Genomic DNA, 71437 nt, shown 5'->3' with positions numbered 1-71437 from the left:
AAAAACCCCTGGATTGTGTTTATTCTCTGCCCCCAACCTCCCCGGTTTCTCTGAAAGCCAGCTCCCCAATTTGCCCCCTGGCTTCCTCTCAGTTCATTAATAATCCAGTTTTGAATGACACTGTTTCAAAGTAGAGCAATTAGAGAGCAGAACAGGTGGGGAAGATGTTTAAAGTAACCCTAGGGGATCATTGTTCTCTGCAGAAGGTTTCCATTGATTTATCCTGAAGAGCTGTAGGCTGAAAGAGCAGGAGTCCATCTCTCCCAGGCTTGCATAGAACTTAGAGCCTGCCTTCCTAAAATGATGCCTTGAGTATGGGCCCAGATCCCAGTGCTGCGCTGTTCATTTACACCATTCATAACATTTTGATATTGAAGATAAGTATACTCAGAATCGGGTGGAAGACTCATACTTCCTGATTTCAAAATTTACCACAAGGCTACAATAATCAAGACTGCAGTACGGTATAAGGATAGATGGGGATCGGTGGAATAAAACAGATTCCAGCTAAACCCCTTACTTTTAGGACCAATTGCTTTTCAATGAGCGACAAGACAATTTAAAGAATCATCTTTTCAACTAATGTTGCTGGATGACTGGACTTCCATATGCCAATAAATAAATAAATAAATGAGGTTGGACCCCCTACCTCACACCATACACAGAAATTAACTCAAAACAGATAAGGCTGAATCGTAAGAGCTAAAACTATGAAACTCAGAGGAAAACATAGACATAAGTCATGACCTTGGATTAAGGCTCACGACGGACATGAATCTGAGTGAACTCCGGAAGTTGGTGATGAACAGGGAGGCCTGGCATGCTGCAATTCATGAGGTCACAAAGAGTTGGACACGACTGAGCGACTGAACTGACCGACTGACTGACTGACTGGATTAAGCAGTGTTTCTTAGCTATGGCACCTCAAGCAGAAGCAACAAAGGCAAAAAGAGACAATTTGGACTTCACTAAAATTAAAATGCTTTATAGAGGACACCATCAAGAAAGAGAAAAGATAACTGTAATGGGCTGAATTGTATTCCCCCCAAATTCACATGCTGAAGTCCTAATCTCTAGTATCTCAGACTGTGACTGTGTTTGGAGATAAGGTCTTTGAAGAGATGATTGTCAAGCTAAGGCCCTTAGGGTGGGGCCCTGATCCAATATAGCTAGTGTCCTCAGAAGAAGAGGAAGAGACACCAAGGGATACTTGCACAGAGGAAAGGCCACGTGAGGGCCCAGGGAGAAGATGGTCATCTCCGAGTCCAAGAGAGAGGCCTTGGGAGAAACCAGATCTGCAGACACCTTGATCTTGGACTTCTAGCCTCGAGAACTGTGAGAAAGAAATCTCTGTTGTTTAAGCCAACCGGTTGTGACATTTTGATATGGCAGCCTTAGCAAACAAATACAATAACCCACAGAATGAGGGGAAATATTTGCAAAGCACATATCTGATAAGGGGCTTGTATCTAGAATATATAAGGAACTCTTACAACTCAGTAATAGAAAGGCAAATAACAAAAAATGAACAAAGAGTGAGAATAGACATTTCTCCAAAGAAAACGTACAAATGGCCAATAAGCACATGAGAAAATGCTCAATATCATTAGCCATCAAGGAAATGCAATGCAAAACCCCAATGCAGGGACTTCCCTGGTTGTCCAGTGGCTAAGACTCTGCACTCCCAATGCAGGGGCCGTGCGTTTGATTCCTGATCAGGAAACTAGATCCTGCATGCCACAATTCAAGATCCCACTCAAGGTTCCACAGGTTGCAACTAAAGACACAGGCACAGCCAAAAAAAAAAAAAAAAAAAAACCCACAATGAGGGAATTCCCTGGCAGTCTAGTGGTTAGGACTTGGTGATTCTACTGCTGGGGGCAGGTTCAATCACTCTTCAGGGAACTAAGGTACCACAAGCTACCAGGCCAAAAACAAACGAAAACTCCACAATGAGATATACTTTCAAACTTACTAGGATGGCTATGATCAAAAAGACAGGTAATAACGAATGTTGACAAAGATGTGGAGAAATTGGAAATTTTATGCATTGCTGGTAGGAGTGTAAAATGGTATAGCCCCTTTGAAAAACAGTCTGGCAGTTCCCCAAAATGTTAAACATAGAGTTGCCGGATGACCCAGCAATCCCACTCCTAGGTGTATACCCAAGAGAAGTAAAAACAAATGTCCACACAAACTTGTACATAAATGTTCATGGCAGCATTATTCATTATAGCCAAGAAGGGGAGACAACCCAAATCTCTATCAAATGATGAATGGATCTGGAAAACGTAGCGTATCCATACAATGCAGTGTGATTTGACAGTCGAAAGGTATGCAGGGTGAATACATGCCACAACATGAACCTTGAGAATGTTATGCCAGGTGCAGGAAGCCAGTCACAAGACCACGTATTGTATGATTCCATTCCTAGCAAATGTCTAAAATAGGCAAATCTATAAAGACAGAAAGTTAATTCCTAGTTGTCTAGAGTAGGGAAGGGTATTTGGGGCAAATCGAGAGTAAGCAATATTGGGCACTAGTTTTCTTCCTTTTTTTTTAATGAAATATGATTGATGTAATAACCAGTTTCTTTTCGGTGTGTCGAAAAATGAACTAAAATTGATTGGGGCAATAGTTACATGACTATGACTATACTAAAGCCATTAAATTGTATACTTTAGATCAGGGGGTCCCCAACCTGTAGGATCTAATACTTGATGATCTGAAGTGGAGCTGATATAATAATAATAGAAATAAAGTGCACAATAAGTGTAATGTGCTTGAATCATCCCAAAACCATCCTCTACAGCCTCAGTCCATGGAAAAATTGTCTTCCATGAAACTGATGCCAAAAAGACTGGGGACCACAGCTTTAAATGGAAGAGTTATATGGTATGTGAATTACATCTCAATAAAGTATCACCCCCTTCTTCCCACCAATGTTAGACTGTACTCTGGTCCTTGAAAGCAGCACTGACCATGTCTAAACCTCTCTCTTCTGCCCCCGGCAAGAAATTCCCTCCTTTTTAATTTTTTTGGCTATGCCGCATAGCTTGTGGGATCTTAGTTCCCCAACAAGGATCGAACCCACACCCTCAGCAATGAAATTGCAGAGTCCAGTAACCACTGGAGCAGGGTACTCCTGGGAAAGTCCTCCTTTTATTTTGAGGCCATCTGTGGTCTATCCGTTAGACATTAGAGTATAGTCTAATGCCAGTGAACATTCTAATAGACTGGAAAATGTTTGAGGGCCTGGAAATAAATGGGTTGGCTCCAACATATAAAATCTGAAATATTGGTGTTTAAAAATATAGAATTAAATATCTACACAACTTCGGGTGAACCAGTCAACTGCCACTCAAGCCAACTCATACATATAAATTATACAGAAGGTAGAATTGGGGTAAATTATACGATTGCTGTGATGTTGGGCAACACCTCAGAAGAAGGAATGCCTAGAGACTTCTGAGTCTACTAAAAAATGAGCTAATCCAGCCTCAAAGAGATTCACTTCAGAAGTTATTTGATCCACTGGTTCTTAACACCAGCCAGTGAGCAGGTGCTGGGCTGGCTGTATTCATTCACTCAACAGATACTTAGTCCAGGGGAAAAGAGTATAGAGTTTCCTTAAAAAACTAAAAATAGAGTTACCATATGATCCAACAATCCCATTCCTGGGCATATATCTGGAAAAGACAAAAACTCTTAATTCAAGAAGATACATGCACCCTAATGTTCACAGCAGCACTATTTATAATGGCTGAGACATGGAAGAAACCTAAATGTCCATCAACAGATGGATGGATAAAGAAGATGTAGTAATATTATGGAATGAAATGGAATATTATTCAGTCATAAAAATGCATGAAATCACACCATTTGCAGTAACATGGATGAGCCTAGAGACTATCATACTAAGTGAAATAAGTCGGACAAAGACACATATCCTATGAATACCACTTTTATGTGGAATCTAAAAAATGGTGCAATGAACTTATTTACAAAACAGAAATTGACTGACAGACATAGAAAATAAATATATGGTCACCAAAGGGGAAAGGGGCAGGAGGAATTAATTAGGGGGTTGGGATTAAAAGATACACACCACTCTATATAAAAGAGATAAAAAGGACCTACTGTATAGCACAGGGAACTATATTCAGTGTCTCATAGTAACCTATAATAGAAAAGAATCTTAAAATGAATATATATACATATATGTATGTTTGTATCTGTAAATATAACTGAATCACTTTGCTTTATACCTGAAACTAACAGAGTTGGACTATAAAGCAAGCTGAGCACCGAAGAATTGATGCTTTTGAACTGTGGTGTTGGAGAAGACTCTTGAGAGTCCCTTGGACCGCAAGGAGATCCAACCAGTTCATCCTAAAAGAGATCAGTCCTAGGTGTTCATTGGAAGGACCGATGTTGAAGCTGAAACTCCAATACTTTGGCCACCTGATGTGAAGAGCTGACTCATTGGAAAAGACCCTGATGCTGGGAAAGATTGAAGGCAGGAGGAGAAGGGGATGACAGAGGATAAGATGGTTGGATGGCATCACCAACTCAATGAACATGAGTCTGAGTGAACTCCGGGAGATGGTGAAGGACAGGGAAGCCTGGTGTGCTGCAGTTCATGGAGTCGCAAAGAGTCGGACACGACTGAGCAACTGAACTGAACTGAACACAATACCATAAATCAACTATACTTCAAGAAAAACAAATCCTTAGGGCTTCCCTGGTAGCCCAGTGGTAAAGTATCCACCTGCCAATACAGGAGACACGGGTTTGATCCCTGGCCAGGGAAGATCCCACATGCCAAGAGCCAACTAAGCCCATGTGCCACAACCACTGAGCCTGTGCTCTGGAGCCCAGGAGCCACAACTACTGAAGCTTTTGAGCCCATGTTCCGCAAAAAGAGAAGCTGCCACAATGAGAAACCCATGCACCACAATTAGAGTAACCTCTGCTCGCCACAACTCAAGAAAGCCCACGAAGCAACAATGACTCAGGGCAGCCAAAAATAAATAAATAAATATAAATAACAGATACTTATTTATTCCAGTGCCTGGCCCAGAATAATCCTGGATAAGTGGCTGATTCTGCTGGTTGAAGATGCTGGCTCCAGGCCAGGCCCACCCTAGAGAGGGGCAAGTGAAGATGACGGTAGGCTCAAGAGAAGATCACCGAGTGGGGGAAAGGCCTCGCCCCTTAGGAGTCCTAGCTCTGCTGAACTTGCTGGGCAGTTATTTCCTCTTCCAGAGCATCGGTTTCCTGGTCTGCGAAACTCTGATTGTACAATACTTGCTTGTCTTTGTGCGTGTCTTTTTTCCCATGTCTCTGTGCTTTTGAGGGAAGTGACCTTCCTCCGACCTGTTTCGCAAGCGCCCCAAAACGCACATAAGTGGTGTGAAGAGAACACCAGATGTTTTTGGCCCCCAATTGAGCGCAGTCCCATATCGCTGTGCACTTAGGGGGAAGGAAAAGCAGGGGAAGCGGGTTTTCATTTTTTCATTCCGTTTAGAGAACTCTCTTAGCCCAGCGTCTCTCAACCTTGTCAGTACATTGACATCACTAAGGAGGCTTTTTTTTTAATTTCAATGTGAGAGTTGGACTATAAAAAAAGCTGAATGCTGAAGAATTGATGCTTTTGAACTGTGGTGTTGGAGAAGACTTTTGAGAGTCCCTTGGACTGCAAGGAGATCCAACCAGTCCATCCTAAAGGTGATCAGTCCTGAGTGTTCATTGGAAGGACTGATGTTGAAGCTGAAACTCCAATACTTTGGCCACCTGATGTGAAGAGCTGACTCACTGGAAAAGACCCTGCTGCTGGGAAAGATTGAGGGCGGGAGGAGAAGGGGACAACAGAGGATGAGATGGTTGGATGGTATCACCGACTCAATGGATATGAGTTTGAGTAAACTCCGGAAATTGGTGATGGACAGGGAGGCCTGGCGTGCTATAGTCCATGGGGTCGCAAAGAGTCGGACACAACTGAGCAACTAAACTGAACTGAACTGAAAGTTAAGTTAGCAATCCACATGGAATTAATTCTTTTTATATCATAGTAAGAAAGTATCTTTTTCTCTAATGGCCAAGAATTACATTTATTCTTTTTTTTAATTTAATTTTCATTTTATGTTGGAATTTTTGAAGCTTCCCAAGTGGTGCTACTGGTAAAGAAGCCACCTGCCAATGCAGGCGTCGAAGAGGTTTAGGTTCGATTCCTGGGTCGGGAAGATTCCCTGGAGGAGGGCATGGTATCCCACTCCAGTATTCTTGCCTGGAGAATCCCATGGACAGATGAGGCTGGCAGGCTGCAGTCCATAGGGTCACACAGAGTTGGACACAACCGAAGCAACTTAGCAGGCATAGGTGATTTACTAAGTTGTGTTAGTTTCAGGTGTACAGCAAAGTGATTTAGTTATACACATATAATGAAGCTTTTTATTTCATTTTTTACATTAATTTTTATTAGGGTATAGTTGTTTTACAATGTTGTGAAGTTTCTACTGTACATACAGCAAAGTGAGTTAGCTATAGGTATACACATTTCTCCTCTGTTGTGAATTTCCTTCCCATTTAGGTCACCACAGAGCCTTCAGTAGCGTTCCCTGTTCTCATTAGTTATCTATTTTATAGATAGTATCAATGGAAGCTTTTTAAAAATGGAGATGCCAGGCTCTCCCCCAGGACTTTTGAATCAGATTCTGGAGGTGGGGCTCTTACTTTTAAAGATACACAGACACACAGATCGCACAAACTCCCCAGGGTTGTTGAAAATGCAATGGGCAGCCAGCATAAGGATCACACTTTAAGCCTGTGTTTCTCAAATTGCAAGGAGCACAGAATCACTCTGAAAAAGAGAGAAAGAGAAGGTTAAAATGCTGCTTCTTAGACCTGTCCTTTGCACCCCTCTCTCACTCTTGGGTGTAGGATGGGGCCTAGGAATAGGCATTGGACTGATTCTCATGAATGATTTGAATGCCTCCAGCTGCCTTGATAGCAGCACTCCATTTTCTGTATTCCTTACCTAGACTTAACCAGGGTTTCCCCAATTCCCTGAGTGGAAGAGTCACCTGGGGCACTTATTAAAAATACAGATACCATTTTGCAACTACTGTATAATCACTGATTAAGGAGGCAAGTCATCCCAGGTGCTAGAGCCACTGGGTGGAAAGTTGGATAACAGAATATTCACATGATTCCACAAATCAGAACATTTATTGATTAAAAAGGGGGAAACACCTTCACAATAGACAGACCCAGCAGTCTCCCCCTGAACCACGGATCAGACTCAGCATCTCAGATAGAGGAGGTGACCTGACATTCCCTGACCCCTTGTGATGCAATACGATGTACTCTCATCTTCTATGTCATATTCTTGCCAAAAATACTTAACCTGATTTTAATCAGGAGGAAAATTTAGACAAATCTAGAATGTGGGGCATTCCACAAGCCTGGACTCTTAAAAAGCTAATATTTTTTAAGGTGGGGAGTTCTAGATTAAAAGAGATGAGACGGACATAACCAAAAATAGATATACAGCGTGTGGGCCTTGATTGGATCCTGGATTGAACAAGTAAATAGCTATAAAAGGAATTATTCTGCAGACCATTGAGAACTGAACGATTGTTTGCAGATTCGATGGTATTACTGAATTAATGTTATTATTCTGAGATGCGATAATGGTATTGTGGTGACAGAGGAAGGGGTCCTTATCTTATTTTTAAGGGGTGCCCGCTGAGGAGAGGATGAAGGACAGAGAAAGATAAGCCTAAATGGGTCAAGATGTTAACAATCGCTGAATCTAGGTGAAGGGTATTCAAAGGGCACTTCTCTCAATTTCTTTCCAAGTTGGGTATCTTTCAAAATTAAAAAAAATTCAGAGAGTGGGAAGGAATGCAGAGTCCTGAGAACCTACCTCTTGGAGATTCTGATTTAGTAGATCATTGAAGCCTGGGATCTGCTTTTATTTTTAATTTAAAATAATTAAATTATTTTATATATAGGACCTTAGCACCCCCTGCATTGAAAGGGCGGAATCTTAACTGCTCGACTGCCAGGGAAGTCCATGGGATCTGTAATTTTTAAAGAGGGCCTCAGGGTGGAGGTGCAGTTTGGGGAGGGGGGAGTGATTTTATCTGGCCCAAGGCTTCACCGTCCGGAGAGGTCACCGCAGCAACCTCTGCCTCTAACTGCCCTTCGGTTCCTCCAAAGCCCTTCTGGGTGCTAACATCTCTCAGCACACCCGTTCCCTCTGTCTGGCCTGCTGTCGCCTCTTTCTCGGTTTAACCTTCATCGGTTTTTTCAGATCTCAGCCCAGATTCCATTTTCTCAGAGGAGGCTTCCTAGACACCTCTCAGTCAAACCCCCTGGTTTTGGCTCTCATGGCCTCAGGAACCACAGTTTAGTAAGTCGTTCATGCTGTTGTGACTTGGATTCACATCTGCGTCTCCCAACTGACAGTGTCATGGGCTGAACTGTGTCCCCACCTCACCCCTAAATCCACATGATGAGGAACTTCAGAACGTGACCATATTTGGAGATGGGGCCTTTAAAGAGGTGACGATGGGGAAAGGAGGTCCTCGAACTGGGCTCTCATCCAGTATGATTGGTGTCCTTATGAGAAGAGGAGGGATTTGCCTGGTGGTCCAGTAGCTAAGACTATGTCCTCCCAACTGGGGGGGCCCAGATTGGATCCCTGGCCGGGGAAGTAGATCACTCACGCTGCAACTAAGACCCACCGTAGCCGAGTAAATAAATATATTTTAAAAAAAAAAGAAGAAGAAGAAGAGGAAGAGTGATTCAGGAGTTCCCTGGTGGCTTAGCTGTTAGGATTCCAGGCTTTCACTGCCAGGGCCCAGGGTCAAACCCTGGTCAGGGAACTGAGATCCCGCAAGCCAGGTGGCACAGCCAAAAAAATGACACAGAGATCAGACCACGTGAAGACAGTGGAAGAAGACAGTCATCTTCAAGCCAAGAAAAAAGGCCTTAAAAGCAGCCAACTCTGCTGATACCTTGATCTCAGACTTCTAACCTGCACAATTATGAGAAGATAAATTTCTGTTGTTCAAGCCCCCAGTGTGTGGTCTTCTGTTAGGGTGGCCCTAACAAGCTAACACCTCTGGTCAGATGAAAGTATTAGTCTCTCAGTTGTGTCCGGCTCTTTATGACCCCGTGGACTGTAGCCCACCAGGCTCCTCTGTCCGTGGAATTCTCCTAGGGGAGGAAATGGCAACCCACTCCAGTATTCTCCTCCATGGACAGAGGAGCCTGACGGGTTATAGCCCATGGGGTCGCAAAGAGGTGGACACAACTGAGCGACAAACACCTCTGGTCAGGAACCGTGTCTGTTTCGTTTACTGGCAAATTTCCAGGGCCTAACAGAGCTGGGCACACAGGCAGGGACACAGAAAGGACTTGTTGCGTGAATGATGTCACATTTTACGGGACTTTTGAGAGAAAACGCAATACAGGTCCTGGCCTCCACTAAGGCTTCAGTAAACAGCTCTTGCAAACGCAGCAAGATAATACTTGGAGGGTTATAAACTGAAGTTTAGATGGTCTTCCTTCAATTGTTGTTTTGTAACTCTTTGCCTCTGGGAAAGGACAGACACCACCCAGAGGGAACAAAGTGGCTCCTCCGTCCGGAACTGCAAATAGAGTCTGTAACAGTCACAGCCCAGGGAGTCACTGGAGAGCCCAGGCACTTTTCACATATTGCTGCCTCAGGCAAGAGAGGAGAGCTCTTTCGGAATTCTAGAAATCTAGGCTTGGAAGATAAAGAGACAAAGCCTGAGGAAGAAGGTAAGATGTTTCTCCCCAAATGACAGATTGGTTGAAGAGATGCTCACCTTCGGAATGATTAGGGAAGTACAAAGAAAACATCGAGGAAAGAAAAGCCGACAGCCGTCAGAAATAGCCACAAAAAAGGTCCTTCCATCCTGAGGCAGCCTAGGATGATGAAACATGAATCCTAAGGAAAATCAATTCTGAATATTCATTGGAAGGACTGCTGCTGAAGATGAAACTCCAATACTTTAGCCACCTGATGCGAAGCGCCGACTCATTGGAAAAGACCCTGATACTGGGAAACATTGAAAGCGAAAGGAGTGGGAGAGGCTGAAATGGTTAGATAGTAACCACCGACTCAATGGACATGAGTTTGAGCAAACCTTGGAAGGTAGTGAAAGACAGGGAAGCCTGGCATTTTGCAGCCCATAGAGTCGAAAAGAATCAGACACGACTTAGCAACTGAACAACAAGAAGGACTGTGAAATAGGAACTTCTTAGGGTTAGGGGACCAAACACTAGGACCACTGCTTTGGAGAGAAATCTAGCATTGTTTGGGAAAGATGGCCCAGCAACTCTACATTTAGGAGTACTTGGCCTGGAGAAAGCCTCCCACCTGTGTAGGAACAGGCATTTCTTTGTGGCTTTGAAATTGACAAAGATTGGCAGCACTCTAAATACCGGCTCATAGGGGAGTGGACATAATGAATTAAGGGGTATTTTAAGATGAAATTCTAAACAGCAGAAAAAATGAACTGAAATAAAGCCACCTGCTTTCCAGATTTCTCTTGGAAATCCTTCACTCTGCTCTGCTTCACCGGGGATTAAACTGTAGGGAGTCCCATGTCTTCTGGCTCCTTCTAGGTTTTGGCCAAAGGGAGGCACCGGCAGATCAGTGAGCAGAAGAAATGAGACCATCTGAGTTGTCTGTGTCCTTCTACTGAAGGCCATGGCTTGTGGTGGTGGCCCACTCTAAGTTTTGATAATTGCTCACTCCCCTTGCCTCAGTTTTCCCATTCACAAAACGGGCATGATGGGACTTCCTTGATAGTCCAGTGGTTATGACTTCGCCTTTCAATGCAGGTGTGGGTTTGATCCGTGGGTTTGATCCCCAGTCAGGGAGCTAGGATCCTATAGGCCTTGCAGCCAAAAACCCAAAACCTAAAACAGAAACAATATTGTAACAAATTCAATAAAGATGTTAAAAATGGTCCACATCAAAAAAAAATCTTTAAAGCAGGCGTGATAAAAATACCTACTTCCCAGCGTCATTGTGTGGACGTGGTCGAGGGTAGGCTCCTGGCACAATGCCTGGTAGGTTATAAACACTCAGCAAAAGCTAGCTTGGATTATTATTAACCACACCCTTTCTACAATCCTTCAAGGAAGCTCTTCCCTCTAGTTTATCCCCCCAGGTTTTTTTAAACATAGAAATCTCATGACTTCCTTTAATATGATTTGAAATTTCAAAATACAGGTCTACAAGAAATCTGTCATCTGAAACCAAGGGAGCCAAATGTGCTTTAGAATTCAGAACTTTGGGGTTTTATAAATGTCATGTGGGGCTTCCCTGGTGGCTCAGTTGTAAAGAACTCGCCTGCCAATGCAGGAGATGTGGGTTCAATCCCTGGGTTGGGAAGATCCCCTGGAGAAGGAAATGGCAACCCACTCCAGTATTCTTGCCTGGGAAAACCCATGGAGAGGGGAGCCTGGTAGGCTATAGTCCATGGGATCGAAAAAGAGGACTCGACTTAACAACTGAGCAACAACAAAGTATAATGTGGTACATAAACTTTATATCAGTGATTCACATACTTGAACGTGAGTCAGAATCAACAGGGGGATTTGGGTAAAGCACAGAAGTCTGGGGCCCATCCCAGAAGTTTTGCTTCAATCGGTCCAGGGTGGGGCCTGAGAATTCCCATGTTTTACAGGTTCCCAAGTGATGCTGCTCCTGCTGGCCTGGAGACCACACTTGGAGAACTAATGCAGTCTATTATATAGCATCCTTAGAGCAGCACCCCATAAATGAATATTTCTGCTATGAAATGTTAATGAAAGACATAACTGACTTATGTCAGTTCAGATTAGGTTAAGATCCCCAGTGAGCTTTATTAATCTGATGAGAAACCTTTCAGTTTTCAGAGAATTCTGGATTTTGGAAGAGAAATGTAAGAGATTGTGGAGTTTGAAATCTCACGATCAACGGTGAAAGCATACAAAAAAAACAGTAAGGTTATATTACCCTTTTTTTTTTTTCAAACTACACTTGACCTATCAGGGACTTGACCATCAGGGACTCTGAAATGTTTGTGGGATGTATGAATGAATGAATGAAAACGTCTCTCTTTAAAGGGGAAAACAGTGCGTTTTTTCTATTGTCCACCAGGTGGCAGCAATAGCGTCTATCAAAGTTGGGGGCGGGGGTGCATGGGATGGAGAATGGTGCTCTTTGCTTTTATGAGAAAGCGGGTCTGGTGGTCGCTGTTCTGGAAGAGTCTTTGGGAATTGCTGTTGCTGTGTAACAAACTAACTCCAAATTTAGTGGAGTAACCATTTTATCATGCTCATGAATTCTGTGCCAAACTCCAAATTAGGATAGGGCATGGCAGGGACAGCCCACCTTCGATGTGTCTGGGGCATCAGCTGAAAAGACTCAACAGCTGGGAACTAGAATTATCTGGAGGAGCCTTCACTTACGTGTCTGATGATTGGTGCCTGCTGTCAGCTAGGACCTCACTCAGCTAGACGGTCAGCAGGAGTTACCACACAGGATCTCTTGATGTGGCCCCTCCGTGTGGGCTAGCTTGGGCTTCCTCACAGTATGGCAGCTGAGTTCCAGCGTGAATGTCGGCACCCAGCTTCGACGGGAGAGGACAGAGCCCTCCAGCGGATGGGAGGACCGTCAGGGTCGCTGTGTTAGTTTGCTAAGGCTGCAGTAACAAAACGCCGCAGACCGAGTTGCTTAAATGATACAGACTGATTTCTCACAGTTCAGGAAGCTAAAAGTCCAAGAAAAGGTGGCCGCAGGTTTGTTTTCCCCTGAGGCTTCTCTCCTTGACTTGCTGCCCTCTTGCCGGGTCCTCACGTGGTCTTTCCCGTGTGCGCACACACCCTGTATCACTGTGTGTCCAAATTTCCTCTCCTTGGGCCTTCCCAGGTGTTCCAGCGGCTGAGACTCCGTGCAGGGGGCCCAGATTCAAGCCCCAGTTGGTAAACTGGATTCCACATGTCGCAACAAACGTCAAGGATCCCACATGCCCCAACTAAGACCTGCCGCCAAATAATTTTTTTTTTTCCTCTTCTTATAAACACAGCAATCAGGTGGGTTATGGGCTCTAATCCTTAATGGCCTCATTTTAACTTAATCACCTGTTTAATGACCCAGTCTCCAATACAGTCATGTGCTGAGGTTCGGGGGTTGGGACTTGAACATGTGGATTTGGGAGACACGATTCAACCCTTAACAGCCACAATGGCGAAGAAGCATGTGGGGTGGGAGGTGTCCTTCCGCCCTCTTGGGGAAATGCCGTCTGCCCTGGCACCCCCTCCTCCGGTTGCCCCACTTGCTTCAATGGCACCCGAGTTTATTTAGCACATCCTACTCATCCTGTTCCTATGCCTTCCAGTATGCTGTGTTCTCTGCCTAAGATGCCCTCACTGCCCTTCTCTAATGAGCTGCTCTTATTCATCCGTGACCCTGTCTGCAGTTGACCTCCATTATCTTTACCACCAGCCTTACCACATTAGCCACAACCAATGCCATCTTGGCAATCCACTCCAGTACTATTGCCTGGAAAATCCCATGGACAGAGGAGCCTGGTAGGCTACAGTCCATGGGATCGCAAAGAGTCGGACATGACTGAGTGATTGCACTTTCACTTTCAACACCATTTATGGACTGCTCCTCTGTGCCAGCCTAAGCTCCACTGATTTTTTTTTTTTTTTTTGGGAGGGGGGGGTAGGAAATGTTTTTTATGCGGACATTTTTAAAGTCCTTATTGAATTTGTTACAATATTTCTTCTGTTTTATGGTTTGTTTTTTTGGCCATGAGGCATGTGTGATCTTAGCTTCTCAACCAGGGATCAAACCCTCATGCCTTGCACGCCCTGCATCGGAAGGCGAAGTCTTAACCACTGAAGGTGGTTAAGGAAGGAAGTCCCTACTGATTTCATTTAATTCTTACAACCATCCATGAGGTTGGTTTTACAAATGAAGAAATTAACAGTCAGAGCAGAGAAGTTCATTAGCCCAGAGCCACAGAACGAGCAAGTGGCAGAGTCAAGACCTGAACCCAGGTCTTGCCTGCTCCAGAGCCTGTGTCTGTCATCTCTTATTGGGCATTTGACACCTCCTCTGTGCCGCTCCCATTCCTGGTTCATCCCTCTTATCAAAGCATCATTCCCCTGCAACAGTACACACCACACCAGCTCTCTGTTGGTCTCACCTGCATGGGCTGCTCATATGCCTGGGCTGCTCCAGGGAAGCTCTCACGTGAGCTTAAGAGCAGGCTGAAGGCATGTTACATTGTACATTACATGGTAACACCATGACATTGAAGGCCCCCGATGAAGCACATACCTCCTGATATCCATGCCTTTGCGCAGCCCCTCCCACATTGACTCGGGATTGTCTGTGTGACGCGCTGTGGTCAGCAGGACCTCAGCAAATGATGCAAACAGGCGCTTGAAAGGCGCTTGTGTACGGAGCCTCGCTCTCTTGGAACACTGCCACCTTGTGGACAAAATCCAGATAGATTTGAGGATAAGAAACCAAGCCCAGCCAGTGGCCTGGCCACCTCTCCTCCTGGTCTAAAATTCTAGCTGAGACGGATATGTCCCTTGGTCTTAAGTCAGAGCAGATGTTTTGTTTTGTCTTGTTCTTATTGTACTTTTTATTTTTGGTTGTCTTGGTCCTTCATTGCTGTGCACGTGGGCTTTCTCTAATTGACTCCCTATTTGCAGTGTGCAGGCTTCTCATCGAGGTGGCTTCTCTTGCTGCTGAGCATGGGCTCTAGAGCATGGGCTCGGCAGTCGTGGCACACAGGCTTAGTTGCCCTGAGGCATGTGGGATCTTCCCGGACCAGGGATCGAACCCTTATCCCCTGCATGGGCAAGTGGGTTCTAGCCACTGGGCCACCAGGAAAGTCCTGTCTTGCTTTTACACACGCCTGTATTTTTAATCCCATATTTGATTTGGCTTCTTCACTGGCCTCTCAGTCTCACAGATCGCCTTACTTTGCTCAAATTCACACAGCTTGTGAGTGGAGGATCCAGAATTCCAGCCCAGATCTGTCTCTCTGGAAAGCTATGATAATAATAACAATAGGGATTTCCCTGGTGGTCCAATAGTTAAGATTTTGCCTTCCAATGTAAGGGGTGCTGGTTCAATCTCTGGTTGGGGAGCGAAGATCCCACATGGCTCAAGGCCAAAAAACCAAAATATAAAACAGCAGCAATACTGGAACAAATTCAATCAAGACTTTCAAAAATGGCCTACATCAAAAAAATCTTTTAAAAATAATAAAAATATTATTAAATACTGTTGTGTATTATTATCAAATAATTATTATTTTATTTTCTTGCCCTAATCCTGTACTATATATCTAAGACATTATAGATTTTAACTTTATTCTTATACATTTTATAGTTTTATCATCATGTTCTTTTTTACGTTTTTCATTATCACAAACTATTCTTTAATTTCCTGGTTTTCCTCTTATGTGGGAATGGCCACGATGTTGCCTCTCTGCAATCGTTTTCTGCTCTATTGTATCAGTAGAGTATTTTGTATGTTTTCCTTTTTCTCTAGTTCTTTCGTGCTAGCCCTAATCTTATGGTTGGCCTGTGTATGTCTGTAGCAGCAGGTATAAGCCAGGATCCTTGAGGCCCACCCTTAAAACACTGCTGTTGTCATGGAAACACGGTCCAGCCCACCCCACCCCTAACTGTTACAACTTGACTGTTTTTTTCAAAAACCATGAAGGGAAATACAACATTCCCAGAAACACTACTTATAAGCCCTCTTTTCTGTGCCATCTGCTTTCTTCACACGCCCAGAGCCTCTGTCCTCTGCCCAGCTCTCGTCCCTGTCTCCTCTGACCCTCTCACTTTCTCTTTTTCTTCCTCGGTCTTCCACTTTCTTCCAGCCTCTGCAGATCTCTCGCTCTCCCCATTTCCTGGATTCTGCATCACAAGACTTGCTTAATCATTTGTCGACCATATGACACCACACAGGTCTGTGATTTTATCATTAAAAAGTCCAACAGATCCTCCATTCAGGTCATTTAGAACCAATCAGAGAATTCTTCAAGGCTGTTGGATACAACACCAATAAACAAGCACCAACGATAAAAATCAACTATGTTGGGGAGGGAGGTGGGAGGGGGGTTCATGTTTGGGAACGCATGTACACCCGTGGTGGGTTCATGTCAATGTATGGCAAAACCAATACAGTATTGTAAAGTAAAATAAAGTAAAAATAAAAAATTTTTAAAAAATCAACTATGTTCCTATACACCAGCAACAACCAATTCGAAAATGTCCTTCTTCAAAAGATGCCATTTACAATAGCAATAAAAGCTTCAAGGTGTCTAGGAACAAGCCTGCATGATATCTTTATGCGGGAAATTAGAAAACTGCAATATGAGACATTTAAGAAGATGCAAATGTTCCATGATTTAATTAAAGGAAAAACACACACCCAAAATAAAGAACATATACAAAATCCACATGCAGAAGAGATATATCCCATGATCAAATTAGACAAAAGATGTGAATGGCGAATGTTTGAAAGAAATTTAAATGACCAGAAATCAAAGTATTCACTAAAACCACAATGTGATGTAATTTACTGATTGTTAGAATAAAATTTTAGTCATAAATATGCCGCTGCTGCTGCTAAGTCACTTCAGTTGTGTCCAACTCTGTGTGACCCCATCGACGGCAGCCCACCAGGGATTCTCCAGGCAAGAACACTGGAGAGGGTTGCCATTTCATTCTCCAATGCATGAAAGTGAAAAATGAAAGTGAAGTCGCTCAGTCATGCCCGACTCTTCGAGACCCCATGGACTGCAGCCTACCAGGCTCCTCCGCCCATGAGATTTTCCACGCAAGAGTACTGGAGTGGGGTGCCATTGCCTTCTCCCTGTAAATATGCAGGATGGTCAAAGTGTGAAAAAAATGGATGGATACCTTTAGGGAGCGTATAAACTGATTTTGTTTCCAGACTGATTTGACAATGCCTGTCAACACTGAAAACCTCCTTTGGTGCAGCAATTCCACTTGTAGCCGTGTATCCCTCCCGAATATCCATATGCAAGGATGTTTATTGCAGCACTCTTTGTAATAGAATAACCTTGGAAACATATTTACTCAAATGCCATTCAAAATGGAATCATTAAATAAATTATGGTATGAAACATAGTGGATAAATGTTTAAATATTTAAAGGAATCAATTGCTTCACAAAGCATGGAAATATACGAATACAACTTTCAAAGACTATTAGGTGACATAAAGACCTGAATAAAGGAAAAAGGCACATTCCCATTTTTGGTTAGAAGAATCAATAAAGAAAAGATAGCATCTTTCATCTTTCAATCTGTAATTTTAATGGGATGCAAATACATATTCCAACAGGATTGTTTTGGAACTTAACGAACTGACTCAAAGATTATGCAGGAAAATCAAGAAGAGCCCTGAAGAAAGAGAGAGAAATTGGAAGAGATAAACTCTGTTACATTTCAAAGGAGATTATAAAGTGACAGTAATACTTCATTATGAATTCCAGAATAGACAGAAAGATGAATGGAGCAGATGAGTGAGTCTGGAAGTAGACACAAAAAATAAGGTTATTTAACAAATAATAAAGGTGGCATTTAAATCAGTGGAGAAAAGATGGATTACTCAATCTTGTTAGTATACCAGGCTAGCCATCTGAAAAGAAATTCCACTGGAGCCCTACCACGAGCCTTCGCGAAGATGAATTCCAAAAGGATAGATAAATGAATCACGGTACATGCACACAACAAAACATTACACAGCAATGAGAATAAATGAACTGTGGCTACAGGCAACATGGATGCATATTAGAGACAATGTTTAGAGATGCATAATTAGGTGGTCAAAATATACAGGAGCATGGGAAGAAATACTATAGCAATTGGTATAGTGGTTTCCTACAAGGGGAAAGGAGATTTTGATCAAGAAAGATCATACTGGAGGCTTCTGACTGGGAAGGAGGGTAACAATGTTTTGTTTGTCAACCATTACGACTGCACAAGTGTCCATTTTACACGTTGTTAGGTTGTTCATTTATATTCTATGCCATTATATAGGGTTTTTGTTTTACATAAAAAGCTTTGCAATAATTAAATACATGGGAAGAAAATGTCGGGCTTGGTTTTGTTGTTGTTGTTGTTGTTTTTGATTTTCTCAGCATGAGTAAGGCTTTTCTAAAGATGACATGAAACCCAAAAGCAATTTTAAAAGATTGCTTGATTTAAGCCCATAACAAATTCTGCATGGAAAAACACCTCCACTCAGTCAAATGACAAACACCCATTACTGGAAAATGTTCGCAATTATATCACATTTACTAGTATAAAAGAGCAAAGGATTGAAGGGTGGTTTTTCAGAATCTTATGAATGCATAATTCATTAAACATAATATAAAACTAAAGAAAGGAAAAACAAGAGCATGGCAGCTGTTTTTATATTGATGGGGGCTGGTCTCCAAGGTATATTGTTATATTGTGTATAGTATATGTTACTATTTGTATAAAAAGTGTGTATATGTGATGTGGATATCCTGATTCCATTCACTTGGTGTTCTTTACCATGTTTGTGGCAGATATGCACACATATACCTCTTTTTTTAATTTTTTGCAAATACACTTTTAAAAGATGAAAAAGAAGCATCTCCACATATAGTGATATTGAATGATGTCTAAGACATACCACTGCACGAGCAACAAAACAAGGCTAGACAAGAGTCGCGCTACTTCTGTTTCTTTTAATGAAAAACTTCAGTTCAGTTCAGTCGCTCAGTCGTGTCCAACTCTTTGCGACCCCTCGGACTGCAGCACTCCAGGCCTCCCTGTCCATCACCAACTCCCAGAAATCACTCAAACTCATGTCCATCAAGTCGGTGATGCCATCCAGCCATCTTATCCTCTGTCGTCCCCTTCTCCTCCTGCCCCCAATCCCTCCCAGCATCAGGGTCTTTTCCAATGAGTCAACTCTTCGCATGAGGTGGCCAAAGTATTGGAGTTTCAGCTTTAGCATCAGTCCTTCCAAAGAACACCCAGGACTGATCTCCTTTAGGATGGACCGGTTGGATCTCCTTGCAGTCCAAGGGACTCTCAAGAGTCTTCTCCAACACCACAGTTCAAAAGCATCAATTCTTCAGTGCTCAGCTTTCTTCACAGTCCAACTCTCACATCCATACATGACCACTGGAAAAACCATAGCCTTGACTAGACAGACCTTTGTTGGCAAAGTAATATCTGCTTTTTAATATGCTATCTAGGTTGGTCATAACTTTCCTTCCAATGAGTAAGCGTCTTTTAATTTCATGGCTGCAATCACCATCTGCAGTGATTTTGGAGCCCAAAAAAATAGTCTGACACTGTTTCCCCATCTATTTCCCACGGAGTGATGGGACCAGATGCCATGATCTTCATTTTCTGAATGTTGAGCTTTCAGCCAACTTTTTCACTCTCCTCTTTCACTTTCATCAAGAGGCTTTTTAGTTCCTCTTCACTTTCTGCCATAAGGGTGGTGTCATCTGCATATCTGAGGTTATTGATATTTCTCCCAGCAATCTTGATTCCAGCTTGTGCTTCTTCCAGCCTAGCGTTTCTCATAATGTACTCTGCATATAAGTTAAATAAGCAGGGTGACAATATATAGCCTGGCGTACTCCTTTTCCTATTTGGAACCAGTCTGTTGTTCCATGTCCAGTTCTAACTGTTGCTTCCTGACCTGCATACAGGTTTCTCAAGAGGCAGGTCAGGTGGTCTGGTATTCCCATCTCTTTCAGAATTTTCCACAGTTTCTTGTGATCCACACAGTCAAAGGCTTTGGCATAGTCAATAAAGCAGAAATAGATGTTTTTCTGGAACTCTCTTGCTTTTTCCATGATCCAGCGGATGTTGGCAATTTGATCTCTGGTTCCTCTGCCTTTTCTAAAACCAGGTTGAACATCTGGAAGTTCACGGTTGACGTATTGCTGAACCCTGGCTTGGAGAATTTTGAGCATTACTTTACTAGCGTGTGAGATGGGTGCAATTGTACAGTAGTTTGAGCATTCTTTGGTATTGCCTTTCTTTGGGATTGGAATGAAAACTAAAACTTCAAACACATACAAAAAGTAGAGAGAGAATAGTGCACCCTATGTACCTCTCTCCCAGATTCATGATAAAAACACGTGGCAACTTTTGTTTCTTCTCTGCCTCCCTCCCACTCCCCTCCATACCACGTGATTATTTTGGAGCAAATCCCAGACATACCATTTTGTTTGCAGATACCTTGGGATGTACCTCTATAAGCCCTTTCTCTGCCCCTCTCTCTCTCTCTCCATACCACAGTCATATCCAAAAATTAAAAGCTATTAATAATCATACAGTCAAACATCCAGACACTGTTCAACCTTCCCAGATTTTTTCAGGAGTTGATCTTTACCAGTTGATTTATTTGCATCAGGGTCCACGTGTCTACATTTCATCTCTATGTTATGGTTCAAATGTCTTTTAGTTTACAGGTCACCTTCTTTTTATACCCTTTGCAATTTATATAAGGGGGAAAAAGTTATTTAACTTATAGATTCTCCCACCAGTCCCTTTTTTCCTCTTATTGCAAGTTATTTGATGGACGAACAAAAAAGCTGGGGGGGGGGGGGCAGGGGGCATTGTTTGTCCTGGAGAGTTGTCAGTGTTCCGGATTTTGCTGATGGCAACCTTATGGTGTTATCCTGTTTGTGTTGGATTTCAGTCACTTGCCCCACTCGGGTCTTCCTTCCACTCTTCTCCACCCTGCTCTTTGCCCCAGGAGGCTGTATCAGCCAGGCTCTCTAGCCCTCTGGCTTCAGCTGGGCTTGGCTAATAGTGAGCCCTGGTGGGATGGGGAGGGGGCGAGAACAATGAGTTCAGGGTGTTCACTTCCCCAGCTCCCTCTGCAAGACCATGTTGAGTTGGCTATGCTTCTTCACTAAAGGTGACTGTTCCTCGCAAGACAGCTACTCTACACAGCTGCCCCTCTTCCAGTTTCTCACTCTTACTGACAAAGGCCTCTTGGCTCCTTATCCTAGGATCCTTCACATTCTACCGTCACCTTTATTAAAAAAAAAAAAAACCCTCTTATTTTTCTAACCTGAGTGCCTCATCCACCCTGTTGGGACCCTGGTTGATACAAGGTTTCTCTGTACCTGCCCCCCTCCACCCCCAGTATTTCCAACAAACTGGCAGTTAAATCTGAAGCTTGATCAGATTCAAGCTAAACATTTTTCTAAGAATACTTCATGGATGTTGTTAAACACATTATATTGTATCACCTCAGAAGGCATGGTAATATCCACGCATTACAAATATCTCCATCAACTTTTCACCAAATGGTTTTCAGCTGTCTTTGGATCACTGTCTCTTGCCATTATCAGGAGTAAGAAAATGATGCTATTATATCATTCTTTCTTCATGCACTAGCTGGAAATCCTCTACAAAGGAAAATCCCCTTACCATCTACTTGGTAACCATGGGGACTAATTATACAAGAAAGGCAGGACCATGCCTGCTTATTTCCCTTCTTTGTTCCTATTGATTTTCAGATGACGAACTGGATCTTTCAAACATAATCAATGATGAATTCACAGATTTCAATATTTAATGTTTTAACTCTTTATCTTTGTTCTTTCTGATGCTCAAATTGCCCCCATTTTTTGACCAGTGGGTGGGAGACACTGAGTTCTTTTGATGTGATCCCCGGAGTCTTTGATCATTTCTTTGGTTTCTGATACCTTAAGATATTCCAGGCTCATCTATTTCCTGCCCCTGAACTGGAATCATCCATTCCTCCAAAGAACTTTGGTTCCTTTTCATGAGAACTGGTATTTGAAACTGGGGCTTCCCTGGTGGCTCAGATGGTAAAGCATCTGCCTGCAATGTGGGAGACCTGGGTTTGATCCCTGGGTTGGGAAGATCCCCCGGAGATGGAAATGGCAACCCATTCCAGTACTCTTGCCTGGAAAATTCCATGGATGGAGGAGGCTGGTAGGCTACAGTCCAAAGGGTTGCAAAGAGTCAGACACGACTTAACAACTTCACTGGTATTTGAGAAGCCACACAAGGGATGTTCCTTGGTACTGTGTTGTTTGTTATTTGCAATAAGACCATACTTCAGCTAAGAAATTAATACTTTTAGAGAGAATATTCATATGTTCTCTTACTGATATTTATGATTCAAATTTAAGATTACAGGACTTTAATTTTAATTTTATATTTTATGTCTTGTACGCTGAAAATCTTAGTTCCTAATGACATTAACATAATCATTTACATATATATTGATACATAAACATTTATATCTTCATAATAACTATACCAGTGGTATTCCCAACAACATAATTACTGGAAACAGTAAGATTCCTTTGCTGTTCTTTTTTGTCCTTAGAATATATCCCACTAAAGATGTATATTCAACTACTGGATTTTTTCTCACCACTGTGAAAAAAAAGTCACTTAAAGTCACCTAATTAAAGACTTAAAATAGGACCTCTCTATGTGAGTAAGCTACCAACTTGATATAATTAGCTTCATTTATTTAACTTTGCTTTTGATTTTTAAAGATTGTGCTTTTGTTTCTATTGAAATTGGTTTGTTTCATAACATATACACAATTCCAGAGCCACACATACAAAAAATGTACTGTTAATTTAAAATGTAGGTGAAAGAAGAAGGAAACTGCAAGGCTCCTCTGGCCGGAATGGACAACTTAAAAACAGTTGTACCTTCATTTTTAAAAACAGAGCTGTTAAATAAAATGTTATTACTAGAGCAACATATAATTAAGCAATGATGCCAAATTTTTTAAGGTTTTAAGAATTTTATGGACATAGTTTATAAAAGATTTTTTTAAAAAACAGCACATGATTACATTTCTCTAAAAGAAAAAAAAACCAAGTGACTTAAAATAATCCATTGTTACATTTGAAAAATTTTAAAAAAAAATTTTTTTTTAAACTGTGTCGCTCCACATGTGGAATCTAACTCCCTGACCAGGGATCGAACTTGTGCCCCCCTGCATTGGAAGCAGAGAATATTAACCACTGGACTGCCAGGGAAATCCCTCCCTTGTTACATTTAACATTTACAACAAAAATCAGAACAGGATGAGAGTTCACATTTTATCAGAACAGGAACTTTGGGCCAGTTTTCTACTGCTCTCAGGGGACTGTCTGCATTTCCAAAGAGGCAGAAGAAGAGGGACCATCTTTCTCACCTGAGATACTCTTCACTAGGAATTGTCAATGAGGAGGATCTCCAATCTCAAGGCCAAGCCCCGGAATGCCATTAAATAGCAGGAAGCGGAAAGAGCAAACTCCAGCTCAGAATATGTGAAAGGAAAAGGCCACGAGAAGTTTTAAGTGTCTGCCTCCAAAATTCACAAAGAGCCAAAATCAAGGTATTTCATGTTCTCAGGATACACCTCTGCTCTTACCTTATCCAGCCAGATTTCTCTGGAAGCTTTTTTAAATTTGGTCCTTCTCCAAAGTCAGCTCCAAATTCAGAAAAAAATTTTTGGCAAATTTTGCATGTGTCATCTTTGAGGGCTTCCCAGGTGGTGCTGGTGGTTTAAAAAAAAAAAAAAAATCCCCCTGCCAATGAAGGAGACAAAAGAGAGGTGGGTTCAATCCCTGGGTCCGGAAGATCCCCTGGAGAAGGAAATGGCAACCCACTCCAGTATTCTTGCCTGGAGAATCCCATGGACAGGAGTCCGGCAGGCTACAGTCCATAGGGTCGCAAAGAGTGCGGCTGGACTGAAGCGGCTTAGCACAGCACAGAACCCCATAGCACAGCACAGATCTTTGATGCTCCCCAGAAAGCCGCTAGGTGGCGCCAAAGAATCTTTGCCCATAACCAAAGGCTTGACTCACACAGAGGTGATGCTAGGATAACCTGGGTGTAACTGCTAGGTCCCCCAATAGCTCAGTGTATCTTAATAATCTTGTGAGAGGTTTCTATTGTTAGATCCAGAATGTGGGGGAAAGCTGCCAAGAAAAGCGGAAGATCATCCTTCACCCTGGGGGGGCCTCTGTAAATATCCCTGTCAATTTTATTCGGATTCTTATTTGTATACTTTAGCATCTGGGTGTACCTTCTCACAATGGCTAACGGAATGTCTAGAACAAAGGCAGACTGGATCAGTATCAACAAAGGGCTTAGTTCACACTCGTGGAATGCCCTTTACTATGAATAGTGACCAAGGCATGGACATGGCTGGATTATTAAGCCTTACAGATTTAAAACAACTATGATGAAATCCAATCCAAATTACTGCAGAAGTGTCCCAAGTTGAGGAATGATCTGGCAGGCAAAGGGGAACGTCACCCCCTTCCACCACTAAAGCCAGAGTTTCCAGAAGTTAGTCCAGGCCAGGAGATACCCATCAACCCAATTCCTAGGCAATCCCCAGATGGTTGTCCAGATGGAAAGGTCTGGCAGGACAAGATAGAGCCCACCCTCAGTCAGATGTTGATCAAAACCTTAAGCAGGCTGAAGAGTGCCCAGCAGCGGGATTCACCTCTCAATTCTTGTGCAGGTTGAGGACTGGCTGTGAGGAGAATCCAACTGCATTTCCTCCAGGGCAGCTAGGTACCAGCCAGAGAGGACCCTTCCACCCCCATCCTTTTCCTCATTGCTGAGAAGAATGTGCAGACAGCTCAATGGCCAAGGAAATCCTGTCCCCACTTCCCTGTCCCAGAAAGTCGACTTGCAGGTGAATATAAAAGACCATCTTTTTAGATTTCCCCAAGACTGCTGACTAAATAAAACAGTGTTAACAATGTCACGTGAGGTATAGAGCATAAGTATTAGTAAAACACACCATGCTGCTGCTGCTAAGTCGCTTCAGTCGTGTCCAACTCTATGAGACCCTATAGACGGCAGCCTAGCAGGCTCCTCCGTCCTTGGGATTCTCCAAGCAAGAACGCTGGAGTGAGTTGCCATTTCCTTCTCCAATGCATGAAAGTTAAAAGTGAAAGTGAAGTCGCTCAGTCATGTCCAACTCTTAGCGACCCCATGGACTGCAGCCCACCAGGCTCCTCTGTCCATGGGAGTTGCCAGGCAAGAGTACTGGAGTGGGTTGCCATTGCCTTCTCCAAAACACACCATACCAATGGCAAATCCCAAAGTGGCAAAAGGAGTTATGCACAGTGACATTCCTACACTGTTGATACACAGGGACATTCCTACATTGTATATGAAGTGTTACAGATTAACTGATGACCAACTGTAACAAATTGAGGGTATACAATGTAATCCTTAGTGTGCTGTGTGTGCTCAGCCCTATCAGACTCTGCAATCCCATGGACTATAGTCCACCAGGCTCCTCTGTCCATGGAATTTTCTAGGCAAGGATACTGGAGTGGGTTGCCATTTCCTACTCTAGGTGATCTTCCTGACCCAGGGATTGAACCCAGGTCTCCTGCATTGCAGGGGGTCTCCTGCATTGCAGGGGGTCCCCTGCATTGCAGGTGGATTCTTTACAGACTGAGCCGCTAGGGAAGCCCACAGTCCTTAGAGCAACTACCAGAAAAAACATATATATAGAGAGAGGCACAGTTAGACACGAAATGGTACACATTACTAAATGATGTGCCTTAACCAATGGAAGTTGAGTAGGTGCGACGTGTGTTACTTCTGGGTGGAAACATTTGGGAGCCAGGGCTTAACTCTTAACGTTCTCTTTTCTTCTTTGTGTTGAGCTGGCATGATCCTAAGATGAAGTGCTGTGATTATGTGCAACAGTGATTCCCTCCAACCTGCAAGACATGCTGACATCCACTTGACACACAACATAAGAAAGAAACCTGGTGTTAAGCCACCGAGATTTTTGATATTTGATGGATACCCTTGCATTCCTGGATAAAATCCCTTTGGTCACTATGGATTACTTTTTCAGTGTGCTGATAGATTCTGTTTGTAACTAATTTACTTATGTTTTCTTCACTGATATCTTTAAGTGAGATTGGGTTATGGTTGTGTGTGTGTGTGTGTGTGTGTGTGTGTGTGTGCGTGCGTGTGGAGGGGGTAATCTATCAGATATTTATATTATACTTAGTACATAAACATAATTTAGATGATTTCTTCCATTCCTACATTCTGAAAAAGTTTAAGGAACATTGGAACTGTCTACTCTTTAAAAGTTAATAGAATTCTAAGAACTTACCTGGACCTGGAGTTTTCTTTGAAGAGGCAGCTCTGGGGGTAACTTTCTTTAGTTCATCTATGGAAATAGGTTGGATGGGCCCTACATACCTCTTTGAGGACCGACTACAGTTTTCTAAAAAAAAAAATGACTATTTCATCAAGATTTTCAAATGTATTTGCTGACAGTTGTGCAAAGTAGTTATACTTTTTAATTTTGGTTATTTATTATTTTGTGTATTTGTGTTTTCTCTGTTCTTTCTAGTAGTTTTAAAACTTTCTTGGTCTTTCCCTCATAGGTTTTCTATTCTTCAGCTGTGTTTGTTTTTAATAACAGCTGATTTTTTTTTTACCTTTTTTTTTTTTTTTTTTTTGGCCTGGCCACACCAGGCAGCTTGTGGGATCTTAGTTCTCCTACCAGGGATTGAACCCAGGACTCTTAGGCAGTGAGAGTGCAGAGTCCCAACCACTGGACCACCAGGGAATTCCCTGTTTTCTAAGTATTCAGTTTATCAACTTTTTAGTTCTATACATTGCTGTTAGAGTTTGATTCCATCTCATTTTCCTTTATTGTGTAAGTAATCTTATCTATTTTTCCTAGAGGCCAGATGATTTTTTTTTTAACTAGTACCTAGAGTTTGACATAATAGTTTTACTGGGCCTTTTTCTTAGAGTTGACACCTCTGAGTCAGTTTTCCCAACTATGCATACAGTGTGTCTTTATCGTATTTATATTTGGGGCCTTTCCCTTTCACATGGAGGAAAGTTTTACTGAATTACCATTTTAAGTATCACCTTTGTTCCTTTGTTTTCCTTCAATTCCTCTTCAATATAAAAGTCAATACAGCTTAATTTTCTTCAACCATATTCAATTTGATTCAATTTCTGTTGCCTCTTATCTATAATCTCTCCTATTTTCTTTCATTGGTTTTTTCCTTTATTTCTTCTCAGTTGGATATCTTCACCCGTGTGCATCTTGAATTTAGGTTTCTGGGATAATTTTTCTTTTTTATTCAATTTCTTCACTGAGTCCTGTCAGTTCCCACTTCACATCTACGTCTACTCAAAGTTTTTCAGTTGTTTTGTGGTATTCTCACACCTGTATCTGTTTAAAAAAAATTTTATTTGACTGCGCATGGTCTTTATTGTAGCATGTGGGATCTAGTTCCCTGACCAGGCATTGAACCTGTGCCCCCTACATTGGGAGTGCAGTCTTAGCCACTGGACCACCAGGGAAGTCCCTGGCTTGTCTATTTTTAATTCATATTGGAATGTTGCATTCCAGTTTTCTTTTGCCTGTAGTGACTTTGGAGGGAGGAGCAGGGGCAGTATATATTTTATCTGATCAAAAGTTTGAATCTTTTGGTTTTGGTCTTTTTGTTTTAACCATATCCCCATAAGGATGCTGTAGTTTTATTAATATTCATAGTTAAGGATTTTAAGTTCACCTAAACCATAGGAATGATGCTAAAGCTGAAACTCCAGTACTTTGGCCACCTGATGCAAAGAGTTGACTCATTGGAAAAGACTCTGATGCTGGGAGGGATTGGGGACAGGAAGAAAAGGGGACGACAGAGGATGAGATGGCTGGATGGCATCACTGACTCGATGGACATGGGTCTGACTGAACTCCGGGAGTTGGTGATGGACAAGGAGGCCTGGCGTGCTGCAATTCATGGGGTCGCAAAGAGTCGGACACGACTGAGCAACTGAACTGAACTGAAACCATATTAGCAGGAGGCTGTGGATAAGGGTGGGGCAAGGAGAGGGCTTTGGTGGATTACATTTCCCAAGGGCTCCCCCTCCTGGTGCTATACGGAGAGACAGACTCTACTACTGAGCACCTCTTAGCGACTGAACGGGCTTCCCAGGTGGTGCTCAGTGGTAAAGAACTCACCTGCCAGTGCAGGAGACATGAGACATGGGTTTGATCCTTGGGTAGGGAAGATCCCCTGAAGGAGGGCATGACAACCCACTCCGGTATTCTTGCCTGGAGAATCTCGTGGACAGAGGAGCCTAGCGGGCTGCAGTCCATGAGGTCGCAGAGTCGGACACGGCTTGAGTGACTGAGCAGCGACTGAACAAGACCAGACCTCTTTGTGGACAGGCTTCCTCTGATCCAGCCTTGCTTTAGTAAATATCAAATTGCAGCCCCTTCCGTGCTTCCCTTCGCACTACCTCTGGCTCCCGAGGTGCCTCTCTCACCCTCAGAAGGGGTGCCTTTCAAAGACTGTCAGCTCTGGTCAGGGAAGCACCAGGACACGTGGACCCCACGGGGCTCCCTGAGCCGCAGCAGATGAGGAAGGGGCAGAGAGAAGCATGCCTGGGCCTCAGTGGGTGCTCTGAGGCAGAAGTTGGAGGAGAGGAGAGGACTTCATGGAAGAAAGGAAAACACAGGGTCTCTCTGTGCCACTTCCCAGGGCTCAGCTGTCTTCGTCCACGTGTGATGCCCATCCTGACCTTGGCTGTTTCCCAAGGTGAAGCTCCTGGCCACCAAGCAGAGGAGTAGCAAGAGGACAGAGGTTTGCTGGGCAAGAGGAAACCCTGGGGCTACCCTGGCTGGAGGAGGCTGACTGAGGGGAAGCAATGGAAAGAATGAAGTGGGGAGGGGATGGCTGAAGTCCCTGAAATCCCAAGTTACCAGAATGCAGTTTTCCTACTGGGTTTTATTCAGTAGCCTCTGCATATGCCTGCTTCCACGACAGGAAGGACTCACAAGGGTTTTGAGGACCAGAGAGGCCAATAGAGAAGCTAGAGAAAGAAAATGAAGAAAGGATGTGGCTTCCAGCTCAGGATTCTCCCTTCCTCCCAAGCACAGCCATTCTGGGGAACATCAGTTCCCTTCCCAGCATTTCAGGGAGCCCAGTCCTTGGGAGGAGTCCTAGGGAGTCCAGGCATAACTGCCCAGCCTAAAGTTCTCCTTTGCTCTGCCAAGGGACTGGACTTAGCCCAGAACCTAAAAGTAGCAGACCCACCCTATTCCTGGATCTCATCATCACAGCTCCCAAATACGGGTCTCTCAAGGACCAGGCACCATTTATCTGCCACTTTGTGATTCTGTCAATCTGTGCTTTATACATTTTGAGGCTATTTTATGAGGGGCATACAGGTTAGATTCAGGCTCATTGTAACTTTTTCTGAATTATTACTAAGTTTTTTCCCTAATAATACTCTTTGCCTAGCAGATAAATGGTTTAGTGTTCACTTGCCTCCTGTCCTTTTAACATCTTTGTATCACATTTTCAAAGCATCTTTTGTAAATGGCTTACAGCTGTATGTGTTTTTTAAAACCAATCTTATTTCTCTTGTTTTTGACGAGCCTATTTGCACTTCCATTAACATACTTGAATGCATTTACACCACTTTGTTTTTTACTTTTAAAAAAGGTATTTGTTTGGCTGCATTGGGTCTTAGTTGCAGTGGACGGCATGGGCTTCTCTAGCACAGGCTTAAGTTGCCCCACAGGATATGGGATCTTAGTTCCCCAACCAGGGATCGAACTTGAGTCCCCTGCATTGGATGGCAGTGGACCAGCAGGGAAGTCTCTATTTTATTCTTTTTATTAACTAGGCTACTTCTTCTCCCCACACCACCCACTTCCAAACTTTTCTTCTACTATTAGATTGGCTTTCTCTAATGTTTGGATTTATATGCTCTGTTCATAAGCTCTTTGAGGTTTCCCTTGCTGTGTTAGTATTATCTATTAAGGGAGTTTATTCCAGGTTCCTTGCTCGAGAACCCAGGCTACATCTCTACTTAGGCATTTTAAAACATGTAGTCCCTATGCATCCCTAGGGCTGATTTCTCTACCTGAAACTAGGCCTGCCTCAGTGCCAACTTGGCTTACTAGTCTGGCTTTGATTTTCATGCTCATTTCCTATTTCCAAGCTTTTCCATGATATTTATAATTCTAAGGTTAGCATGACAACTTTTTAAAATTCTGCTTTATCCCACTTTGGGTATAACTTTGTAGGAGGTGCAAGGGGGTCTTTCTGGGTCAGCTTATAGACATGTTGCCTGAAATCCTTAGGCGAGTCATTCATTAGCTCATTAATCCTACAGGATAAAAGGACTTGCCTGGTAGCTCAGCTAGTAAAGAATCCACCTGCAATACAGGAGACCCTGGTTGGATTCCTGGGTCGGGAAGATACCCTAGAGAAGGGATAGGCTACCCACTCTAGTATTCTTGCCTGGAGAATCCCCATGGACAGAGGAGCCTGGTGGGCTACAATCCATTGGGTCCCAATGAGTCAGACACGACTGAGTGACTAAGCACAGCACAGGATAAAAGGAATTACTCTCATTTCCTGGGCTTCCCTGGTGCCTCAGCTGGTAAAGAATCCACCTGCAATGTGGAAGACTTGGGGAGAAGGGGATGGCTACCCACTCTAGTATTCTGGCCTGGAAAATTCCATGGATTGTATAGTCCATGGGGCCACAAAGAGTTGGACATGACTGAGTGATTTTCACTCATTTTCTAAAATGAGGGATAACTATCTGTCTCACTGTTCTCGTTTCATATTATTTCAAAAAATTTTCCTCTTTAAATCCCTGATGAACACGAAGGTAATGGTTTTTATTTTTAACCTACACTTTTAGTTAGAATAATGCTAGCTTCTGTAACAGACAAGGCCAAAGCTCTCAGTGGCTTAAACAGTAAGTTTATTTCTTACACACTGAAGGATCTGCAGGGTCTCTGCTCCAAGCAGTTAAGGACTCAGCTTCTTCCACTTTTGGTTCCACGCTCCTCCTGGGCCCTGGACAGCTCCCTCTTCGGCCAGATGACGGGGAAGGAGAGGCTCTCGTGGGAGGTTTATGGAAGCAGCCCTGGATGTTGTACGTCTCTTCCGTCCGTGTCCCACGGGCCAGAAATCAAATGGCTACAGATATAACTGTGAGGGAGGCTGGGAAACGTGGGGCAGCTGTGTGCCCAAGAGGAAAGGAGAATGAATTTAGTAAACCGCCAGTCTCCCTGCCTATATTTTTAAATTCTCTGTTCTACTGTTTTCTAAATATCTGGAAATGATTTAATCACAAGGATCTGTAACGATAAATTTTATCTCCTCCATTTAACCCCTTAGGTAGGCATAAAATAATCTGCGTATTGCATTTGTATGAGTTCAGTGTCTTCATTTCTTGGTCAGGTGTTCTCTACCCATACTTAAACACTTATTTTACTCTTAACTTCTGTTTCCTTACCTTTTCACCTTCTTTGTTGCTTTGGTAAAACTGTTTATTGCCAAAGATGCCCATGGAAAGAGGAGGAGGCAAAAAGGGGGGACACCCCTATCAGGGAGAGAGGCCCTGATCACCCTGGGTGGCCAATCAACCTTTGGAGCTGCCCTGACTCAAACCCAGAGCCAGGCTGATCCTGGGCGGACTCTCCCGACCCTGGGCTATCTTCCTGCACCACAACGCAGACAGAAGCCCGAGGCTGGGCTACGGGAATCTATTTCTTAACGACTGCCCTCAGATCATTCAGCTGGAGTCACACCCACTTTCTCTCCAGGAACAGTCCTGGTAGGATCAGAGGGAAGACTTAAAATGTCTTAGTAGTAGGGCTCCCTGGCTTAGAGGAAGAATAGTCTCCTGATTTGTTCTTCCCAATGGAGCGGACAAGCTATCCTCAAAATGTCTTTGTTCACAGATTTGGTCAGTCATCCAACCAGCTGGTCACTCATTAGAAACCCTACGAGCCCTGGGATGTGCCTACTCCAAGGTGAATGAAACCTGCCTCCTGCTCTTGGAAACAGTTTCTGCATTACAGTCTCTCAGAGGCCACCTGGGGCAGAGAAAAAGCTCCAGGTATTGTGATGAGCGTTCTGATGGTGGTCTGTGCGAGGGCCTGAGAGGTGTGAGGAGAGGTCTCGGCAAGCTCAGCGTGAGGAGTTAAAAGCGGGAGAGCGCAAGGCCCAGCCTCAGCACAGCCCCAACCCTCCTCAGTTCTGGGCTACAGGCACCCCGAGCAGATCTGGCTTCACACATGTTCTTGGACTACACTGTGTCCCAGCTTCCCTGCCCAGTCAGGGTCCTTCCTCAGCAAGGCTGATGTCCAGGGCAATCTTTGCGCCTCACCACTGCTCTTCCGGGCGTTTAAAACGCTGACTGTGGAGAAAAACCCCAGCAGCTCACCCAACCCCTCTTCCTGGCAACGTCATTATGAAAACCTCTCCAGGGAGGCCGGTCCTGCCTCCTTGGCATCTGTCCTTCCTTGTCAGCTCGCGCTCAGCCTCTCATCCACCCTCAGGCCCAGCTGTGGACGGCCAGTGGCTCCCTGTAAGGCCGTGGGGCATCGAGTCGGCCTGGGCCTCTCGCCTCCTCCTCCTCCGCTGCCCCTTCCTGGTCTTCAGTGTCAAAACCCTGGAGAGCTGGAGCTGTAGGCGACTAAGCCTGCTGAACTGCACGGGCGGACTGGTTCTGAGGAGGCCTCCTCAGAGGGGTGGCCCAGACGCTCCACAGGATTTAAACGTATGGATTCTGGGGCAAGGAAACTCAGGGGCCTCCTGGGCTTAAGTCCTGGGTGTGTCTGAGAGTTAAAATTCTCCCCAGGCCATCTCTGGAGAAGAGAGGGGTTATCCATCCACTGAAGATGAAGCTGCAAAGGCCCAGGAAAGATGAGGTTGTGGCAACACAACGAACCTTTTCCAGTCTGTTTCTTTCTTCAGGAAGGCCTGCAAAGTTACGCAGCCAGCAAGTTCACGGGGACAGAACGTCTTAAACTGTAGGAAGGCCTCATACAGTGGGAAAGTTTCCAGCAAAGGAAGTATGAATGATGCTTGGCCACTAGCCCCACACCTGCCCATTCAGAAGGCGGCACCGGGCGGGTCCTCAGGGAGTTGACTATGGACAACCTCGTTTCCCTCTTTGGGCCCCTTTTCCTTATTTCTCAGCAGAAATAACAGGAGGAGGAAAATATTTCCAGTCCTGGAGAGTTCGTGGGTGATGGTTCTCAAGTGTCATCTTCTTAGGTGTAGATGAAAGAACGCCACCTGCTGGGCATTCACACAGTTTTGGAATCAATTTAGAAAACTAGCTACACGGACAATATAAAATTTAAAGGATTTAAAAAAAATAAAAACAAGGAAAAAGGCTTTAGAATGTAGTAAGAAGGAAGCCTGTGTAGAGTCTGTACAGCTCTGCCACTGCCATGCTAATTCACTCTCATTCACTGCTGCAGAAGCAAAGGCTGCGGCTCATCCACGGCAGGTCCCTGAAAGTCCACTCATCCCTTCACTGCAGACGCCCCAAAGAGCACAGTTCCAAAGGGTAACTCCTAGTGGCCCTTGACTGTTCTCCCCTGGAGAAACCCATCTTGAAGCCAAATGTTCCCAGCAGACTCGGGCCGCACACAGCTGGCAGAGTCACTGTCCCAATGTGGCCCCAGGTCCCTGGAGGGGCCCCTCGGCTATGCCTGCTCGCTGGCCCCGCCTCCGCTGGCCCCTGAGCCCTTGCCAGATGCCTGGGCCTCTGCAGAGCGCGAAGCCTGCTTGGGCAGGCGGATGGGGACGTACACGTTGGAGGCGCAGTGCTCCCTGAGGTAGCCTCCCCCCTTCTCTTCATAGTCCTTCCTGGTGATCCAGACGTCCTCGTTGTCCAGGTGGTCCAAGGCCCAGTCGCGAGCTCCGTACCAGGCGTCCAGCACGGGATTTGAGGCCAGCTGAACCTGGAAGACGAGCAGAGCGGTCACCGGAAGGGCATCTCCCATCGGTTTCTAAGGACTGAGTGTTTAGCAAGGCTGGCTATAGAAATGCACACACAGGAGGGAGGGCCCCCTTCAACTCCAAAATGCAGCAGGAATATCTCTGCAACCCCCAAAAGGAGCTGAGATGAAATGCCCTAGACGTTCCAAGGAAGGACACGAACATGCAGAGGCGCACCAGGACCGACCTCACCGAGTAAGAGGTCATCAGTTACTTTATCCACACCACCCTGGGCAGGGAGCAAGGGACCAGCTGCCCTGCCTCCTGCCCCCGTCCGGTCGACCACAAGGTGTCAGGTGGAGACCTGGAAGACCTGGACCTGAGCCCCTCTGCCAGTGAGGGAAGCAGAAGCTGATGCAAGGTGGCTCTGGCCATGGTGGCAAATGAGCCTTGGAGGACGTGAGAACACAGAGGTTGCCCTGGGCTTGGTTTCTGCTGCTTATTCCAGGAGGAAGACTGCAGTCAGCAGTCCCGGGAGTGCCCCCAGTGAGGTTTAAGCTGAGCACAGGGCAGACCGCTATCCAACTCAGATCGGGCTCCTTTTTCCTGGAGTCACCCGGCTAACCTCCCTTCTTCCCTCCATCTCCCATAGAAGTCCCAGGCTGGAATGGAGGTTTGGGAACTTTCTGAAATAAAGGGCAGGAGGAATCAGCACAGATGGAGGAGGAGGAGGCAAGGGACCTGTGAGAAAGGACCATCAACAAAATCAGGGTCATGAGAGCCCCGGCCGCTCTGGCGAAGAAGTGTCAGTGACGGGACGAGGGCAGTGCTCGCTCCGCTCCTTGCACCGGGCAAGGGCCCACTGTGAGGAATATCAAGCAGGATCATGTGTGGAGTCTCAGCGGGTCCTTCTAGCAACTCATGGAATCTAGTGTGTTCTCAGTGGCCCTCAACACAACAGCTGATGTCTGTCCATCACACGCAGGCCCTGGGCTGAGCACCTGACTCGCCCTGCACACTGAAAGCTGGTAACGGGTGCCAAGATGACCCCCTTCTCACTGCTGAGAAAACCAGAGTGTGGCAAAACTCAGTGATGGTGGTGCTGGAGTCAGAACCCAGGCCCAGAGACCACCCCCTGAACGTACAACACGTCACACAGCATGGGGCGGGCCAAGCCAAGCCCCTCGGCAGGACACACAGGCTCCGCACCCATGCGCCCTGCCGGCCTCTCCAGCCCCCGCCCTTCACAGCCACACTCAGCTGCACACCCCTCAGCAAGATTTTGGCCCCCAAGCCTTTGCTCCTGCTCGTCCTCCTGCCCTCAATCTGGAACATTCTCTCCATCCCACCCCGCTCCACACACTCTACATGACAAACACCTCCTTGCCCTCAGAAGACTCACTTCCAAGGAGCCGTCCCTGAGCTCCAAGACCCCTAGGTGCCCAGGACATCTCAGCATTCTGAGATGACTGGTCCACAAGGGGAGCTCAAACCTCTTCTCTTGGTGATCGGGAATTTGGTAAAGAAATTGTGGGGTACCCCCACCAGACAGTTCCTTTTTAAAGTATTTCTGATGAATAATGACATGGGAGAATGTTCCTGGCAGGTTAAGAAGTTCAAGTTACAAAAGCCATGTGTAGAAAATGTGTGGAAGAAAGAAAAAACCTCCTCAGCCAGTCCCCTCTGCCTGTGGCCCAGGGCCTGGGTGAAGAGAAGCCCTTAATCTCAATGTACACTCTTTTTAAAGAAAATAATTTTGGTAATAATGAATCCCACATGCTGCAGAGCAAGTGGGGCTACGCGCAAAAGTACGGAAGCCTGTGAGTCTAAAGCCCGTGCTCTGCAACGAGAGAAACCACTTTGATGAGAAGTCGGAGCACCACAACTAGAAAGTAGCTCCCACTCGCCGTAACTAGAGAAAGCCCATGTGCAGCAACGCAGACCCAGTGCGGCCAAAAGTAAATAAATAATTTTGGTGATAATTAATCTAGCTGCCCTGGATCTTAGTTCCAGCACGTGGGATCTTTAGTTGTGGCATGTGGGATCTAGCTCCCTGACCGGGGATCAAACTCGGGCCCCCTGCACTAGCAGCGTGGCGTCTTAGCCACTGGGCCAAGTCCCTCAAGGTACGCTCTTGTGTACTCTCTGAATGTTTACAGTATGCAGGTCTTCCTTTGTCAATGAAAACAAAACAAAGAAGTACATAGGTTATGATTTCCATTTTGCTTAAAAAATCTGAAGAACAGAAGGAAAGCCATGAATGTGTTAACACTGGCTGTTTCTGGATGATGGAATGACTATTTTTCTCATTTACGCTATACTACTTTTGCAACCCAGAAAACAAACAATAAGGCTATTTTCGAAACAGCTGGTTACACGGACAATCAGTACCTGAAAAGAAGACTGAAAGGGCCTCATCTCCAGCAGCTCCTTCTCGATTCTGACCTTCATCCCAGGATACATCATGTTCCCACCAGTGAGGAAAACATTCTGAACCAGCAGCTCTTGAACATCCTTAGGGTACCTGGGGATGAAACGATTCCACTGCTATAGTCTCTCCTACTTGAATATTGGAAGAGAAAGTGGATGTGGAAATGTGAGCTCTCAGTACAAATCAGAAAACATCCACACAAAAAGTTAAAAAACAAACAAACAAAAAAAACGCTTTCCATGTTTCATTTGCTTTTACAGAATGAATGTCAAACAGCTAGCTAAAACCTTAATTTGAATGGTCAATCCATTTCCTTAGCATTATGCCTTTCTAATACATGTTTTTTAAAAATTGACTTTAGTGAGGATTGCTTTAAATGCATTTAGATGAAGTCTGACAAATTTATAAACCCCAGCAACCAACACCACAACCAAGATGCAGAACATTTCCATCCCCCGCGAAGTCCTGTCTCTCCTTTAGAGGACCTCCCTCTCCCCCTGTGCTTTTATTACTAGTTTACCTGACACGTTTGATCCCTTTTCTACCCACTGCGAGAAAAAACTCAAAGTTATTCAAACAAAGTAGCTGCAGTCACTTTTCTTCCTTGCTAGCTGTTAAGCTGCCATTCTGTTTTAACCGACAGCAACTAGAGGACCACAGGACTGTGTTCCCTGCTTGTCCCACGTGAATCGGGAAAACTCACACTGCAGAATCGTATCTGTATAAACGGGTGGGGAGTGGCATGTTGTTATAGAAATGTAAACTCTTAAAAAATAAAATGCAAGGTGGCAAAAAAACTAAGTTCTGCTTGTTTTTAGGGTGATTTAGAACCACTAGTCTGCAATGATATGTAGACTTCTAGAAAAGCCAGTGCACACATATTATCATATTGCCCAAATTTTTAAAAGACATTCTTAAAGCTCAAGTATATACACGTTGAGCAGCTACACACTGAGAAAAGAAGAGACAGCCCTAACTCTGTGCCAGGCCTGGTGAGAGAAAAAGAACACCATCTGAGCGCAGCAAGTCAATGAAGAGAGATGCCCGGCCATCAGCTCCGTTGTTCAATGCAAAATTCAAGGGAATGAAATGGTTCAAGGAAACAGAAGGAAAAGAAGGTCCAGGCTCACCTGTCCAGGATGTACTGGAGGGTCTCTGCTATGCCAGCCTGCTCCTCTCCGATGAGAGATGGCTGGAAGATAATTTCTGGAGCTCGAATTCTTTCTGTCCCAACAAACAGCTGATGATACGCTGCCAAGTTAAACACGGGCTTTAAAAACCCAAGGTTTAGAAGATATTTTTAGGCCATAAGAACAAACATCCCAATTGCCAGCTTCCTCAAATTGCATTTCTCATTCCATCATAGCTTTTTTGTGCCAGAATAACCTCTCCCCCCATTCTCTTGATGTGATGATTCAATTTTTCTATCTTCTTTAACCTCTGGATTATAAACTGCATCACATCTCCATCATGAAATGATCCTTGAGATGCAGGAAAGAGACCTGGTGAAGAGCAGTAGCAGCAAGGCTGGCACTGGAAGACCAAGTCTCCGCCAGCGACTGGCCTGGCACCCAGTCCCTGCACAGCCAAGAAAGCCTTCTCCCAGGTGTCTCAGCCTCATGTCCGTCTACCTGGTTGCCACGGTGATGGCAGAAACATGAACCCAGATGAGGATGAAACATCATGACACTCGCTTCAATTTAAATAAAAGCATTAAAAGCTAATCTTTGGATCTCAAAGTCCCTGGTTACTGGGACTCTCCCAATGAGCAGACTGTTTCTCACAGTTCCACAGTTAGTGCTGGAACCCCAATCAATCACCGCAGGGGGGAAAGTCCCTGACTCTGCAAGTTTTGAGTGCTGGTACTCACCCTTCTAGAAAAATAAAACTGAGATTTGTGGCTGGAGGGGGGAATATTCCTAAAGAAGCAGACAAGACCTGACCGGTCATTCACATCAAGCTTCAAAGCATAAGCTCGGTCGAGGCTACAGGAGACTAACCTGGACTGTGGCCACTGGCTTCTCCACTTCCGGCGTCTCCTCCGAAAACAGGGGCTCGAAATCATTGATGTTTTCCACATCTTCCAGAGATGGCTCGAGCTGCTCCAGGTCAGGAGTCTGAGAAGAGAAGAAACACAAGAAGACAGAACCTGTGATTCAGCAAGCCTTAGCTCTGTGAGTTCACGGTCACCAAAAAGAGCTGGGATCTCACCCAAAGTCCTGAAAGTATGTCCATACATAAAAACAATGAAAATTTTTCTAAACGATTAAAAAAAAAAGCCCAAACACACATGAACACAAGGTTAAAAGACTAAAAAGCCAGAGATGGGCTCTGTTCTTACCCCCTATCTTCCCCACTGAGACCAGTCTCATCAACTTCCAGCTTCTCTGAAGCCTCTGGAGGGGGCAGCTCAGTCTGCCACTCCAGAGAGGACTGTCCCAGAGAGACTCCAGAGATGAGGGGCCAAGAATCCAGCTGGTCACGTCCCTAAGCTCGGTCCACGCTGCCTCTCACCCCAGCTGCAGTGACTGGAGAGAATCTGGCCTCGGACTGCTCGGATCTGACTCTCAGCTGCGCTGCTTCTAGCTGCTGACCTTGGGCAGATTTCTTCCCTCGCCTCAATCTCAGTTTCCTTATTCATAAAACAGGAATGAAGACAGTACTTGCGGAATTGTGGAAACTAATCAAGACGATACTTGCACGGCATGAGGTCTGGCACGGGTCCCTTGTTCTGTTATCATCAGTAACTGGCTCCTGAACGGCACCAGTTCTTTGGCTCCGACCTTGGATGTGTGTCCTCCTCCATCCCCACAGTCACTGACAAGCTTCAGGTCACACTGGCTCCCTCCTAGATGAAGCCATCCCATTTTTATCCTGTCTTCCCACCTCCAGCCTTGCCTCTCCCTAAATCCATCATCCTAACTGCCACCAGTTATTTTCCTAAAATAAAATCTTGTCAGATTATGCCTTGCTCAGCACATTCTGAAGGCTCTGCCTGAAGGATACTATTCAGGCTGACGGATAAAGGCTATTTCAGGCGGCCACGGCCTCCCTTCCGGCTTCGTCCCCCACATTCTCCATGCGGGATGGGCCCTGCTCCCCGCATGTACACTTCTTTCCATATAAAATGTCCTTCCCTCCTCATCGGACATCTACTGAAATCAAATAATCTTTCAGGGCCCAGCTCAAACATCCCAGTCCTTTCTCAAAACTCCATCTGAGGACTTCCCTGGTGGTCCAGTGGTTAAGCATCTGCCTTGCAACTCAGGGGATGTGGCTTCCATCCTTGGTCAGAGAACTAAGATCCCATTAGCCGCAGGGCAACAAAGCCCCTGCAACCACAATTAGAGATCCCGTATGCTGGCAACTAAAACCCAATACAGCCACAGAAATAAAATATTTTTAAAAACAAACAAAAATACAAACCTCCATCTGCATTCCCACAGACATCTATTACTAGTATCACATTTGATAAAGGTTATTACAGTGTGGGGTTTCCCTCGCGGCTCAGACAGTAAAGAATCTGCCTACAATTTGGGAGACCTGCGTTTGATCCCTGGGTCGGGAAGATCCCCTAGAGACAGGCATGGCAACCCACTCCAGTATTCTCGACTAGAGAATCCCGTGCACAGCATATTACAGTCCTGAGTATGGTTCTAGAGCCCTAGGTTCTGAGGTCCTGAGGAGGAAAGGACTGCATCTCAGTCACCTCCGTGCCCCTGGTCCCTGGCAATCATGCCTAGCACTGAGTGGTGAGTCCGGGATACACCCTTAGATTTCTCTAGAATGAAGAGGACTGTAAAATGTCTGGACTTTAAAGGCTTTTTCAGTATTACTATTCACTTTCATATCTAATTATATTCAAAAGCAGTTACCTTAAAAACAAGATTTCTTAGCTTTAACAAAAATTGTAAAAAAAAAAAACAAAACAAAACCCCACACATTTTCCTTGATTCATATGATTCATAGAGAAGAACAAAGCTGGTCATTTCAATGCAACAGCGGGCATCCCAGAGAGAAGTGACTTCTCCACTATGGCGGGCCTCTCTCCCTCTTAGGGTCTGCCAGGGCCCCGGGGTACTGGGTGGCAACTGGGCACGTGCGCGTGGACCGTTCTTTGGGAACCAAGCAGAACGACAGTTTGCCAAGGCCCGTCAGAGAAGACGAAGCGTGGCGCCCCAGAACAGCCGTGAGCAGCAGAAAAACAGAGACCAGTTCAATCCTGATTCCTCGGGTAAGAGAACTTTCTATCTTTGGCCCTCTGTGCTTTCCAACAAAGGAGGGTGCTAGTGAGCTGCACTCCCAACCATTGGCAGCGACGGAAAGTGAGCATCTTTTAAGTACTCCATGAAGAAGGCTAGTAGGACTTCCTTGGTGGTTCAGTGGTAAAGAATCCACCTCCCAATGCAGGGGACACAGTTTGATCCCTGGTCCTGGAAGACTCCACATGCCATGGGGCTGTGTGCCACAACCAGAGAGTCTGCATGATGCAGTGAAGATCCTAAGTGCTGCAACTAAGTCCCAGGGCCGCCAAATAAATAAATAAATAAACACTAAAAACAAGAAGGCTAACAAAACCTACTCCTTTACAACATCCTCACTGAATACCTGCAGTGAGGGATGAAATGGATTGGTCTGTGAGAAAAAATGGATTTTTAGAATATACTAGAAGTTTAAAAATTCAGCTGTATGAATCCAATGCAATTTTTACCACTTAGATGGCATTTCAATGTGAACTGTGGTCCACATATATTTGCTCTCTCCATTCTAAAGGAACTGTACAGTTGGCAAATACAATAAATATTTTTTGAAAGGCAGAACTGGTTGGCCAGTGTTGTGGCCAAATTTAGCCCATGAATCTTACTGTAATTGATCTAATTTTTAACAATCTCTCTGATTGACCATTAAGGCTTTGGGACAGAGGGATTCATCAGATCTGTTGTACTATGTAGAGAAACCTTTTAAAGTCCAACAATTCAAAATCTCCCCAAGCCCAGAGAGATTTGAATATGTACCCTCAGGTCACAGGACAAAGTAGGGACTTAGTAAGTACCTGCTGAACGAACGAACAGAGTGACTGAATCAGGGCATATAAGAAACACAGAAAAATGAACAAAGAAAAGGAAAAGCTAGCTCCCCAACTGCTTGGGAAAAAACATCTTCACAGTTACTTGATTTCTTTTCTTTTTAAATCTGAAATCCTCCATGTGCATGTAGCTTAGTGGTTCATCTCTGATATAAAGATGCTGACACCCTGTGGACATGTTGATAAGCAAGATAAAACTAAGTACAGATAAACAAACAACAAAGGCGATGTGAACAGAGGATTCGATGGTTGGATGGCACCATCAACTCAACGGACATAAGTCTGAGCAAACTGAGTCAAAACTGAGGGACTGAACAACAACAAAGTGGATCCAGATCCCAGTAACCAAGGCTCAAATCTGAAACACAGATCTGGAAAGTGGGAGGAGCAAGCCAGAAAAGGCACGCTGGTTCTCCTAAAGCCGATCCGGGATGCTGCTCGAGACTAAGACGGAGGTCAAGGCCCCTTCAACCCCGGACCTCAGGGATCCAGTCTGCTGTGTCTAGGAAGTCTGACTCAGGACCTGCTCTGCAAGCGTGCACGCACTGTCCTCCTGTGATCTACAGCCTGTCGGAGAGGTGGGGAAGGGGAGGCTGAGAGCGGAAACCGTGAGAGCCGGCCTCCAGCGGAGACAGTCCCTGCAAAAGCAGGCTGCCTGCTGAGCCAAGGACAGCTCTGAGGCCCCGAACGAGCAGCACACTACATATACCCAGCGGCAAACCGCAATTTTCCACCGGACTGTTTCTTTCAAAAAGTAAAGGCTTTAGAATTTAAAGGTGACTTAAAAACAAAGGTCAATAGCTGGACTGGCTAACCCTGCTCTGGAAGTGTCACAGGCAATGAACAAGTACCTTTACTTTAGAACTCTAAAGATGACAGATCCAGCAACAATGCATCCACCTATGATCACTTTTCTCCAGATCTAGAGGAGAGCCAACCAGAGACCTGCGACGAGGTGTGACCTGCAGGCAGCCCCTTCCCCATGAGGCCCAGTGCTAGGGTTTGATTTACCCAGGGCCCTATCTCAGCCCCACCCACCCGCCCACCCTTTCAGCCACATGAATACTTATTCACAGTCCATAGGCAGGGAAACAAAAAGGAGAGACTGAGAAGATCAGAGTTAGTTTTAGTAACTAACAAAAGGCTGGTTTTAAATCAACCCGCAAATACCTTTTCAAGGTTTTTAAAATAACACTTATTTCTTAAAAATTAACATGTGCCTAATAGGAAACTGAAAAACACAAGAAGCAAAAAACAATGTTATTCACAATCACAAGCCATTTACCATCTGATGTGCCCTTCTGGGTCTCAATTGTTGATTTCCTATTGAGCATGTCTATTAGCGCCTATAAAAAAACTCCCAGTTTATGTGTGAAGTGTGATCCCTGTCCTTAAGGAACACTGAAGTGGAAAGGTGGTGAATGAAAGAGTAATCACCATATATTAATAAGAGATCAGAAGAAAGTTGAGGCATTGATGATGATCCAGGAACCATCAGTGGGGCAGCCTCACGCTCAAGATGGGCCACACAATCAGCCTGTGTTATGTTCTTCCTTTTCTACTTGCACACTTCCCCCTCCCAGGGGGCCAGGGCGCTACCAGGTAAAACCCCTCGGGTCAGCACTCCAGTTGGTACAAGGTCAGTGCCATTCCTGCCCCCATCTGTGCCCCCAGAGACATCAAACACCACTCTGCTCTGTTTGCCACTCAAATCTGGTCACAACCTTTTTGTCATCAGCCTTTCCTGGACACTCCTCTGTCCTCAGAAAGGGCTATCCTATCTACACAACCCCTCGAGACCTCCCTTCTGAGGCCCCAGTACCTCTGGCTTGCTGTCCACCACGTCCACCTCGAGACTGACTTCTGCTTGAAGGATCTTCTGCTTCGCCTGCTCCACTGCGGCACTGAGCTTCTGGATGTAGGACTGCAGCTCCTCCGGGGAGTCCATGTTCAGCTCTATCAGGGCCTTGTGAAACTGATCCATCTGGCCATCCTCCAGGAGCTCCTGCAAGCAGAGCAGTCATAACGCGCTCTCAGAGATGTGCATCCGGGCGATCACGCCCAGGAGGGAGAGAAGGAGCTCAGAAGCTGGATGGACAGGAAGAACGGCGGGAGAGGGCTCCCCGTGCCTGCCCCTCCACACAGCCAGCCCCAGCCGCCTCTGGGCTCCCACACATCACCATCTCAGCACCACCTGAGCAGGCAACACTCATCTATGCAGACAGATGTCAGAACTGTCAGCTTCTGGGCGGGCCAAAGGTGGGAGAGTGGCTAACAGGAGATGGAGGGAGGCTCCTGGGCTGCTGGCAGTGCTCTACTTCTTGATCTGGATGTGGCTGTGTGGTGCATTTCAGTGGTGAAAACTCACTGAGCTGGACCCTTAAGATCTGTGCGCTCCGCGTCATGTGTGCCACACTTAAGCCAAGAAGTTAAAATCAAACAAAGGGGACTATAAGGATAAAATACATCAACAAGGCCAAGTCCGCAGCTCTTTCAGCAATTCCTGCTGCTACAATTTCCTCCACACACGTCATCTCTACACAGATGATCCCGCTAGAGTCCTCCTTGACCTCAGGGTGGGGGGGACTGAGACGGCTGATGCGTTTCACAGCTGGGGCAGAATCTACAGGAAGAACAAGGCAGGGACCCACCCAGGGGTCTGTGTCACCTGCACATAGAGCAGTCGGTCCAGCCGCTCCTGATCCAGCTGCAGCTTCTCCTCCCGCCGCCGGGCGTTGAGCTCCTGCAGCCGCCGCAGCTGCTGCTGCCGCCGCTCCTGCTTCTCCTCGGAGGTCAGGGTGCTGCCCAGAAGCTTGCTGGAGAATGGGAGCTGCATCTTGTGGACGTTGTCCTCATAGTAATCGGGGCACCGCCATTTCTGCAGCTCTTCAAAGGAAGCGTTTCGGAAGTTAGGAGACGGGCACACCATTAGCCCTGAGATTAGAAAGGTGGGACCAGGGTCCCAGGTGCAGGGGAAGATGGAGGAAGCATGCTCCCCCCATTTCTGAACCCACCAGATCAACGAAATGCAGCAGTAAGACCTGGACACGATGCCAACACATCTGCTCTGAGAAAACTGGTAAATAAAGCTTTTCAGATGGAAAGGACACCACCTGGAGCACCAGAAATGAAGGAAACACAACCGAAATGATGAGTGGACTCGATTAACCTCCTCTGGAATTCTTTAAAATACGTTTGACAACTGAAAGTAAAAACTGTGACGATGTCTGACGGGCTTCCCACGCATGTAGATGTGACATAGAAAACACAGAGGAGGAAGGACACAGGGGCCTCTAGAGTGCGAACACCTCCAGGTTCCACCTGAAGCGGCAAAAAAGAGACCCTAAGACTGTGAAAAGCCTGGTAACTGTCATCTCTTGAGCAACCACTAAAACAAAAAACCTACACAAGAGAGAAACAGTGAAAAACACAATAGATAAATTAAAACGGAATGACAAGAAAACCGGTGGACCTAAACCCAGACGCAAGAGGGACTAAATTCACTGTAGATGGTCTTATCAGTCAAAAGATAGAGACTGAAAGAAGGGATTTTTAAGGAAAGGATCTGTTAGAAAACTTGCTTTGAATATAATGTTTTATGTATATTACAAGGCCAGGAAAAAAAACCACCACACGAGCATCAATCGAAAGGAAGCTCGAGTGGCTATACTACTGTCCAAGTAGACTTCAAAGCAAAGAAAATTGCAAAGGATAAAAAGGAACATTACATAATGGTAAAAGACCAATTTGCCGAGAAGACGTAAGAATCCTAAATGTGTACCTAACTAAAGAGCTTCAGATACTTGAAAGCAAAAAATGACAGAACTCAAAGGAGAAATAGGAAAATTCACAATTCTCCCTGAAGATTTCAACCCTCTTAATAATTAGTAATAAATAATCGGTACAGCTTGATGGACAATGAAGCTGGGTTGACAAGAACTGAACCAAATCAACAACCAGCAGAACCCGAATGACATCACAGACTACTTCATCCAACAACAGCAGGACATACATTCTTTGCAATTGTACACAGAACATTCACCAAAACAAACCATGCCTGGGTCCTAAACCAAACCTTCACAAATTTAACTGATACCAAGGAAAAGAAGTTCTTTGACTATGATAGAATTAAAGTAGATATAAACCACAGAAAAATAACTGGAAAATCTCCAACACTTGGCTATATTCTAAATAATCAATGGTTGTAAATAAAAAAGGCTTGAGAGAAACTTAAAAATATCTGAATTCAATAAAAATGAAAATACACCATATCAAAATCTATGGAATGTAGATAGAGGACTGCTGAGAGGGAAATTCAAGCTTTAAATGCCTATATTAGAAAGAAGTTATGATAAAAATCTAAGTTTCTACCTCAAGAAACTAGGAAAAGAGGGCAAAGTAAACCTAAAGCAAGTAGAAAGGAAGAAATAATAAAAAGAAGACATCAATGAAATTGATGAAACTTACAGCTACACCTATTAAAGAAACTGAATTCCTTCAGAAAAATAAATCCCCCAGGCTCAAACAGTTCTGCTGCAGAATTCTAACAAACATTAAAAAAAAAAAAAAATCAACTATTTACTCAATCTTTTTCAGAAAGTTAAAGAAAACACTTTTCAGCTCATTTAATAAGACCAGCATTGCCACGATCCCCAAACAAGACAAAGACAGTAGAAGAAAACTGCAGATCAATATACCTTATGAACACTGACACAAATACTTCATAAAATTTACCAAATTACATCCAACAATACATAAAAAATAACACATAGAAACAAGCAGGGTTCAAGGCTAGTTCAATATCTGAAAAGCAATCCTTATACTCTCTTAAATGAACAGTCCAAAGCACAAACACCATAGGATCATTTGAGATGCAGAAAAAGCATTTCACAAAATTCAAAAATCCACTCATGATAAAAATGATCAGCAAAACTTGGAACAGAGAGGAAATTCTTCAATTTGATAAAGAGTAAAAACTCACTGCATTTCACAAAAATTCACTGCATTTCTATACAACAGCAGTGAGCAACTGGAAACTGAAATTTAAAATAAGAAAAGAAATAATTTAGGCATAAATCTAATAAAACATGTACAGGATCTATATACTGAGAACTATAAAATGCTAAGGAAGGAAATGAACAAAGACCTAAATAAATGGAAAGACACATTATGTTCCTGGATTAGAAGCCTCAACATAGTAAAAAATGTCACTTCTCCCCAGTCTGGATTTAGCATTATATTTGGATTTATATTTAGAAGGTTGCTGTTTTATATACAAACTAATCTACACATTTAATGTTCTTTCAATCACATCCCAACAGAACTTTTGGTAGAAATGGACAAACTGACCCTATCATTTAAATGGACAGGCAAAGGAACTAAGGATTGTTAAAAAGAACCAACATATGAGACTTATTCACTTAACTGAAAAGTTTTGGAGGAAAGTAAATATCAAAAAATGGAAGGGGATGCTAAAAAGTATTAAGTGTAAAAAAGTGGGCAAAGGGGGAATTCCCTGGGAGTCCTGGGGTCAGGACTCTGCACTGTCACTGCGGGGGGCATGGGTTCCCTCCCTGGCTGGGGAAGATCCTGCACGCCACACCTCGAGGCCAAAAAAAAGCCTGTCAAGAGTGAGCAAGAGAGTCACCCTGGGAACAATTTAGGGAACACCCCCAAAGGCAGACAACACTGGGAAGCTGCAGGCTGACATCCTCTTCGTACCTTCCACGTAATCCTCAGCGATGTAGCTGTGCTCGTGTAGGATCTCCTCCATGCGGCTGAGAGTTATGGCAGCCAGGTGCCCGGGATACTTCAGCTGCAGGAGACGCTGGAGGTAGCCAGCTGCCTGGCTTCCTCCCAGGTTGATGCGCTTGCAGTTTCTAGCATCTAACCTACAACCAAGAAGTAGAAATAGCACTGAAACTTTGGCAATGTGGAGGGAAAAATATGGAGCAAGTGGACAAGGGGGGATGATAATTTAATGTACACTAATAAGGAAGAAACTGACTGGTAGGGGAAAACAAAACAGTTGGAGGGACTTTAAGTTGCCTTAGTGCAACCTCTGACCCAAAGCAGGCATTCCTAGACCACATCCTGACAGACACATGGACATTTAACTTCTGGTGTGGTGTTGGAGAAGACTCTTGAGAGTCCCTTGGACCGCAAGGAGATCCAACCAGTCCATTCTGAAGGAGATCAGTCCTGGGTGTTCATTGGAAGGAATGATGCTGAAGCTGAAACTCCAGTACTTTGGCCACCTCATGCAAAGAGTTGACTCACTGGAAAAGACTCTGACGCTGGGAGGGATTGGGGGCAGGAGGAAAAGGGGACGACAAAGGATGAGATGGCTGGATGGCATCACCGACTCGATGGACACGAGTTTGAGTGAACTCCGGGAGTTGGTGATGGACAGGGAGGCCTGGCGTGCTGCAGTTCATGGGGTCGCAAAGAGTCAGACACAACTGAGCGACTGAACTGAACTGAAGAGTCTCAGAAGGCAACCAGGTTCAAAGCAAAGAACATGCTCTCTGAAGTCAGACCCTCATGTGACTTGTCATGTATTTCTCAAACTGTGGTTCCAAGGCCACACATCCTGGAATTAACTGGGGACAACATTTAAGGTGAAAATGCCCAGGACCTGTCTGCTCCGGGGAGGGCCTAGGGATATGCACTTTTTCTTTTCTGGCAGTGCCACACGGCATGTGGGACCTTAGTTCCTCAACCAGGGATCAAAACTAAACCCTCTGCAGTGGAAGCTCAGAGTCTTAACCACTGACTGCCAGTGAAGTTCTGGGGGATATGCATTTTGACAAGCTTCCCAGGTAGCTCCAGTGTACCCCCCCCCCCAGACACTCCACTTCTACTTAGGCAAACACATTAAGTAACCACATACACACTGGCTTACTGTAATCTCCTAAGAGTGCCAGGTTCCTCTCACATGATGTGAAGGGGGGGAGAACCAGAGTAACTTTATAAATTCTCAGTGTGAGAAAGGGAGAGGAGCTGGGCTCTAGGAACTTGCTGTGCACTGAAATGATGCTGCTCTATCACACCTCACCAGCAGGGGCCAGCACAGAACAGGACATGCTCCTAGCTTCCAGGTCATTTTCTCTCAATATAATATAACAATATTATTTTTAATTTCTGCATATTCTGCTTACATAAGATAGAAATTTCTGTACAGCAGGAGTGTTTTGGAATGCATAACAATTACTTTTTTCTTCATAAACGTTTGTACAAACTTGAAGAGAAATTCCCACAACAGGGCTCAATAAATTCGTCAACCATTATTTTCACTTAAATATTCAGACTGTTTTACAAAGTGCCATCTCCTACATGATCTCATTTCATTCTCAGGGTAACCCTGAGAAATCAGTTTTTCCCAGGTTTATATGTTAGGAAACCAAGTGAAGAAGTTAAGTACCTCATCCTTCGCAGGGCTGCAAACCCAGGCTTTCAACTCCTTTCCTTATTTACACACTCACTCTATACAAAGAGAAACCTTCTCAGGAGAGTATGATGCTGGCCTAGTCTCTCTCTCTCTAATTTTTAATTGAAGCACAACTGATTTACAATATTTCAGGTATACAGCAAAGTGATTCAGTTATATATAACATATGTATATATGTATACTTTTTCAGATTTTTTTCCATTGTGCTTCCACCGGGCTTCCCTGGTGGCTCAGATGCAAAGGATCTGCCTGAAATGTGAGAGACCTGGGTTTGATCCCTGGGTTGGGATGATCCCCTGGAGGAGGGCATGGCAACCCACTCCAGTATTCTTGGCTAGAGAATCCCCATGGACATAAGAGCCTGGTGGGCTACAGTCCATGGGGTCACAAAGAGTCAGACATGACTGAGTGACTAAGCATAGCACATATATATACTTTTTCAGATTCTTTTCCATTGTAGGCTATTACAAGATACTGAATATAATTTCGTGTCTTACACAAAAGGTCCCTGTAGTTTATCTGTTTTATGTATATTGGTGTGTCTCTGATAATCCCCAATTCCATATTTATCCTTCCCTTCCTGGCCTAGTCTCTTTGAAGTAAAAGTGAAAGTTGCTCAGTTTGGTCCGACTCTTTGCGACCCCATGGAGTATATAGTCCATGGAATTCTCCAGGCCAGAATACTGGAGTAGGTAGCCTTTCCCTTCCCCAAGGGATCTTCCCAACCCAGGGATTGAACCCAGGTCTCCCACATGGCAGGCGGATTCTTTACCAGCTGAGCCACAAGGGAAGCCCAAGAATACTGGAGTGGGTAGCCTATCCCTTCTCCAGGAGATCTTCCCAATCCAGGAAAAGAACCAGGGTCTCCTGCATTGCAGGCAGATTCTTTACCAACTGAGCTATCAGGGAAACCCCCTGGCCCAGTCTCTTTATCAGAGAATAAAAGCCCAACTATAAAATAAGAACACATTTTAAACATGACAGAAACTACCCTCAACTTTTATACAACTTGGAAAAATAATCTACTACATATCTATTATGTACCATTCTTAAAAAGAAAGGTCCAAATAATTGTCATTAAAGAGCTTTAAATAAAAAAGCAAAATAGCACTTAATTGAAAAAGTGACTCCAGAACACAACAGTCTGAGTTAAATTTATTTCAATAATTTACTCAGAACATTTTTATTGAGTGCCTACTACCTACAGATACTTGTGTTAAGCTATCTATTTCACTCTAAGAATACTGAGTTTCACTATCAGTGAGTTTCACTTTCAGAATCATACAATTATAGAATTACAGATTTGGACCTCAGAGACCATCGACCACAACTCAAGCCAGGAGGTCGCAAGGACAGATGGTGAAGTGACATGTCTATACTCACACAGTGAGGCAGGTCAGAGTTAAGCCCAGAGGTCAGTTCATGGTTCTGTACTTGCTCTTTCCACTCCCCCTTTATAGTAGGTGCCCAATAAAAGTTTCCTGAATGCTTCTCAAAACAGCACTCAAATGCCATAAGTACAACTCACCTCCCTTCTAAGATGGGTAAAATATGTGTACACTGATATCCAGATGAAATGATGAGCCCGCTGAAAATCATGTTCTTTGGGTTATTGTGGTAGAAGCTGAAGAGGCTGTCTATCCCGTAGGCAACCTTAGGAATCCCGTAGCACTCAAACAGAAGTTCAGACATCATCTGTCGTGAATACAGTGGGGTGCACACGGCTTCTGTCAAAACTATGGGATGATCAACACAGCCCTACTTTGAAAGAAAAGAGCAGATTGTTAGGTGCTAAGAGGATACACTTTTCAAAGCATAAAAACAAACAAAAATCTTCATTGCAAGGACTGAATTGGCTTTTGGTCTCCAATCAAAACACCTGATCAGAAGCAATTGAGAAACACCCCTCTTCCCTGGAAGCTTCTTTGGAAAATATGAAAGTAGGGTCAGTCGTGTCCGACTCTTTGGGACACCACAGACTGTAGCCCAACAGGCTCCTCTGTCCATGGGATTTTCCAGGCAAGAATACTGGAGTAGGTTGCCATTTCCTTCTCCAGGGAATCTTCCCAGGGATCGAACCTGGGTCTCCTGCATTGCAGGCAGATTCTTTACCATCTGAGCCACCAATGCTCATAGTAACTTAAGTCAGTTCAGTTCAGTCCAGTTACTCAGTCATGTCCAACTCTTTGCAACCCCCAAGGAACGCAGCATTCCAGGCTTCCCTGTCCATCACCAACTCCCAGAGCTTGCTCAAACTCATGTCCATCAAGTCAGTGATGCTATCCAATCATCTCATCATCTGTTGTTCCCTTCTCCTCCTGCCTTCAATTTTTCCCAGCATCAGGGTCTTTTCCATGAGTTAGTTCTTCGCATCAGGTGGCCAAAGTATTGGAGTTTCAGCTTCAGCATCAATCCTTCCAAGGAATATTCAGGACTGATTTCCTTTAAGATTGACTGGTTTGATCTCCTTGCAGTCCAAAGGACTCTCAAGAGTCTTCTCCAACACCACAGTTCAAAAGCATCAATTCTTCAGTGCTCAGCTTTCTTTATAGTCCAACTCTCACATCCAAACACGACTAATTGAAAAACCATAGCTTTGACTAGATGGACCTTTGTCGGCAAAGTAATGTCTTTGCTTTTTCATATGCTGTTTAGGTTGGTCATAGCTTTTCTTCCAAGGAGCAAGCATCTTTTAATTTCATGGCGGCATTGTCAACTGAAGTCAAGTCCCATCCAAACTGTGAGCCTATCATCTGGCTCTATCTTCAAAACAGCTCCAGAATCCAACTGCTTCTTATCACATCTGCCATTCCTTCCTCATCTAAGTTACCATCATCCCTCACCTCGGAACCGAAACAGCCTCCTAACTGATTTCCCTATTTCTACCCTATGACTCAGGCCAGTTCATTTTCCATATAGCAGCTATAGTGATCCTTTTGAAACAAAAGTCACATCCCTCTTTTGTTCAACACCCTGCAATGGCTCACCATTCCACTTATAATAAAAGCCTACAAAGTGTGTGACCTCTCTGACTTCTACTTCTACTTACTGAAGTGAAGTTGCTCATGTGGGGTTACTCATTGCAACCCCATAGACTGTAGCCCACCAGGCTCCTGCACGCATGGAATTTTCCAGGCAATAGTACTGGAGTGGGTTGCCATTTCCTTCTCCAGGGGATCTTCCTGACCTAGGGATCGAACCCGGGTATCCCTCATTGCAGGCAGATGCTTTACGGTCTGATCCACCAGGGAAGACCTTATAAGTAAGACCTTCCACTTACTACCCTCCCCTCACTCTGACTATCCTCAATTAGGTTTAGGGCAAACTTGCCTCAGGGCCTTTTCACTGGCCGTTCTGTCGCTCCGGATTACTATTCATTCAGATATTCACAAGGCTTGCTCCCTCAATCGTCTGCTTTAGTCCTTGCTCAAAACACCACCGTTACCCTGAGTCCTCTCCCTACCCATCTTACTGAAAAGCTGTAACCTTCTCCTCTCCGTCTATCATGCCGTAAAATCTACTGCTTAATTCTACTGTTTATTATCTCTCTTTTCATACTAGAACGTCTTTCCATACTAGCTCCATAAGCACAGGTTTCGTGTTATGTTTTCGGACATACTTCAAACACTTAGAAAAGCCCCCATTGAGAGCAGGTGCTCAACACATATCTGTTAATAAATAAATGCACTAACAAACCTAAACAGATGCTCCAAGAGAAAAGGGCGTTATTTTGTTCACTGGCATATCCCAACCGCCTAGCACAGGACTTACATACGTTAGCCGTTTAACATTTGACAGACTGACCGAATGACTAAATGACAGCTGGACCAACTAGCATCCCTCGGACAGCGGAGTGACACCGGACACAACCACACCCCTCTCCTCAATCCTAACCCCACCTCGCCCGTCACCTGTGAGGAGACACCCAGATGCTGGAAGCTGTAGTCAAGCAGCAACTCCTGAAGCTCCAGGTTCACCGGCACGTTGCGGTCGAAGGGCGATCGCAGCATCCAACGCAGCGGCTCCAGGCTGCCCAGCGCGTTCCCCACCTGCGGGCCCGCCCCGCCCCGAGCCCCACCCCGCCCGCGGGCGCACACAGCGCGGAACTGCAGCCGGGGCTCGGGGCCCGGGTCCGGCCCGGGGCACGCCCAGCCTGCGCGGGCCTGGAACGACCCATTGTCCAGCACCAGTGGCACCGGCAATGGCCCGTGTGCCACCGGGCCGGCCTCCAGCACCGGATCTGGCGCAGCGCGGGCATCGCGGAAAGGAAACACGTTCGTGGTGAGCCCTGCTGTAGTAGCCGCCGCCATCTTGGAGCGCTGCTGGCTCAGCCCCTCGGCGCGGCGCCACCACGGCGCGAGACTCCGCCCCCGACGCAGCGTGCGCCCGTGCAGAGCTAGACTCCGCCTTCGCAGAGCCGCGGCTACCTCCAAGCCTCCCGTGCTCTTGCCCGTTAATCCCAACCTGCTGCTGCTGCCAAGTCGCCTCAGTCGTGTCCGACTCTGTGCGACCCCGTAGACGGCAGCCCACCAGGCTCCCTCGTCCCTGGGATTCTCCAGGCAAGAACACTGGAGTGGGTTGCCATTTCTTTTTCCAATGCATGAAAGTGAAAGTGAAGTCCCTCAGTCTTGTCTGACTCTTCGCAACCCCAAGGACTGCAGCCCACCAGGCTCCTCCGTCCATGGGATTTTCCGGGCAAGAGTAATCCCAACCTAGTTCTCACCAAACTCGCCCTCGGTAGCCCAGGCCGCCTTCGGGGACCGCTAGGCCACGCCCACCCTGGTTGTGGTTTAACCTTGCTCCCAGCTTTCAACCTGTTACTACCCTTCGCGCCTGCCGGGACTCTGGCCAGCAAACCCAGGCCCGAATGCGTAAAGCCATCGGTCCCCGCCCCTTCCTTGCCTCCCGATCTGAGCTGAGTTCCACCGGGCCCCGCCTTTCCGCCTAGCCACGCCCCATTTGCCTTCTGTCCCCTTCCTTCGCCATTGACTGCTCCCCACGTCCACGTGATAACTTTGCCTTTAGCCATGGAAACAAACTCAGGGTTAGCTGACTGCTCGATTTCTTGACCAAGGAGTTCGCTACTCAGGCGTGTTCACTGTGTGAAAATTCATCAGGTCGTTCACTTATGATTTGTGCACTTCTCTGCAGGTATGTTAAAGGAAACATGGTGGCTCAGACGGTAAAGAATCTGCCTGCAATGCAGGAGACCAAGGTTTGATCCCTGGATCGGGAAGATCCCCTGGGGAAGGAACTGGCAACCCACTCCAGTATTCTTGCCTGGAGAATCCCACGGACAGAGCAGCCTGGCGGGCCACAGTCCATGAGAGCCATACACAAATGAGCGACTCTTTCTCTCTCTCTTCTTTTCTTTGCACATATGCCTTCTCCATATTTTATAATACAATATAAAGTTTCCCAGGTGGCTCTAGTGGTAAGGAACCCACCTGCCAGTGCAGAAGGCCTAAGAGGGTTTGGATCCCTGGTTTGGAAAGATCTCGGTGAAGGAGGACATGGCAACCCACTCCAATATTTTTGCCTGAAAGATCCCATGGACAGAGGAGCCTGGCAGGCTACAGTCCATTGGGTCACAGAGTCTGACACCACTGAAGTGATTTAGCACATAAAGTTTTAAAATAGATTTATTAACTCCCACAAGTCTATGGGACTTTTACCTTCTCACAAACCTCAAACACTGCAAAAAGACTGCTAAATGTTAATGTGTCTATATTCTCTTTTTCTCTTTTGTGGTATAATTCCCCTACATGGTCCTCTAGCTGCTTGTGATCTTGTGACTCAGTTTTGGCCTTTTGGCCAATTGGGGGGAAGGGCAGAGAGAAATGGAGGTGATGTCATCTGCCCCCTCCTCAGTTTTAGCTGTAAAAGGACTAGGCTCACTCTCCCCTGCCCCATTTCTCCCTTTCCACCAGGCAAGATAACAAGAATTAGAGCACCTGCTTTGACTGTACCCTCCCAGCTCTGGAGTACTTAATTTTGAGAGATAAAAGCAAGTTAATTATAAAAGGTTCAGTTCAGTTGCTCAGTTGTGTTCGACTCTTTGTGGTCCCATGGGCTGCAGCACGCCAGGCTTCCCTGTCCATCACCAACTCCTGGAGCTTACTCAAACTCATGTCCATCGAGTCGGTGATGCTATCCAACCATCTCATCCTCTGTCGCCCCCTTCTCCTCCACCTTCAATCTTTCCCAGCGTCAGGGTCTTTTCCAATGAGTCAATCCTTCACATCAAGTGGCCAAATTATTGGAATTTCAGCTTCAGCATCAGTCCTTCCAATGAACACTCAGGACTGATCTGTTTTAGGATTTACTGGTTGGATCTCCTTGTGGTCCAAAAGGTGGTTCTGTAATAAACATCCTTATGGAGAGATGAGACCCCCCCCAAAAAAAACGTTCTCAGGAACATCTAGCAACACTTCTAGGCCAAACAGGGAGCCAGTCTAGCAGCAAAATCAGATGAAAGGTGTTGTGTTCCAACATAAGTCATGATCTCACATCTGAAGGAATCCATCATTAAACAGAGTAAGCAGGGCAGAGCAGAACACAGAAGATACAACTGAATGTAAATTCAAGGACTACACCTGTGTATACCAATGTGGGAAAGTCTCCAAGATACATTTTTAAAAGAAATGAGTGTAATTTATAGGAACTCCCTTTAAGAAAGGTGGGAGGGGGTGGAGTGTAGAAAATATATAGTGTTTTGCTTGTATTTTCGTGTGTGAATAGATAGACAAGAAACTAAGAGTTTGCCTGTAAAGAAAAAGGACAAGGTGAGTGGGTCAGGTGTGGGAGATTTTTTTCACTGCATACTTTTTCACATAGTTTTGATGTTTTAATCTTGTGAAAGTATTACCGTTCCAGCAAAAAAAAAGAGCACTATGAATAAAGGAGGTAGGTTGATTATTGCTCCCAGTTCTCCATTCCTCTGTAATGCCATGTGACTCTGTTGGGCTTCTCTCACTGTAGTCATTGATATTGAACTTGGCCATGGAATTCACTTTTAGCCTACGGACTGTTAGCCAAATGTGATCTGAGCAGAGGCTTTACCTGTGCCTGTGTGGCTTAGACTGCCCTCTCACCATGAGTCATGAGAACATGCTCTGAATCTAAAGAGGATGAGAGAGACACATGGAGCCGATCCAACACAAACTGCAGCCTGGAACTAATTCAGCCAACCTCCCTCCTCAAGTTGAGCTGTGCCCCTCTCCACTTCCTGACTGGTGTCCGTGGAGCCCGGTTGACTCCCTTCTTCCCTCCAAAGCCCCTAGAGTGGAAAATATATGAGTCCCTGGGGTAGGGTTTGTCATTTAATAAAACACGTCCCTGATTAGCATCCTTCTATGTTTGAGTGGCAGGGGACCATCAAAAGCCCACTTTTGAAATAGGGAGGACTTGAGAGTAAAGCACTAGAGAAAAGCAATCATTATCCACTGGGAAGGGAGATGAGAGAGTACGGAGTGGCAGGGAGGCAAGAAGCATTGAGAATGCTGAAGGTGGAGAACCTTGTGAGCGCCGGCAGCTTTGCACTCTCAGCGCTAGGGGGCGCGGCAGAGCGGGCTCGGAACACGGTGGCGGCTTCCTTGCGAGGATAAGGATCTTGGTGGTTCTCAAGCCACCCAGCTGGATGGCGGTCCGAAGTGCCCGGAGCCAGGATTCGTCGTAAGAACAGACAGGAACTGATGCGGGGAGGGGATGGAGGGGACGGGTCCTGAGGTGGATTCCCTCGCTCCTCAGTTCGACTCCCGAATGAACCTTGCTGGCCCTTTCTGCCTCCTTCGAATTCGGGTTTGCGAGCTCCCAGCGAACCCCTGCAAAGAACTCAGCTCTCTTCAGCTTCCATTCATGCACTTTGCTGTTGTGGGTTGAGGGAGGCAGAGATGGATCTCATCTTTCATTTTCGTAGGCCTGAATGCAGGCCTGGGGATGAGTGTATTGCCCACGACGGGGCAGAGTTTCCCTTGGGGCGCCTAGGAGCTTGGCTCTCCCGCCTCGGTCCTTCAGGGCCCAGGCGGGTGGAGGGGAGGAGGGGGCGGTGGACGATTTAGGGGGGTGACCCGGGCTCCCGGGAGCTGAGCACAAAGCCCGGAGCTATGATGCAGTGCAGCGGATCCAGGCGGGTCCGCGGAGGTGGCACCCGCTGTCCAGGGCGTGCTTGGTGTCTCTTTTGTCCTTTCAAAGACGGGAAGGACGGAGCTGGTGCAGCGTGACGCTCCTACCTTCACTTCCACTCCAGAAATCCGGGCTTTTTCTGAAGGCTATGAACCGAGCTCCGATTCAGAGAGCACCCAAGGGTGCGTGGACCCGCCGAGGAGCCACGAAGGCGGGACAAGCTGCCCCGGTCTGGGAAACGTCAGAAGGTGTAGGAGGACGGGAAACGCAGAATCTTCTGGCCAGCTCCGGATTCCAGCTCGCGACAAGAGTGACAACGGGGCATCAGGCGGATGATAGCAGGCATCTCAAATGGCCGGTTTAAATCCTCAGAGCCTCGGGCGGCCAAGGGAACCTAATTTTATCCCCCTTGCGCTCCCACTCCCTTTGGGTGACTGCGGAACCAGGGCAGTGCGCAGTTACCTCTGTCGCAGGCAGGCGTTCATGGATGGTCTGCACACGGAGGCAGGCACACACATTCATCAAGACTCTTCATGCCCCCACCCCACCCCACGCCCCGCGGGATATCGCGTAAGCTGCTCTCTCTCGCTCAGCGACACACACTCACCCACGCCTGTCACATGGGGCAGAGAGAAATGGCCACCGTGCATTCGGTAGTATCCCCCTTCTTTCCCCCGTGTGCCCTTTGCTCCGGGAGAAATCGTTCTAAACGAGGCCTCTGCCTTGATGGGAGAGACCAAAAACCTCCAGCATGACTTCTCTCAGTGAGAACGGCCAGCCGTCCTGAGCACGCAGATCTCATCTGGAGAGTCTAACCACGACCCATTCTCATCTTTCCCAAGACTGACGCCGTGGACGCGAGGGTTGCGCCTGGAGTAGGATCTGCGCACAAAAAAGAACTGCGTCCTCTGGGTATTTCAAGTAAACACTTCCTCAGATAGGCTGCTCAAAAAAGGGGGAGGCTGGAACACAAAGTGCTGTGCTTGGTGAATCTAAATAGTCGGATCTCTTCACTGTGGCTATGTAAACTCCACACAGAGGGGACTGAAGGGGGATTCTCCAGGGGGAGAGATGCGTGGGAGGCCGGGTTGGTTCCCACCCTGGGAAATACACAAGAGCCCTGCTGATTTCCTTTACAGCCTGTAAGTCATACTGTGGATTTCAGAGTCCTTGTCTATTGCCCCTCTCTCCTCTTCTAGACTGTAAGCTCCAGGAGGACAGAGCTGGGTTTGTTTCTCCAGGAAGCCAGCACAGTCCTCATCTCTGGTGAGCTGTCTATACATATTTGTTGAAAACCCTGTAGAGCTTTTGTTGTTGTTTAACTGCTAGGTGGTGTCTGACTCTTTGGGACTCCATGGACTGTAGCGCGCCAGGCTCCTCTGTCCATGGGATTTCCCAAGCAAGAATACTGGAGTGGGTTGCCATTTCCTTCTCCAGGGGATCTTCCCCACCCAGGGATCCAGCCTGCCTCTCCTACATTGGCAGGTGAATTCTCTACCAATGAGCCAGCAGGGAAGGAATTTTGTACACAGAAAAAACTTTTTTAAAAGGATTGGAAGTTGAGAGCATCCACCAAATTCTCAGATGGATCCAACTCCCAGGAAGAGAGTTGGGTTTAAAAAAAAAAAAAAAAAAAGCCTAGTCCTGGCGGCTGGGGACCAAGGTCACACGGAAACTCTGGGCGCACCGCCTGAGTCCCCCAAGCACCTGGAGAGCCTCCCCCTCCTCTCCCGGGACTCTTTCCCTACAGCTGCCTCTTTGCTCCCAATTGCTTCATCCGGGAGGGCTAGAGCCCGGATTCCCGCGCGTTCGAAAATGCAGAACTGAGCCAGGGCCGCGAGCGCCTTTGTTTCTTCTTTATTTGCGGGTATAATTATGCACCGCGCTCTAAATTAGAGATAGATTTTTTTTTCTGGTATACATTTCACCTTATTCACCACGAGCACACCACACGCACAGTAAAACAGTTCCACAACCTGATAAATTGCGCAGGATGAGTTTGGATTCCTGAAAACCGCAGGCAAGCCAGCCCCGCCGCGGCTCCTAGCCTCTCCGCTAGGCTGAAGGAAATTCGCCCACCCGAAACGGATTTCCCAGCCAGCCTTTCCCGCTGCGGGGTTGAAATGTCTCCGGAATGGGAAGCGCTCTTGCTGGAAATGGCCGGACGCTGCAGATTCCGAGCACTGATGGCTGTGAAATGTCCCCCCCAAGGTCAAGTTTCCGCGCCAGCGAGCTGCGCCCCCTTCTCCCTCCCTTCCCACCCCTCCTCTCGGTGACAGGGACCAAAGTGTCGGGGCCCCTACTGGAAGGACAGAAAACCTTGCCCGCAGATGCGCCCCCCGCCTCCCCCGAAACCAGGGTGTTTTGTGAAAAAGAAAGGACAACAGAAACGCAGACGCGATGGATGGTGGATCCCTAGCCCCTCCCACCCCCAACCCGCAGAATCAGAAACTAGGAACCAGAGATGTTGACGGCTTGGCTTCCCAAGCGCGGCGGCAGCGGGGCGCGCGGGGTGGGTGGGGGTGGGGTGGGTGGGGAGCGAGGAGAGCGCGGGAGCGCGGCCGCGGCTCGCTCCCGCGCGCCCTAGTCCTCCGCGTTGGTTCGGTAGGCCTCAATGAGGCCCTCCAGAGAGTGCACGAAGCCGGACACGCTGCAGATGCCGCCGATGACGAAGATGGCGACGTCGAAGAAGACCTGGTGCCACAGCAGCTTGCGCCAGAGCAGGCGCAGATGGAAGAGGCTGGGCAGCAGGAAGCAGAGGCCGGCGCCCGTGAGGCTGCCGGTGAGGCCCATGAGCAGCGCGAAGTGCGGCACGTAGATGGCCATGAGCAGCGTGAAGACCACCAGCGCGCAGCGCAGCGTCAGCCCCCACGACTTGAGGCGCCCGTCGCCGCCGTAGCAAGCGGGGAAGAAGGCGCGGCTGCCTTCCTGGAAAAGCGACTTCTCCAGCACCTCGACAGCAGCGAAGAAGGGCAAGGGGTAGGACAGCAGCGCCTTGGCCACCAGGAAGATGTTGACCACGGCGCGGATGGACCCGGGCAGGTTATCCGTGATGACCTCCTTGGTCTCATCGGCCCAGGTGAGGTAGGCGACGAGCGCGAAGAGGCCTTTGAGCACGCAGGCGGCGATGTGCGTCCAGTTCATCATGCAGTGGAACTCGCTGGGCTGCTGCATGTTGCCCTCCAGAGAAGGCAGGAAAATCTGCGACGTGTAGCTGAACACGATGATGCCGATGGAGATGGGAAACTTCTTGACGTCGATGTAAAACTTGACCTTCTCCCAGGCCCAATCGCGTGCCCGCGACAGGCAGTAGGCAATGACCAGAATGTTGATGACGAAGTGGGCCAATGTGCACAGCAGACTGAACTTGGACACGGCCTTGAGGTTCTTAAGGAAGGCGCAAGGCAGCAGTACCGCCGTGGCGATGATGGACCAGGACTTCTGCGACACGGGCAGCCCCGGGAAGCTGTTGTACATGAGGTTGCCGCTCACCACCACGTACAGGATGCAAGTCATCACCAGCTCGATGATCTGCGCTACGTTCACCACACGGCCGCCCAGCGTGGGGAAGCGCGGGGCGCAGCAGGCGTTGGCAATGGCCACGTACGAGTCCCGCACGCGCACCACCTCGCCGTCCTCGTTCTCCTCGTACAGGCAGGCGATGAGGATCTTGCCGGTGTAGCAGCACACCACGGCGGCGAAGATGATAAGGAACAATCCCAGGTAGCCGCCGTGCAGGATGGCGTAGGGCAGGCCCAGCACGAACATACCCTGCGGAGCGAAGAAGCAACCAAACCCGGGCGCTCAGAGGAGGAGGTCTCGGCGGAGGAGGGTCTAGGGGAGTGCATTAAGGGTGTCGCCGGAAGGGAGCGCTAAGGAAGTGAGAACTGGGCCTAAGTCTCTGAGAGAAGAGGTTAAGGGTAGGCTGGAATGAGGCTGTAGAGCGGCCTGAAGGGGGAACGTGGACGTTGAGTCAGAGATGGCGAGGGACGGAACCGAGAAGAGGTATGCTTAGTGGCTGGGAACTGGAGAGCGGGCTGAGTTGGGGGGTGGTTGTCAAGCTACAAAGACGAAAGGGTAGGTGGAGATACCTGGGGGTGGTTCGGAAGAAGGCGAGAAGGGGCTGGAGGGGGCGTGGCCGGAAAAGGGCAAGGAGAAAGGTAGAGAGCGGGGCCTGGGCCACTAAGAAAAGGGGGCACGGAGTCTAAGGTGGGGCGGAATGGGGTGCACGGAAGCTAAAGAGGGAAACGCAGGGGCCGAAGGGCCAAACCGAAGGAGGAAACTGTAAAAGCGGCAGCGGGAGGGAAAGGAGTCGGGAGAGGGAGGGAGAGGAGCTGAGCATGAGGCCAGCCTCAGGGGGGCTGCAAGGGAGGGAAAGAGAGGTTGCCTGCGAAGGGTTTCGAGTCGGGTGAGGCCAGGGGGCGCGGGGGCAGGGAGGCAGGATAGGGCAGTCTTAGGGCCAGGCCGGAATTGGGGCGCAGAGACGGATCCCTAAGGAAAGGGACTGAGGGGTGGAGGCAGGCAGGATGAGGGGCCTGCGGGGATAGCGCGAGCGCTGGGTCGAAGGCGGAATCAAGCCAGAGTCGAGAACCAGAAGCTGCGGGATGAGGCAGGCAGAGCTGTGGAAGGAAGGTTTAGAATCCACATGGGGAAGCAAAGCTAACGAAATCCAGGGCTCCCGAGGCTTGCAGGCCTCCAGCTTCCCACCCTGGCCTCCCACCAGGCCAACCGAACGAGCCCTTTAAAGATGCCCCAGGTGGAGGCGCGAGCAGAGGCCGAAGCTGGTGCGGTCCCCGGTCCCTGATTGCGCTTGGCCGTCCTACCCGGCCCTGGAGGGGGAGGCATCTTGGGTTGAGTCACTTATTGAGCGGGGCCCCTAAGAGTCCCGCGGAGCCCGGGTCCCTGAGTAACCCTATCTGGGCCTCCAACTCCTGAGAAACCCACGTTCTGCGCCCCAGCGACCATGCGCTCCGGGGACGCCGAGGATAGGGCTTGGGTTGCAAAGCCGCAGGGCCCGGGGACGCCCGGGGCCGAGGCCTCCTGTGCCCGGCGAGCTGCGGCCGGCCCGCCTTCGTCGGCGCCCGGGGTCGTTGTGCAGACTGCAAACCCGCTCTGGGTGGAAACCGGCGCCGCCTGGTGGGGACTGAGGGTTGACCGTAGGGGGACGGGGTGACGACCAGAGGAGGTTCAGAGCATCTGGAGGCGGCTCCGCCAGGGTCACACGTGGAGGAGCTGGTCGCCTTTTTGTCCCAGGAAACAGGGATTTCGGCCGAGAGGGGTGAGTCTGTGGGCAGGCAGCGCTGGGGCACCAAAGACCATGTTGTGCTTGTGTGGTCACACGTATGTGTTTGTGTGTGTGCATATTTGTGAATACTTGTTTGTCCCCGACAGGACTGCACCAGAGACAGCGCGTGGATCCTGTATGCATGAATCTGTGCGTATGTGAGTTATGTTTAAAAAGGTTTGTGTGTGTGCCCTTGGTATGTAGAGGTATGTGTTTCAGTGTGCGGGAGGTGTAGGGGTGTATGAAGGTGCATTTGAGGATAATCTTGTGGTCTATGTATAGACGGATGTCGTGTGAACCTGTGACCTGCGTTTCTTCGTTGGGGAGGGGGGCTGTGGGTATGTGTGTCTATCTATGTACATACACGCTGTCTGTGCGCGTGTGTCGTGTGTGTCGGGGGAGGAGACTCCCCGCACAGCGATTCCCCCCTCTTCCTTTCTACTGAAAATGCAGCTGTGAATCCATTCCGGAGTCCCAGGCGACACTGTTCCTTCCTATCCTGATTTTCTTTCTCCCTCACTCCTCCCCACTCCCCCTCCCCCCGTTTCCCTCGCTTTTGCAGGGTCTCCGGGCAAGCATCTCTGACCGAACCTCAGCTTTGCCATCCCGCGGCCGAGGACGCGGGAGAGGGGCCGGACCAGGGGGAGGACACATCGCCTGGGGGCGTAGATCCCCGCGCAGGGCTGAGAGGGATGGGGAAAGCCGAGAGTCCGGGTACTGGAGGGGGTCTTGAGGCTGAGATCTCCAAGGGACTCTGCTTCCGGCAGAGCCTGGTGCGCAGAACTGGGGGTGGGGGAGTCGGGGGAGGGGACAGGCAGAGCTGGGAATCCCGCGCTCACCTGGATAGCGTTGGTCACGTTCCAGCCTGCCTCCCACGCCGTGATCTTAGGCTTGTCGTGGCCTCCGAACTCGCCACCAGCTCCTAGGGCCTGGTCCTTGGAGCCCGAGGGCGGCAGGGGCGCGCCACCGCCGCGCTGGTAATGGATGTCTCCCTCGACGGGTGGTTCGGCGCCCTCGTCCCCGCAGGGCTCGCCTTCGCTTTTCAGGATGTCCATCTGCAAGCCCTGACGGTGCTCAAAGTCGAGGTCGTCGCAGTGTGCGAAGCCCACCGCCTCCTCGTCGGTGGCCGCCTGAAAACCCATCCTGGCGAACATGCCGCTCACCTTGGCCTGGGACTTGTTGGACACGGATGTGGCCACATTGGACAGCTTGCTGCGGAGCAGGGTGGCCATGGCGGCGGCGGGGCCCGAGGAAAGGACAGCAGGGACCGGGGACCCGGGGGACGCGCGGCCAGGCGGCGAGGGCCAGGGGGCTGCGAGGGCGCTATCTTCGCTCGCTCTCCCCGCGGCGCCCCGGGGCGCTCTGGCTCATGACCTCCTCCGCTGGCGTCTGAGGCTCGCTGGAGGCCGACCCGGCGGGCGGGCAGCGGGGCTGGCGGAGCGGCGGCGGCGAGTGCACTGCGGAGCTGCCGCGGGGCGCGAGGCTGGGCTGCGGAGGGCGGCGGCGGCGACGGCGGCGTCAGAGCGGCTACGCGAAGCTGGCGCGGCGCCCCCACCCGCGCGCAGCCCAAAGCGCTCCCGCCCCTCGGAATCAGGCGGTGATGCGGGTAGGGGGGCTGGGGAGGGAGAAACTCCGGGAGGCAGGAGGCGTGAGGAGGGGGCAAGGAGAAGAGAAAGGGGGCACCAAGGGACTCCGGAACCGAGATGGGGCCCGGAGAAGGGCGCCCACGGACGGGAGCGGGAGGGAGCGCGCGAAGGAGGGGTGCGGGGGCGGGGTGGGGGCCAGAGTGCTGCATTTCTGGGGGAGGTGCTAAACTCCGATCCTGGCCCTTCCCATCTCGCAGCCGCAGGGAGGGAGGGGGCCCGAGCGGGCAGATGCTTTCGGTCCCCTGTCCCTAGCTACCCCCTCCAGAGTCCGGGAGCCTTTCAGCCCCAGATCCTCTCGCCAAGGACTGGTCCAGATGCCCGGGAAGGCAGCAGGACAGTTACCTGTCTCCGGCAGCGCGGGCCGTCAGGGCATCGCTCTGTCTCCCCAGCACCCATCACTGGCACTTGGACCTGGTTGCAAGGCCCCCCTTGAAGGCAGAAGGGTGCGGCAGAAGTGGGGGGCCCACTCTCAAGAAGGTTCAGCTCCGGCCTCGGTCCCTGGGGCTGTCTCCTTCCGTCCAGGGATGCCGAGATGGAAGTGATTCGGCGGGTTGTTCGCCGCCAGCCGTTCTCCAAATATGCAGAATGAAGGCGAAAGGTTGGCTGTTTGCTACTCTTCGTTTGGGAGTCTGGAAGGAGGAAGAACGGAAGGCACCTGTCGACAGCCTCGAGGCGGGTCTGCGAGTGCTGGCGCCGCGGAAGGGCGCAGCCAGTGCCTGGCACAGAGGAAAGAAAGACCCGCAGAGTGCCCAGGGCGCAGAGGCGCGCGGTGCGCTCCGACCCTGCTGGCCCCGCGGCCGCCGCGGGCCGTGCAAACCTAGACTGTTGCTGTTGAGTGGGTGGCATGTGTGTGCGCTCGAGAGCAGGAGAGAGACTCAGAGACAAAGACCGACACGGTATCAGCTATTGCTCCGGGCCGGATCTGAGTGGATTCCGAGGGTGAGATTTGGTAACCGTGCTTATTCTGTGAATGTGTAGTTTTGCGCCTCATCTAAGCCCCTGTGTGCACAGAGCTTGTGTGCTGGATTGTATGTGTAGATGCATTTCCGAATGTTTTTGCCTGTAGGAGTCCTTTTGTAGTCGTGTCTCCGTGCGGGTCCGCGGCTCCATGTGTTCCCAGCTGGGCTCCTGCCCTCGGACTCAAGCGGTAAACAGAAGCGTCAGCGACCTGGCCCTGCCGGCTGAGGTGGAGGAGAGCCAGTGGCTGTGGCTTAGAGTAGGATGGGGAGAATCCGAAGGCAACGAAAAGAAAGGGGCTCCTAGTGAACCCCTTCCCAAAACCCAGGCTCTCTGAGAATCCCTGTCTCCGTCTCTCCTGCTGTATTTCTAGATTAGCTCACGTCAGCGCACAAGTAGGGCGGCCTGAGGGCTTTGGCCAGTTGGAGCTGCCAGGGCAAGACAGGCTTTCCTCTACCCGCCTCCCTCTCCTCACTCCCACCCCCGGCTCCTCACAGCCTCTGAGACGCTCCTTTCCAGATAGGGAACCTCCACCACATTGGGCAGAGATGCTGTAATCCCTCCCAGGGACCCTCTTAAATACCCCCTTCCCCAAGATCCTGCCTGACAGAAACCAAGACAGAAATTGTCTGTCTGTCCTAACCTGAAGCATCCTCCCAGCCACTGTGACAAGAAAACCTTTCCACAGAGCCCTCTCCCAAACCCAGATCCTCCAAACAATGATGGGACTCGGGACAGAGGTCCTTCCCCCTAAACAGAAATTCACTTCTCCAAGGAGGCTTTGAAGAAAAAAAAAAAAATTCTGATCTCCCATCCCAGGAATTCACCCTATACAGAGACCTTCCCCACTTCCAACCCCAGATGCTGGAGAGAGAGACTCTTTTACCTACAGATTCTTAGAGACAAAAATCTATATCGCCTAATCCTCATCACTCCCTTTTCTGTTCTTGGTGAAATTCTTTGGTTGCACAGATGATCCGGGCAGGGAGTCGAGTCCCCTAGTGCCCTCTTCCACCCCATACATGCTCAGACCTGAAGATGGTCATTAATGCCTTCTTTGACAAGTGAATCAATAACATCTATGCATCAGTTCAGTTCTGTTCAGTTGCTCAGTCATGTCCAACTCCTTACGACCCCATGGATTGAAGTACACCAGGCTTCCCTGTCCATCACTGACTCCCAGAGCTTGCTCAAACTCATGTCCATTGAGTTGGTGACACCATCCAACCGTCTCATCCTCTGTTGCATGTCCCATGCGTTAGTTGGGCATTGCCAATTCATGTGTGGATTTTATGAGGGTCCAGAGTGTTTATTCTCTCTTTCCTTTTATCTGGTGATGTTCACTGTTGTAGGACCCAAGGTGAAATTCTCTTAGTAGTGAGCATTCACTCATTCACTCATTTATTCTATCATTCAACTAACTTTCTTAAAGCCTTACTGTGTGTGTGTGTGATTCTCTCCCAGCTGAAGACGATATAAGCATGGCCTGTCCACTACTCCTAACCCTAGTTCTTCCGTCTGGGTAGGGAGAACCTCAGGACAATCACCCTCTCTGCAGTGTTTTAAACCATCCCTGAAACATCAGAAACAAAGCCTCACTTTCTTTCTCATTGTACAGAAAAGCCAACCCAGGCTCAACAGGAAGGTGTCCCGATCAAGGTCACACAGAGTCTAGGGTAGAGCTGGGCTGACATAGCTCTGACGCTCCTCCACTGTGCTTCCCCTCCACGATCTCGTCTTGTCCTTCCATGCCCTCTTCCTGTTTGTTTGGCGTTTGGCCACCCCGCTGTCCAGAGAGACACAATTCAAAATTAGACTCCACTCCTTCCGGCTGCAATCAAATGCCAGCCGTTGGGGGAGGAATGCCTCTGTTTCCCTCCACTCCTGCTGTTGGCAGTAAATGCAGGCTGAAGGCTGGTGTGGCAAGCTCCTGAACAGCCCATCCCTCATGGCAAAATCCGGCTCCATCGTGTGCTAGCCGTGTGACATCGGATGACTCACTTAACATCTCCTAGCTTCCATTTTTTCATCACTAAAATGTGAAAATAGCAACAGACTCCTAGAGTTCTTGAGGGGGATTCAACGAGATTGTGTATGTAAAATTATTAGCATGTGCTAAAGGCACAATACATGGTAGCGATTATTTTTATTATTGTTGTTGTTATTACTACAACCCAGTGGCCATTTTTCATTGTTTGGGAGGAAAGTGAGTGTACAACAAGAAAAAGCCTTGCGACCGGGGCTGAATCGAAGTGAGCTGAATGCACTTCTTCTGGCTTTGCCTCACCTCCCTGTCCTCACCTCTTCCAGTCCTGGGCTGACCTTCAGGGAAAGGGATGAAGGACAGGAGGAGGGCAAAGGGCAAGGGGCCTGGAAGGCAGCCTCAGGAGACCACCAGAACGACCTAGCTAGCTGGTCACAAGCCAGTCTGTGCTCTAGTGAAACTGTCGGCCTCCAGACTCTTCCACTAACTCCTCTAAGGGCACCCTCAAGAGAGGAATTTGCCGCCGCTTGGCCCCCTGAGTTGAAACACAGCACGCACATACAGACAGCTGCTTGCACACAGAGCATGACAAGCCAGTTGACAGATGCAGTAAGAAATGAGGACCAACACACAGACTCAAGTACATCAGTAGAGTCACACAGATTGACGGAGCAACACACACAGGTCAGACGCAGGCCAGCACATCCACACACTGATAGACACCCAGACACAGGAACACACACACACACAGATTCACAGCGACCAATGAGTTGTCAGGCACCCACAGAAGCAAGAATACCTGCGTGTGATCACTGAAGGGGAAAAGAGGAGAGAACAAAGAGAGGAACGGGGCAGAGGAGACATAAAAAGGAAAATGCTGGAAGAGGCAGCAGGGAGACAGAGCAGGACATGCCAGGCAGTGGCAGCAGCCAGTGGGGCACAAAAGAGACAGAGATGCCACAGGCTTCCTCTTGGCCAATGTCAGAACCTAGTTCTGTGACTAAGACAATGGCGGGGGGGCGGGCCGGGGGGAGGTGAGGGAGCAGGAACAGTCCCTGTTGTCTGTACTGGGAGTGGGGGTGGGGTCTCCCCTCCCAGGGCCACATTAAGGTCCCACCCTCTTGGGGGACCTAGGCTGCCTGAGAGGGAGCAGGGAGGGACTCCCAGGACCCCTGCCAAGTTCTATGAACTGTATTCTGAATCAGTCCCACCACCTGGAGCCCAGGGCGGGGGTCCCTCCCCCATCATGAGATTTTTTTTTTTCTATTTTTGATGCTTTTGGTACCCAAAGGGTTAAACACCTGGATAGCACAGATGGAGGACACTTTGGTGGGGAATAAATGGGGTTAAATAGAACCGAGCTTATCTCCCAGAGCAGGCAGCACCATGGGGGTGGGGCATGGAGCCCTTGAATTAATGGCCTGGAAAGCCAACATCATGAGCATCATTTCGGGGCTGAATGATTACAGACAGACCCCCTCCTCTTCCTTTTTCAGAGCATAGACGGTCGTGAGCCATTTCCTGCCAAAGGGGTAGCCACTGACTCTATAAATCACCCTCTCCCCTTCCCCCCATCAAGCTGGGCCATTGGCTTGAGAAAGTCATGCCAGTCTTGCCTCAAACCAGAATCCAATTTCCTGATGCTGTGTCCATGGGCACCAGGGCCGAGAGGGGGCCTCAAGGCTGACGGCTCCACGTGGGCAATCCATACCTAGAACAAAGACCCCAATTCTTCTCCCTTCAGTGAGACAAATCGGGGCACTGTGGATGGTGAAGATGCTGTCTCTGCTGGCTCAGGGTAAAACATATTAAAATATATTAAACGATTTTTAAAATGCTGGCATTTTTCCTTGTGGAAATAGAAAGCATCTCATCTCTGGAGGCATGCAGGCAGAGGCTGGATGTCCTCTTAGAGAGCAAGTAGAGTCCAGCCTCAGGGCAAGAGAGGCTGGATTCCATGACCTCTGGGCTTCCAGGTTTGTGCCTTTGTGTGGATGGCTCTGAGAAGAGAGCAGGGAGCAGGGGACATTGGGGACCCAGGCTGGCCTGGCCTTTGAAACCTGAATAAGCTGCCTGTAACTGAAGAAGGATCCCTGGATCAGACTTGGTGGGTTAGGCCAAGAGTTCCTGCCATTATGAGAACACAGTTTTCTATTACATTGGTAAGCAGGAAGAATGGTGACCTCATTCCCCACTGGGTCCCCAGTGCACAGCAGATGCTCAATAAACGTATGGATTGGATTCCATCCACATCCCAAAACCATTCCCCCCACCCTGAACTTTTAGGATAATTGGTTAAGGAAACACATCCAGCCCTGAAGTCCGAGTTCTGTAGCTCTGCTAAATAGATTCCTCCTTTACACTACATCCTATGTAGTGTCCTTCTACATAGTTGAAGGTCAGTCATATGCAGACACATATGAGAATGGTTTTTGTACAGAGAGGGTTTGGGACACACACACATATTCAAGGACTCTTTGCAAGACCTCTCAGCAACCTTGGGCATACTTGAGTCACCAGTTATAACTGGGAGAGACCACTGAGGTGGAGGCTGTGACTCCAGTGAGCCTTGCTGATAGGCCCCTGGATTCCAGGAGTGTAAAGGTGCTGTGGGTCTGACCTGGACCTTCAGACCTGTTGGTGCAGAGCTAACCTTTAGTGAGTGCTCTTTGCCTGCCAGGCATTGTTGAAAGCACTCTGGGGATTGTCTCCTTAAATGCCCACAATCCTTAGGTTCCACGACTGTCATCTTCAGAGGCTGCAGGTAGGAACCGCAGGATTGGACATGGGGAGATGGTGCTGGTTGGGCACAGGCAGGGAAAGGTGGAAGGTTGGAAGGATGGTGAGAGTGGGAGATGTTAGACTTGGGGAGCCAGGGGAATTGGGGGTGAGCCTTGCTTAGAAGGATCAATGCCAGTCAAAACTTTCCCTCACCCAGATAACCCATTTCCCTGAGTGATATGAACCAAACTGTGTCCTCTCATAATTCATTATGTTGAAACCTTAACCCCCAAAGTGACTATTTGGAGATAGATCCTCTATGGAAGTAAGTAAGGTTAGATGAGGTCATAACGGTGGGGCCCTGATAAAATAGGATTGGTGACCTTATAAGAAGCGGTACCAGAACTTAGTTGCTCTTTCTGCCATATGAGTACTGTGAGAAGGTGGCCATCTATAGACCAGGAAGAGAGTCTTCACCTGAAATCAACCTGCCAGATCTTTTTTTTTTTTTAATATTTATTCATTTGGCTGCATCGCGTCTTTGTTGCAGCACTCCAGCTTCTCTAGTTGCAGCTTGTGGGCTCCAGAGTGCATGGGCTCAGTAGTTGCAGCACACAGGCTTAGTTGCCATGAGACATGTGGGATCTTAATTCCCCGACCAGGGATCAAACCCATGTCCTCTGCATTGGAAGGCAGATTCTTAACCACTGGACCACCAGGAAAGTCCCAACCCTGCCACATCTTAATCTGAGACTTCCAGCCTTCAGAGTGAGAAAATAAATGATTGTTGTGTAAGCCACGCAGTCCGTTGTATTTTGTTATGTTGCTCAAGCTAAGACGCTGAGTGACCTGCCAGCCCCTGGCTAGCACTAGTTCAGTGGCCTAAGGTTTTTCTAGGTCACAGCCTCCTTGAACATCTGATGAGGCTGAAGATCTTCTCTCTAGAGACACACACAAAATGTGGCATGGAGTTTCAAATCCTCTATAGCCCACTCTTGATGGCTCTATGACCTCCAGCCTAAGGGCTCACTCTAGGAGTTTCTTTCTCTTCCGGTTCTGCTGAGAGCTGAAGTCAGGTGAGATACCAACATTAATAGTTAGCCAATGCTTATTCCATGCCAGGTTCTAGGATGAGTTGCTTTGTCTGTGTTCCTCAGTGTTGCCTTATAGCAACTCTATGAGCTTGGGTTGGTTTCATTACAGAGGAGGATGCTGGCATACAGAGAAGTTAAGTAACTTGCCCAAGATCTCACAGCTAGGGAGTGATCCAGAATTCAAATCCAGAACCAGAGCTGATCTTATAATGTCTACTCTAGGTGAGTCCACCAGGAAGGGCTCAGGCCTTGGACTCCGGGGAGGGACTGAAGTCCAGATCTGGCTCCCGCTGGCCAAGCAGATCTCCATGTCTGCTCTTGGACCTGCTCCCTGCACTGACAGGTGTATATGTCTACTCTGGCCACACTCATCTTCCTCCCAACCACCCAGGCAACTTCTCTGGGACAGGGAGTTGGGGGAGGCACAGTGCAGGCACAGAGTAGGTACTCAGGAGAACTTGCACATTTCACAAAAGCCTGGTGGCCTTCGAGGGCTAGGCCCTGTGTCCTGGGCTTTCCAGCCCCAACAGCACATGTTTCTTCCTCCACAGGATGGCTTAGGCTAGCACGACTGATAAGGGCTCCTGGGATATTGTTTCTTAACCTGGGATATATGAACTCTCACCCAGAATTGATGGATTTTCTGTTGTGTTATTTTACATCTAAACAATCTACCAGCAGATTCTAGATCCCCAGGATGACCAAATAATGCTTTAAGTGTCATAGGCTTTATGACAAAAGGACACGGGAGGACCAAATGCTGCGGCATACAGAACCATATTCCCTGTGCAAGTGGCGG

General features: G+C 47.4%; 2 protein-coding genes across 2 annotated transcripts; both read right to left on the bottom strand.

Annotated features, from left to right (window-relative positions):
• Positions 1-31019: 31019 nt before the first annotated feature.
• Positions 31020-53138, bottom strand: ACTR5 (actin related protein 5). Its single transcript, XM_068986820.1, has 9 exons — positions 52740-53138; positions 50357-50586; positions 47100-47269; positions 44047-44264; positions 43201-43383; positions 38293-38409; positions 37423-37562; positions 36253-36385; positions 31020-33884 (listed from the first exon to the last, which is right to left on the bottom strand). The coding sequence occupies exons 1-9, from the start codon at positions 53136-53138 to the stop codon at positions 33627-33629; spliced, it is 1848 nt and encodes a 615-aa protein (XP_068842921.1). The 3' UTR covers positions 31020-33626.
• Positions 53139-59535: 6397 nt separating this feature from the next.
• SLC32A1 (solute carrier family 32 member 1) lies at positions 59536-63468 on the bottom strand. Its single transcript, XM_068987849.1, has 2 exons — positions 63076-63468; positions 59536-60723 (listed from the first exon to the last, which is right to left on the bottom strand). Exons 1-2 carry the CDS (start codon positions 63466-63468, stop codon positions 59536-59538), a joined length of 1581 nt encoding a protein of 526 aa, XP_068843950.1.
• Positions 63469-71437: the final 7969 nt, after the last annotated feature.

The sequence above is a fragment of the Capricornis sumatraensis genome, chromosome 15 (assembly GCF_032405125.1).
Source record: "Capricornis sumatraensis isolate serow.1 chromosome 15, serow.2, whole genome shotgun sequence".
NCBI lineage: Eukaryota > Metazoa > Chordata > Mammalia > Artiodactyla > Bovidae > Capricornis > Capricornis sumatraensis.
The sequence above is the reverse complement of the archived record's forward strand: the minus strand, read 5'-3'. Positions and strand labels throughout refer to the sequence as shown.

Excerpts from the sequence above, each read along its gene's own strand:
- ACTR5 (XM_068986820.1), bottom strand. The coding sequence starts at position 53,138 with ATGGCGGCGGCTACTACAGCAGGGCTCACCACGAACGTGTTTCCTTTC. Across the intron at positions 50,587-52,739 it reads ATCTGGGTGTCTCCTCACAG|GGCTGTGTTGATCATCCCAT; the intron begins GTGACGGGCGAG and ends CTTTCAAAGTAG. Across the intron at positions 47,270-50,356 it reads TTACCCATCTTAGAAGGGAG|GTTAGATGCTAGAAACTGCA; the intron begins GTGAGTTGTACT and ends TCTTGGTTGTAG.
- SLC32A1 (XM_068987849.1), bottom strand. The coding sequence starts at position 63,468 with ATGGCCACCCTGCTCCGCAGCAAGCTGTCCAATGTGGCCACATCCGTG. Across the intron at positions 60,724-63,075 it reads ACGTGACCAACGCTATCCAG|GGTATGTTCGTGCTGGGCCT; the intron begins GTGAGCGCGGGA and ends TTCGCTCCGCAG.